Source organism: Clarias gariepinus, chromosome 1 (assembly GCF_024256425.1).
Source record: "Clarias gariepinus isolate MV-2021 ecotype Netherlands chromosome 1, CGAR_prim_01v2, whole genome shotgun sequence".
Taxonomy (NCBI): domain Eukaryota; kingdom Metazoa; phylum Chordata; class Actinopteri; order Siluriformes; family Clariidae; genus Clarias; species Clarias gariepinus.
Window position 1 is genome coordinate 21,348,062 of NC_071100.1, and position 72,089 is coordinate 21,420,150.

General features: G+C 38.9%; 2 protein-coding genes across 3 annotated transcripts in view; both read right to left on the reverse strand.

The window, feature by feature from the left end:
- Positions 1 to 19,037: 19,037 nt before the first annotated feature.
- On the reverse strand, positions 19,038 to 40,255 carry LOC128526236 (butyrophilin subfamily 1 member A1-like). Its single transcript, XM_053497869.1, has 10 exons — positions 40,181 to 40,255; positions 40,017 to 40,073; positions 35,720 to 36,070; positions 33,943 to 34,233; positions 33,719 to 33,820; positions 28,962 to 28,988; positions 28,511 to 28,537; positions 28,029 to 28,055; positions 27,334 to 27,360; positions 19,038 to 19,879 (listed from the first exon to the last, which is right to left on the reverse strand). The coding sequence occupies exons 1-10, from the start codon at positions 40,182 to 40,184 to the stop codon at positions 19,332 to 19,334; spliced, it is 1,461 nt and encodes a 486-aa protein (XP_053353844.1). The 5' UTR covers positions 40,185 to 40,255; the 3' UTR covers positions 19,038 to 19,331.
- Positions 40,256 to 56,771: 16,516 nt separating this feature from the next.
- The window catches only part of LOC128526168 (butyrophilin subfamily 1 member A1-like), a 17,053-nt gene continuing 1,735 nt past the window's right edge, over positions 56,772 to 72,089 (reverse strand). Inside the window, exons 2-9 of one of the 2 annotated variants that reach the window (XM_053497785.1) lie at positions 68,540 to 68,845; positions 66,954 to 67,232; positions 66,666 to 66,767; positions 65,044 to 65,070; positions 64,841 to 64,867; positions 59,257 to 59,283; positions 58,639 to 58,665; positions 56,772 to 58,087 (exon numbers count right to left, since the gene is read on the reverse strand). In XM_053497785.1, the coding sequence (XP_053353760.1) occupies positions 57,549 to 58,087; positions 58,639 to 58,665; positions 59,257 to 59,283; positions 64,841 to 64,867; positions 65,044 to 65,070; positions 66,666 to 66,767; positions 66,954 to 67,232; positions 68,540 to 68,845 (1,334 nt within the window). In that variant the 3' untranslated portion in view covers positions 56,772 to 57,548. Of the gene's footprint in view, positions 58,088 to 58,638; positions 58,666 to 59,256; positions 59,284 to 64,840; positions 64,868 to 65,043; positions 65,071 to 66,665; positions 66,768 to 66,953; positions 67,233 to 68,539; positions 68,891 to 72,089 lie in introns of both variants that reach the window. The other variant, XM_053497777.1, reaches the window with a different exon arrangement.

Here is a 72,089-nt window from a genome sequence, read left to right on the forward strand (position 1 = left end):
TAAAAGTAAAAGCTTAAACATAAGAGATAAATATGAATAAAAGAAATACGTTAGAAAATAAAATTAACTAGTAAAAAATACTGTACAAGTAAAATATACTGTAATAAAAGAAATATGGTAGAAAATGAAATTAACTAGTAAAATATACTGTACAAGTAAAATATACTGTAATAAAAGAAATATGGTAGAAAATGAAATTAACTAGTAAAATATAATGTACAAAGTAAAATAAAATATACTGTAAAAATAAGAACAAATATCAATATAATAATATAGAAATATAAAAAGAAGAAAATAGAAATTTGTCCAAATCAGAAATGTAGAAATGACTGAGGTGTGCAAATATGCATAAAAGTGACTTCTTAAAGTGACTTGTTATTAAAGTTATTTGTGCAGTGGTCCATAAATAAAAATATAAATATATAGTGCAAAAGTGTGCATGAATGTGTCCATAGTGGCCATGAATGCCCAGTCAGTGTTGAATGTAAAAAGATGATGTTAGTCCTGTATTGTGTTGTGGTTAAGAGACCGTATCGCCTACGGGAAGAAGCTCCTCCTCAGTGTCTCTGTGTTGGCCTTCAGGGAGCAGAATTGCTTTCCAGACCTCAACAGAGAGAACAGTCCATTGTTGGGATGGCTGAGGTCCTTCACCATCTTCCTGGCCTTGGTCCAGCACCGCTTGCTGTAAATCGAGTGCAGGTCAGGGAACTCGGTGCGGATGATTCGTTCAGCTGAACGCACCACTCTGTAGAGCTTGTCTGTCCTGCGTGGTGCTGTTTACAAACCAGGTTGAGATGTTTCCCGTCAGGATGCTCTCTATGGTGCAGGAGTAGACATTCCTAAGCACCTTGGAGGGCAGTCTAAAGTCTCTCAAGCATCTGAGGTGGTAGAGACACTGCCGGGCCTTTTTCACCACGGTGTTGATGTGACAGGACCATGACAGGTCCTGCGTGAAGTAAACACTGAGGTATCGAAAGCTGTCCACTCTCTCCACTGGGCTGCTGTTGATGACTGGGGTCTGGTAGTTCCTCACCTGCTTTGTACAAAAGTCCACAATCAGCTCCTCTGTCTTGCTGACGTTCAGGAGGAGATTGTTCCTCTGGCACAATTTCTCCAGATTTCCAATCTCCTCTAGGTAGGCCGACTCATCGTTGTTCGTGATCAGGCCCACCACGACAGTGTCATCAGCAAACTTAATGACTGTGGTGGGGTTGGTAGTGGCCACGCAGTCGTGGGTGTATAAAGAGTACAGCAGGGGGCTCAGAACACAGCCCTGGGGAGCTCCAGTGCTGAGAATGAGGGAGGCTGAGACATGTCCGCTCATCCTTACTGTCTGTGGTCTGCCAGTTAGGAAGTTGGAGATCCACTGACACAGAGATGAGCTGAGTCCCAGGTGCTCCAGCTCGGTGGTGAGTGTGGAGGGAATTATGGTATTAAATGCAAAGCTGTAGTTGATGAAGAGCATTTTCACATAATTTCCCCTCCAAGTGTCCAGGTGAGTGAGTGATGTGTGGAGGAGATTTGAGATTGCATCGTCTGTGGAACGGTTTGGACAGTAAGCGAACTGTAGTGGGTTGAGTGTGTCCGGTAGTAAAGAAATGATAAAGTCTCTGACCAGGCGTTCAAAGCACTTCATCACTACTGAGGTGAGGGCTACAGGGCCATAGTCATTGAAAGTAGCAGGATGAGGTTTATTCGGGACAGGAAAAATGATGGACTCTTTGAAGCATGTGGGTATCACTGACTGAGATAAAGAGATGTTGAATATCTCTTTGAACACAGGTGCTACCTGGTCTGCGCAGGCTCTGAGGATCTGGTCCTGCTGCTTTCCTGGTGTTCACTCTCTTGAAGGCTCTTCTCACGTCATGCTCGGGGATGATGAACGCGCTTCCGGTGCTGGCAGTGTCTTCCTGTCTGTAGCCGTTAGCGCTGCTAGCATTTGCATCGCTAGCGTCTTTAGCTGCAGCCTCGAAGCAAGCATAGAATGTGTTCAGCTCGTCTGCCAGAGACATGTCCGCGTTTATCATACCGGATGTTGGTGCTTTATAGTCCGTTATTGTCCTTAGTCTCTGCCACAGGCTCCTAGAGTCACTTTGTTGGAGTTGTGACCCTAGTTTCCTCCCATAGCGCTGCTTCGCCTCCTTCATCGCCTTGTGGACATTATAAGACGCAGCCTTGTACGGGTCCATGTCCCCCTACACAAGTCCTGTGTTGTAGGCAGCGGAGCAAGATCTTAGAGCGTCGCGGATGGTTTTATCCACCCACGGCTTCTGGTTGGGAAATGTTCTGATAGTCTTTTTTCTCCACGGTATCATCCGCTAGTTTCCCGATGAATCCCACAACCGCTTCTGTAAACAAGCTGACGTCATCAGAGCTGTTCCGGAACATGTCCCAGTCTGCGTCATCGAGTGCGTCCTGTAACGCGGCCACCGATTGGTCCGACCAGCGCGCAACCTCACTCTGAACCAGAATTTCCCGTTTCAGCTTTTGTTTGTATTTTGGCATGAGGAAGATGGCGGCGTGGTCAGATTTACCAAACGGCAGGCGAGATTGTGCCTTGTAGCCGTCCTTGACCGTAGTGTAACAATGGTCCAGTGTCCTTTCATCCCTGGTGGGGCAGGTGATGTGTTGAAAAAAGTTTGGCACTGCGCGTCTGAGGTTGGCACTAGTCCCCCGCCACAATAAGCGCAGCGTCCCGGTGTTGTGTTTGGTGCTGTGTGAGTGCCTCATGCAGCTCGCATAAAGCAGTGTTCGTGTCTGCTTGTGGTGGAATGTAAACGGCGCTGATTATGACCGATGTGAACTCTCGAGGTAGATAAAAAGGACGACACATGATGGACAGTAGTTCCAGGTTTAGTGTGCAGGAGCGTGTAAGAGGAACAACGCTCACGCTGTTGCACCAGCTATTGTTTACCATTAAACACACGCCGCCTCCCCTTGACTTCCCCGAATCCCGTGTCCAGTCCATGCAGAAGCGAGAAGAACTCGGCCGGCTGGATGGCGTGGTCCGGCACCGTTGAGGTCCGGCATGTCTCAGTAAAGCAGAGGAGGTTGCACTCCCGAATGTCTCTCTGGAACTTTACTCTGGCCCTGAGGTCATCGAGCTTGTTCTTCAGTGACTGGACGTTGGCGAGCAGGACGCTAGGCAGAGGTGTGCGGTGTGCACGGGCTCTCAGTCTGTTCCTGACGCTGGCTCGTTTCCCTCGTGGCCGCCGCTTCGCGTCGCGTCCTTTGTTCTCCCCAGGATCTCTCTCGGCCAGCTCGGATCCGGAGCTGGCCGAATTACTTCTTATGCCATAAATTGAACAAAAATAAAAAACATTATTATGGCACTGTGCAAAAGTTTGGGCACTCTAAGAGTTCCAGAGTCTCAGATTCTTTTTACAAGGTTTCAAACTTTAATCAATTTGTTAGTTCTGATGCATGGCAACAGCTGTTGTTAGTTAATGCCAACTTCAGAACTTTACAAATACTTTGACTGTTTAAACCTTATGCACACACTTGCGTACACTCAACAACCATGGGTTTCTCTAAGCAGCTGTGTAAGACTCTGAAAGTGAAAGTTATGGATGCCCACAATGCAGGAAAAGGCTACAAGAAGATAGCAAAGTGCTGTCAGCTTGCAGTTTCCACAGTGAAAAATGTAATTAAGAGATGGCAGTTCAGGGGAACTGTGGAAATCAAGATGAGATTCCAGGTTTGGAGGACCCAAAAGCAGACACAACAGATCAGATCTTTAATGATTTTAATAAGGAATATGCCAGATAAAGAAAACAGAAAAACTTAAGCACAAAATCAGCAATTGGGGCTAAAGCAGAGGTGGGCAGCAGAGTGAGTAGATAGGGGCTGAAAATCAATGTTTGGGGATGAGAGAAGCAGCACACGTGCGGTGTCCAATGCGCAGAGAGAAAAGAGGCTGTGTGAGGATCCGGGCTTATGCACGTTTGTGGGCAAGCTATATAGATAATGGGCTGAGTACCAGTCGTCCGAGTTGTGAGAAATAAAAGGTTGGGTTGATGTGGCACATAGTGAGGGGTAGGGAAAGTTTGATGGAAACAGAGTTGATTACTTTAGTGCTTGTGAACTGCCCAATGAATCTAGGCAACAATTTGTGGGAAGCTGTTTTAATGGGAATGTCTCGGTGGATAGCATCACCCTCTGACCGACCCGGTACCTAGGGGCTGCTGAGCGGCATCGGGCTGCTTGCCGTTTGAAGGAGCTGATGGTGTGTAGGAGGTGAGTCCTTGCCTGAGACCAAACCCTCTTGCAGCGGCGAACGAAAGATGAGGCCGAAGGTACCGTTATCTCCTCTTCTTGGGATGAGAACAGGGGTGGCCAATAGCCCAAGCAGCATTGGAAGGGAGAGAGGCCTGTGGAAGAGGTTAGTAGTGAGTTGTGCGCATTTCCTATCCAGGGTTCTGCTTCAAGTAGTTAAATGATGAGACACCAAACACTTTGGGCCTTCTCCAGTTTCTGGTTATGTCTGCCCGTTTGACTGAGTGTGTTAGCTAGAGACAGGCTGGGTGTCGCTTCGATCAGTCTGCAAAATGCCTTCCAGGATTCTGCTGGAACTGGGGGCCACGGTCAGAGACAATGTTGGAGAAGAGACCATGCGTTAGACGTGGATAATCACAATTTGGCGGTCTCCTTGGCTTACGGAAGTTTTGGCAAGGGAACAAAATAGGCTGACTTGGAAAATCGATCTACCACGGTCAGGATGCAGGTATTGCCATCAGAGTTGGAAAGACCGGTGATGAAGTCCAGAGTGTTATGAGACCAAGGCCAGTGGGGAACAGGGAGCAGACTCAGAAGACCAGCAGGGGGTTTATTGCTCGACTTAGTCCTTAAGCAGGCTGCAACAAACCCCAGAACGTCATTCTTCATAGGCCACCAAAATTATTGCGGAAGAAGGGAAAAGATACTCCCCCAGGGTGGCAGGCAACTCGGGAGCTATGTCCCCATTCCAACACTGTGAGGGGCACTGCCACAGAACTGTAATTTCTAAAAAAAAATTTTTAAAAAGTCTTTAAAAGTTGCCAAACCCCAAGAATCGCTGGAGGTCTCATCTTGTGGTGGACGGAGCCCAGTCCATGATGGCGGTTAACTTAGACGGCTTCATCTGTAGGCTGGAAGGTGCAATAATAAAACCAAGGAATGACAGACTCTCTGTGAAATTCACACTTCTCCGCTTTAACATAAAGCTTATTTTCGAGAAATCTTTGCAAGACCTGTCTGAAGTGCAACTTGTGCTCCTCCAGAGAGCAAGAAAAGATTAAAATGTCATCCAGGTACACAAAATTTTTTAGAAAGTCTCTTAGCACATCATTAACCAGGGCTTAAATAACAGCAAGAGCATTGGTCAGCCCAAACTCATTGTGACCTGTGGGTGTATTGAATGCAGTCTTCCATTTGTCCCTCTCCCTTATCCTTACCAGATGATATGCATTCCGCAAGTCCAGTTTGGTGAACACGCATGCTCCTGGCAAAAATTCGAATGCAGTGAACATGAGGGGAAGGGGATAGCGATTCTTGATAGTGATAGGCATTCAGACCATGGTAGTCAATACAGGGATGAAGGGACTTGTCCTTGTCCACAAAAACAAAAAACGATAATCGAATGATCCCTGCTGCTAGTGACTCAGTGATGTATTTTTCCATGGCCTCCCTCTCCGGGGCCGAAAGAGAATACAAGTGCCCTCTTGGGGGGGTAGTACCTGGGAGCAGTCGATGAAGCAGTCATAGGGTCTGTGGGGCGGCAGAGAAAGAGCATGTCTTTTGCTGAACACTTATCGGAGGTCACTGTATTCAGATGAAAATTCTTCCTCGGTAACAGGGTGTGACTAGTGGGCTCTGTCAGAGTGGAGACATGAAGATAGACAGGCAGACTCCAATCCAAAATGGTGTTCTTGGCCCAGTCAATGCTGGGGTTATGTCAGAGCAGCCAGGGAGCCCCAAGGACGACAGGAGCATGAGAACTTTCCATAATAAAGAAAGAGATGGTTTCAACATGGTTGCCCGAGATTTTCAGGGTGAGTGCGGCGAGTGATGGATGGTAGAGAACTTCTGTTGAGGGCCTGGACTGACAGGGGGTTGTCCAAGGGCAGAAAAGGTATTTTTAATCCCCTAGCTGTAGCAGCACCCATCAGGTCTTGGTCAGATCAAATCAGAGTCTATGAGAGCTTTGAGTGGTTGGGCCTTGTTCTTGAAGATGATCATGACGGGAAGCAAGGAGCGTTAACCTAAGAGTTTTCTTTGAGAGAGGTCCTCCAAGACTCCCAGTTTCATTAGAGGGCCTTTTGTTTTAACGGGTACTGAAGGCAAAAGTGGCCTACTAGGCCGCAGTATAAGCAGGCCTCTTGATCCCGCCGACGGTGGCGTTCCTCACAAGAGATATGGGTCTAATCGACCTGCATAGGCTCAGCAGGGGGATCGGTAGTTTATGGGAATGTGGTTAGTCTCATTCTTACCAGGGGTCTGGTACGTTCTTGGCGCCTGAGTCAGAGGCGTGCATATATGCAACCTGTTAAATCCATGAGTCCATTCAGGTTTGAAGTAAGCTCCCGAGAGACCTTGATTGGCTTCGCTCAGTCCATGAAAAAACACGTCGCACATAGCGCAATCATTCCATCGACAAGAGGCCGCCAGGGTGCGGAACTCAATGGCGTAATTGTACATTGAGAGTGTTCTCTGGAGTTTCAGCATCTGCCTGGCAGCCTCCTTGCTGGAAATTGAGCGTCCAAAGACTCTCTTCATCTCGTTAGTGAATGCACTGTAATTGGTGCAGCAGGGTTTGTCGGTGTCCCATAGTGCCATTCCCCACTCATGTGCTCTTCCGGATTATGCCTTTGGCATGAGGGGAAATTACAGTTCCGCAGGCTCTGACAGCTCTAACATTATGGTCAGAGACAGTAAGTCTGAATCCAGCAGCCTCAGGGTCAGTGATGATGTTGACCAACACCTCTCCCCTTCTGTACCCGAGCCAAGTGAAAATCAACTGAACAGGTAAACTGGAATAAAATCAGAGGCAGCATTAGCTCGGGCTAGTAAACTAGTTACTCATTTTAATTATTATTGTAGACAATATTAATTCAAAATAAGGCTGAGAAAATATTATTTTGAAATAATATTGACTACAATATATATATATATATATATATATATATATATATATATATATATATACAGTGGTGTGAAAAACTATTTGCCCCCTTCCTAATTTCTTATTCTTTTGCATGTTTGTCACACAAAATGTTTCTGATCATCAAACACATTTAACTATTAGTCAAAGATAACACAAGTAAACATAAAATGCAGTTTTTAAATGATGGTTTTTATTATTCAGGGAGAAAAAAAATCCAAACCTACATGGCCCTGTGTGAAAAAGTAATTGCCCCCTGAACCTAATAACTGGTTGGGCCACCCTTAGCAGCAATAACTGCAATCAAGCGTTTGCGATAACTTGCAACGAGTCTTTTACAGCGCTCTGGAGGAATTTTGGCCCACTCATCTTTGCAGAATTGTTGTAATTCAGCTTTATTTGAGGGTTTTCTAGCATGAACCTCCTTTTTAAGGTCATGCCACAACATCTCAATAGGATTCAGGTCAGGACTTTGACTAGGCCACTCCAAAGTCTTCATTTTGTTTTTCTTCAGCCATTCAGAGGTGGATTTGCTGGTGTGTTTTGGGTCATTGTCCTGCTGCAGCACCCACGATCGCTTCAGCTTGAGTTGACGAACAGATGGCCGGACATTCACCTTCAGGATTTTTTGGTAGACAGTAGAATTCATGGTTCCATCTATCACAGCAAGCCTTCCAGGTCCTGAAGCAGCAAAACAACCCCAGACCATCACACTACCACCACCATATTTTACTGTTGGTATGATGTTCTTTTTCTGAAATGCTGTGTTACTTTTACGCCAGATGTAACGGGACACGCACCTTCCAAAAAGTTCAACTTTTGTCTCGTCGGTCCACAAGGTATTTTCCCAAAAGTCTTCGCAATCATTGAGATGTTTTTTAGCAAAATTGAGACGAGCCTTAATGTTCTTTTTGCTTAAAAGTGGTTTGTGCCTTGGAAATCTGCCATGCAGGCCGTTTTTGCCCAGTCTCTTTCTTATGGTGGAGTCGTGAACACTGACCTTAATTGAGGCAAGTGAGGCCTGCAGTTCTTTAGATGTTGTCCTGGGGTCTTTTGTGGCCTCTCGGATGAGTTGTCTCTGCGCTCTTGGGGTAATTCTGGTCGGCCGGCCACTCCTGGGAAGGTTCACCACTGTTCCATGTTTTTGCCATTTGTTGAAAATGGCTCTCACTGTGGTTCGCTGGAGTCCCAAAGCTTTAGAAATGGCTTTATAACCTTTACCAGACTGATAGATCTCAATTACTTTTGTTCTCATTTGTTCCGGAATTTCTTTGGATCTTGGCATGATGTCTAGCTTTTGGTCTACTTCTCTGTGTCAGGTAGCTCCTATTTAAGTAATTTCTTGATTGAAACAGGTGTGGCAGTAATCAGGCCTGGGGGTGACTACAGAAATTGAACTCAGGCGTGAAAAAACCACAGTTAAGTTATTTTTTAACAAGGGGGGCAATCACTTTTTCACACAGGGCCATGTAGATTTGGAGTTTTTTTTCTCCCTTAATAACGTAAACCTTCATTTATAAACTGCATTTTGTGTTCAATTATGTAATCTTTGACTAATAGTTAACGGTTTTTGATGAGCAGAAACATTTAAGTGTGACAAACATGCAAAAGAATAAGAAATCATGAAGGGGGCAAATAGTTTTTCACACCACTGTATATATATATATATATATATATATATATATATATATATATATAATTTACTAAATATAATATGTTTTTATGTGTGTACAGTATGTGTTTGTGCACGCGTCTCATATGTAACATTTATATTAAATGCAATTCATGATAAGTGTATGTTGTTTAAGTATTTGTAGATATGTATGTAACGACGCGGCTCGCACGAGGGGCAGAGCCACGCATAAACTGTTCAGAACGGGCCGGGTCGTGATACCGCGACCCTCTGTGTGATCATTCGGTCGCACCAATAAAAGGTGTCAGGGCGAAAGACAAAGCGAAGAAGAAAAATAAAAATTAAATGAATAAAACAAAATAAAATAAAATATCCTTAATCCAGATTTTATCAATCAACGACATGACATTTATCTTAGCTGGATGGTCTAATTCTCAAAAAACGTTTAACCTAAAGTAAGACTTAACACACTATAACTAGAATATTAACAAAACTGAAAGGTTGTCTTATAAATAATAATAATAAAAAAAAAGTTAAATCAGATGGGCTATAGAACAGATCATATTATGTTTTTATATATATTTTTTTAGTGTTTTTTTGTTATTTTTTTATAATAAATGAACAGCTCTCTTCTCTCCAATCCACTCCTAAACAACAGTCTCCTATTTTCCTGTGCATGCGCTACAGCCTGTGAATGAATACACGCAGCGGAGGGACATGAGGGAAATCTAATACCATATTATGTATACCGTATACATTAAGGAAAACTTGGGTATTCATCACCGTTTTTTCCAGGACAATGACCCAAAGCACACTGCTGCAAGAAAAGTGATCGCTGAAAAGGAAATTAGCTGGGTGAAGACACCCGCCGAATCTCCTGACATGAATCCCATTGAAATGGTCCCATGGAAAGTCCTTCCAGTAGTGGTTAAAAATCAAGGTGGACACACTGGAATGTAACTGAACACTGCATTTATGACCCAGAAAATAAAAGCTTTGAGATGATATATTTACCACATGTTGTGTTTATTTGATTGAACTTAAACATAAAGTGAAAGTGCAAGCCACGGGTGCAAGCCACGGGTTTAAGCACATTAATTAAATTAATTTTAGAAAATGTTTAATGCACTGTAAACCCGAATAAGGCAAAACTCAAAAAAATTATAAAATACTCACCAAGGTCTCTTAATTTGTAATTATTTAAGTTAACAGTACTTCATATGTTTAATCACTTTGAGCACTAGGATTTACAATGTGGTACAAAAGGTCTAGGAAGGAAACAGGTTTAGTTATTTTACACAATCTGAATATATTCAGTAAATTCATGAATTACACTCAAAGTATCAAATCCAACTATGAAGTCTGATTTAATTGTTACCATTAAACATTTTATATTTACTTATGTTTATTTTTCTATTTATGTTTATGTTTTGCTGGCGAAATACATTTTAGGCAAAGACGTATGCTAGGTCTTGTTAATTTGTTTTAAACCCCCCAATTCTGCGAATTCCCCCCAACCGAAACCAGTTTGATAACTTCACACCTATCGTGAATGAAAGGTGAGAAGAGGGATGACAGTAACTGGGGTCTGTGGGTGTCACCTCGGAGTGCGCTGTCTTTCGAGCTAAGCTTTTACATTTTATATACTTCCATATCATATATTTGCGTCTAATACTGTTTTATTTATATTTTACATTACATGCAGTTTGTAATTTACTTGCAATTGTACTTTTAAAATATAACCTACGTATCTACAGTATAAGCATATTTAACTACTTCAGTAGTGAATGAGAAATTTGGTCGGTCTGGTTTTTAGATAAAGTTCTTATTTCATATAATTTTATTACTTAATTAATTATCCTATTATAAATAGGATTCTTATCCTCTATATTCTTGTTGAATATAGTCCTTTAGAGCAAGCACTGTGTCGGGATTCTGCGAAATCTCTTACTACTTTTCATTCATGATAGGCGTGAATTTATCAAACTGTGTGCGTTGTTGGCAAATACTGTAGTTTTTTTTTTAGATGAAATAAGAAGACAGAGCAGACGTCTCTGCCTAAAATAAATAAAAAAAATAATAAATAAAAATGGTTAATGAAAGCAATTAATTCAGACTTAATAGTTGGATTTGATACTTTCTTTTTTATTTATTGTATGGACAGTTGTATTATACTTTCTCTATGTTATTTATCTCTCTATATATTCTCTAATTATGACTAATAAATTGGCTCACATCAGAGCGCGCTGGCGTGTTGAAAAAGCCAGCTTTTATAGAGCGAGTAGCCTATATATTTGTGTTTGTTGTTTTTCTGGGGGGGGTTATGTCTGCATTTTTATCGATAATTTGCACGCGTTTATCATCCTTTTAAACAAAACGCTGCCTTTTGTTAAGTAAATGTGCGAGCCGCAGGTTTATACACATTGATGAATAAATTTTTTAATAAATTATATTTTTTTTATACATAATATTTTCATTATATATAAACTCATGCTAGGGTACTTTTAATATGCTGAAGTACCATTTAAAGCTATTTATTTATTTATCTTTTATTTGCTTACTTACTTACTTACTAACTAGTGAATGCTTTAGTAAAGGGCTTTAAAACAATGGCAGTATGAATGACAATGGAATATTACAGAACGTGTGAGTTGACGCCCATGCACCAATTACTAATTATTAAAATGTTGGATTTGAATTAAAATGCCACTATATTCGTGTTTAATAAAATTCTTAAATCATCGTGTTCACCCATGGGTTTACTGCATATACAAAAGGGAGGAAAGTTTCTTTTTCATTTTTTTGAGTTTAATCATGCAGCGCTTTTAGTATTCATAGCAAAAGCAACCCAACAGTGTGATTAAAGTACCCAAAATAACACAGAATTTTGACTCAGCATAAACAACCCAACGACGTGTTTACAAATACCCAGCATTTTTACTAGTGAATGGAGGAAGTGCAGTCAAAGCCCAGGGATTCTGCGTGCTTTTGCGTTGTATTCAGCGAGTAGCATATATTTTTGTGTTTGTTTCATTTCATGTCTGTAGTTTTATCGATAAATCTGCTCATATCTGCGCACGCGTTTATCAGCCTTTTGATCAAAAAGTCGCACGCACAACTCACTTTTACTTTGCACAAGGCAGTGTTTATTGTTTAGTGTATATTTAAAGCACATAAACACAATAAAACAATATTGTTTTAGGCTAACCAGTGGCGATTTCATTAAGACTGCAAGGGAAGCTCAGCTTCCCCTATAATGTCACAAAATTAATGGTCTAATTATGTACTATTGTATTAACATTTTATTGACTAAAAATGCATTAAAAAACGTTCATCTTAAAGACAAAGTTCGTTCAGAATCAGTTAGATATAGCAGGTCGGCTGACTTGATTTTCTTCTCATACATTCCCGTAGCGTCACAGTGCATTTCCCCGTTGAAGCCCAGCGTCCATTGACTTCAATGCGGCTGCTTTGAACGTTTTTTTTTTCAGTGCTTTGAAACTAGACGGTCATTGGATAAACGCTGCGACTATGTCCCGCCCACGGACGCTCAGCGTCTCTGGGGGTGAATGAGGAGCAAATGAGGAGTGGGCTGGCCTGGAGTCCGAGCTTCTGCGTGATGATTGGAGGGTCTGTCGAAAGATTGCATCTCCTTTTACTGACAGCGATTTTGTACTATAAGGAATCGCTGAAGCTATTTGCGCTCAGTCCCATCACGGATTTCTCAAGTTCAGTCGAAATAAAAACTGTTGCAACCTATTTCTTTATATTTGCTTGGCGAAATTGCTTGATTTTCATCATACATTTCACACAATTATACACCACATTCCTTGTTTCACTTTTACAAAGTTTAAAAATTTTTTTAGATCATTCATTCATATAGTAGGCTAGGCTAGCGTCGTGGGTAAAACTGCACACAATGGCAGACAGGGCTAATATTGTCTACCTGATTTTGGCAAAGCCATTTGAAAGTGTTCCTTACGAGGAAAAACTTAGAATTAAATTAAGAATTAAGCAGGGCAGATCAACACCTAGGATTGATTTAGTGCAAAAGATAGGGAAAAATAACAGGTCTTTTCAGCTCTCCTGGTATGACAAAGTAAGCTGGCTGACTGGAAGTGCTGTGACAAATAAAATGTACTGCTGGCCATGCCTCTTGATGAAACCATCTCACGGATGTGTTGTTTGGTCAACCCAAAGGTGGGGTTTGACAGTCAAACAAAACAGGGCCTTCCTAAACCGCCTTATTGATGTGAGATCTTTGCTAGGCCGGCAGGAGCTGTCATTTAGGGGACATAATAAGAGTAGTGAATCATCCAACAAGGGGAATTACAAGGAGTTCACAGAAACATTAGCTAAATATGACTCTGTCCTGTCCACACAATTTGAGTCCTCAACTGTGTTTTATTCTGAGTCCTCAAGTATGTCCCATACTATTAAAAATGACTTGATCTCTGCTCTTGCAGCCACCATTTCTGATCAGATCAGAGATGAAATTCAGGATGCTCCCTTTTTTGGATGGCAGGTGGATGAAACTGATATATCCTGCCGTGCCCAACTCTCTGTCATTGTTCGCTATGTGGATAGTGCAGGTAAAATTCATTTATTTTGATTTTTTGATGTTTCTGGGGGGCTAATGCCAAGACCGTTTTTGAAATATTAAATGAGAACATGCAGGGCTATAATTTTAAGGATAAGCTTGTGGCACAGACCTATGATGGGGCTGCTGTCATGGCTTCAGATCTTAATGGTCTGCAGGCCAAAGTGAAAGCAATAGCCCCCAGTGCAATGTTTGTGCATTGCTATGCACACAGACTGAATCTGGTGCTGTCACAGGGGGATAAATGCTTGCCTGAGTGCAGAATCTTTTTTGCATCACTCTGGATTTGCCACATTTTTTTTCAAAATCCACAAAGAGGACATCTTTTCTGGAGTCTGCAGGCTGTTCAAGGTTGCCCAGAAACGCTCCTACTCGATGGAATTTCAGAGGGCCTTTCCAAGCCGTTTATGACAAAACAGCAGATCTCACATCAGACCCACGAGTTGAGCCCATGAGAAAGCGCCGTCTGACCCAATTACAGGATCCCCAAGAGCGATACAGAAATCTGTACATGGCCATCCTTGATAACACCTTGGAGCAGATTCCTCAACGTTTTTCAAATTTGGAAAGCATGCACTTCTTAGAATTAGCCAATCCAGAGAAATATGATGACATGAGACAATTATTTTCAGAGGAGGCCTTCCAAAGTGTCCTGAAAAGTTATGGCCATCACTTTGAATTAGGGAGACGGAGAGAGAGGTCAGAACTTCAAGTCCTGTATTCAGATCAGGACTTGCAGGGTAACAGGGGAAAGCTGTGTGATTACTTGGTGTTCCTTAAAGACATGGAGTTGGACAGTGCAATGCCTCAGCTTTACAAACTGTTCTCATTAGTGGCAACAATTGGAGCTACATCTGCAGGTGTAATAAGGAGCTTCTCCTGTTTAAAGCGGCTCAAGTCCTACACCCGAAACACAATGGGCCAAGACCGTTTAAGCAGCCTAGCTCTGCTGGCCATTGAGAGGACACTCGTCAAGTCACTGGAAAAGACGCCTAGTTGGTACGACAGGGTCAAAGACTATATTCTTGAAAAGGAACGTAGGGCAGAATTTACTTTTAAATAAATAGACAATTTTATGATGTAGGCCGAAAATGAGCTTCCCCTATTTGACAGACCAGTAGGCGCCACTGAGGCTAACATATCATTCATTTTTGTATTATTAGTTGTACTTCATCTTTTTGCACACACGCGCGGGTGCGTTACAATAATAATAATATAACAATAATAAATTCGGAGCACTACTACTACTACTACTACTAATAATAATACTGAATGGAGAAAGCGCAGTTAAAGAAGTATCATCATTGAAGGAGAAGAAAATGAAGAAAAAATACATATCAGTATTTACAGTTTGAGCTCGACACGTTTATGAGCTTTGTCGCTTGCTGTCAACACATTTTCGGCTTCAGTAGACACACAATACTTCAGACTGAAACACGACTGCCCCCTAGAGGTAATGAAGGGCATTTTATTAATGGCGACATCTGTACTGTAGACGTATTGGGCGTCTTTTTAATTGAAAATGCAACATTTTATTTTATTTCTAATTAAAAGAACAAAATGAACTAAATGACTCAAAAAAAGATTCGTTTATTTTGATGAATGAGATTTAAAGAACCTAATCATAAATAATTCATACTTCCCATCATTATTGCAGCCATGGAAAAGCATCAAGCCATTGATTTCGGAACCTTTACTGTAAACCTGTTGCTGATGGTTTCTGTTTCTTACAAGGAACAACAGCACCTACTTCATGTTCGCCTCGTCCTTTATCATCTTCTTTTTCAAAGCAACTCTCTTCTGTCTCATTTGAGACAGAACTCTTAAAGTAAAATTTGATTATCTTTATCCCAAACAAGATAACTTTAATCCAACGCTGCAGTCATCGCACATTAAACTTTTTCGTGCCACTGCTTAGTTGACTAGAATTAAAAGCAACCAATTGTAATGCGAAACATCACTGTTGATACGTAATGCACATATACAAGGGTGTTTGGGAGTTCAGGTCAGGGTAACTGCGCCAAAAATAGTTTCATGGTCGAACAAAGTAATTTTTTGTTGCAAATGCGACTAAAATGGTCGCATTGTAGAGCCCTAATAAATAAATGTAAACCTATGCAGTGATTATCATGCAGGAAAAATCTTACTTTATAAACTGCAGGTAGTGTCTTTTACCGACAATATGTAGCTACAGTAGCTAATGTTAACTACAGTAACTAACATCATGATCTAAGAGTTAAATGGGAGACCACTGTTGGAATTTTCTTTTTGAACTGAAATTGAGTTTAATGTAAACTATATATTAATATAAACTTGCAACATTTGTCAACATTTTATATGTACCATTTAGCTCTATATACTGCACATGACCTGATTAAAAAAATATGAAATGAATGATTAATGATTAATTCGACCACTGGCTGAGGGTGAGAGTTAGTTACACACTCTGTATAATATAAGAATGTGTGTGTGTGTGTGTGTGTGTGTGTGAAAGAGTAAGTTACACACTCTGTATTAGATAAGACGGCAGTTCTCAGTGTGTGTTTTCATGTGATGGTGACAAGATGACACTTTTACACACAACTCATAAACGAGTCCCAGTGAGATTAAACACAAACCAGTAGCAGTGAATAAGAGCAACTAATTTAAACCAACATCAACACTTAGTGTCACAATAAACCAGCTGCTTCAGAGACACAGAGTTTTATTCACATAAAAGGAAAATCAGCAGGAACAAGACTGTAGATCAGAATTAATTACATTCATTATGTGACAATTTCACACAGGATTATGTAGACATATTATAAACACATTTAACCCTGTAAAGCCCACTGTTGCAGAATTACAACATCACTTTTAACAATTCTAAAAAAAGGCCAGCAAATGTTTTTTTTTCCTCAAAACCACATTTACATATTTAATGGGTCCTATTGTTTGTACTCATGATGCTATTGGATGGAAAAAGTGTTTATAGGTCTGGTCATCTTGCCGTGAACTTACTCTACTTGCAAACTTCGCATTGAGCTGATCTCCTGTTTTTGCACGCCTGGATTTGTCAAGATTTAAGTAAGTAAAATCTCTAAAATATTTTTTTCTATGTTTATTACAATGTCTAGAACATATACATATTTAGTTATTTTAGAAAACATTGATAAAATTTGATTTAGAGGTTATTATGTCTATGTTGTAATTCTACAACGTTGGGTCAGAGTGGTAGCCTGTTGCATTGTTTAGGGACAGGTGTGCATGGTCTTGAATGTGAACCTGTTAGTGCTCTGGGGGGATGCATGTGTCCCTTTTAGTATGATAAGTAGACTATAATAGGCCAATTAGACAGCATTGTTTGAATGTAGTGGAATTTTGATCAGCATTTGCATTGAAATGGTTATACTTTGATGGATAATACTTAGCTCTCTACCCTTGATACATGGTCTACCACCCTGTCTATTCTTTGTTTATCTGCTACAATAAAAGACCTATATGTGTTATTCACATATTTAATTACATTTTTCCAAACCTTTTCAGTTTCAGAATGCCACCAATACAGAAAGGTCATCTATTCAGTGTGCAGGATGTGATTGCTGCAGTCCAAAATGGAGAGAGTGATTTTGAAATGGACTTGGATGACACTGATGCAAGTGATTTAGAGAATGAGGATGTAGGTGAAATGGACAAAGAATTTGGACAAAGAAATGTTTCTGATGTGATGTCCCGGAACAGATTCCAATCTCTGTTGACTTCATTACACTTTATAAACAATTTAACTGTGACATGCAGACTGTGACATCAAACAATTTAACTGTGACATGCAGACTGTGACATCAGACAATTTAACTGTGACATCGCTGCAGACACTGCAACAATGGATACACAAACACACTGTGTAGCAAGTGCAATGTTCGTCTGTGCTTCTCAGATGAAAAGAACTGTCTTAGGGATTATCACTGCAAATAAACACATTTATTCAAACCACACTGAATGTGACCAAATAATTATTTCCAAAAATGTTATTAATAAATGCTTATTCATAAAAAATATGATTGTTGTGTGATTATTACTTATGATATATACTGCTATGGGGCTAAATAAGTGAACAACCCTGCAAATAAATGCTTAAATGTTCTGTATACCAGTTCAGGCAAAGTGAGTACAAATACAGACATTCTGCTCACAACTAGGCCCAACGTTGCAATATTACAACATTTCCCTAAAAACTTACTAGAAAATAAAAAATGTGAAAAATCTTTAATTCCTACATCAGAGGCCTCCTAAAACAATATCTGAGAGGTCAAAAAATTTTTTGCTCATTTTTTTCTATATTTGGGTCTTACAGGGTTAAACATCCAGTCTTGCAGTTAAGAACATTCACTAAGAACTGAGATCGAATTAAAGAGAAATTTAGTGGAACCTTGGATTGTGAGCCTAATTCGTTCTGGAAGCGCATGCGCTGTGTACAGTACGTGTGTGTTCGTGCACGTATGGGCTGTGTATGTGTGTTTGTTCGCACACGCGATGTGTATGTGTGTGTGAAGCTAAAGTAAGATAAGAGGAGGGGTGACCCCCCCCATCTTACACAGCAGCCCTCCCTGCCCTCTTATTTGAGACGATGTAGGGCTGCAGTGTGGGACGACTTTCACTCATACACACACACACACTAACGGAAACACTTCTGTATTGGAAAACTTAACAAGCAACCTTTCCAATTGCGAGTGCGCGCACACACTAACGGTATCACTGCTGTAAGTAAAAATAAAACAATTAACCTGCACTTTACCTTTGAAAAGAATCGCGACAGAGCGAGTTTTCAGTTAGTGTGTGTGTGTGTGTGTGTGTGTGTGTGTGTGTGTGTGTGTGTTCATGCACACACACACACTAACAGAATCAGTGCTTTCTAACACAGAGAGAGAAACAGGATCTTGCTTTTGCTTTTTGCGCGCACACGTTTGTTATAATAAACAGGACGACTTTCACACACACACACACAAAATAAAAGATGGTTTACGCACACACGTCATCACAGTGTTATAGTAAACAGTACACACGAGTGAGGGACGCGCACTAAGATCGAGCAGGGTAGATGATTACCCACAATTCCGCAGGGCGAGAGAGAAAAACAATTGGCTCAGTTGTGATCACATGACACTCGGTGTCAAAACAAGAAATGCATGCGCTCTACATGATATTTAATGATATTTGGTACTCGTAAATCAAGACTCACTCGTTTATCAATGCAAAATTTATTAAAAATTTTTGCTCTTCTTGCGGAACACTCGCAAACCGGATTACTCACAATCCGAGGTTTCACTGTAAACAGAATTAAACTGCAGTCTCACCTCATTAACAGCTCTACACCTGCATTACTCATGAAATACACAAACACACACTCAGGTTTTTTTTCTGCCAGAAATTTATTTCAGCTGAAAATTTAACAAGCAAAATGTTTAAGTGTAACATCCGGGTTATTTACTACTAGACAAAGCTCATCGAGCCTGGAGCATGTTGTAGCGTTTTATGTCTCCTGTTACTAAAGGCCAACCCTCTCGCACAGACACACACATTACAACTCCCCCGCCCCTCTCACACAGACACACACATTACAACTCCCCCGCCCCTCTCTATCTCTCTCTCTTTTTTACACACACACACACACACACACACACACACACACACACACACACACACAATGCTAGTTGTCTAGCATTACTCCCTAGATAAGGCATTTCGAGTCTGGAGCGTGTTGTACCGCTTTACTGTATGTCTTTTCTCGTGTTATTAAATCCCAACCCCCCTTTAATCGATTTTTTTAATTTAAAAAAATCTATTAAAGTTATTAATTCAGGCAAAACAAACAAATAATATAAAAACTGTAAAAAAGTAAACATGTATTTTCTAAAATTAAACAGAAAAAGTTCTTGTTTATTCTGACATTTAACAGATGATTAAATCTGTGAGGTGAAAATTCACTCAGCGTTACATACAGGAGAGATGATCAGTGGAGCTGCATTTTTACCTCCATCATTATCACAAGGATTAAAGAGTGGATAGAGTTTCTCAGTGAATGTCTGACCAGTGAAAGAGTAGATATGAGATCTGGAGTTTACATCATAAAAGGAGACCAGACCCTCCTCATAATCCACAAACACCCCCACCTTCTCCACCCTCTCTCTCAGTGTGAGGCGGACACGAGGACCAGCAGGAGCCCAGTATTCATTTTCGTTCCTCAGTGCCACAGTCCAGACTCCATACTGAGGACTCAGTGTAATCTCCCCCTTCCTGTTAATGTTCTCTCTCACGACTCCTAAATCCCACTCAGTTTTCCCACTGACCTGAACCTCATAATAAAATCTCCCTGTGGAGAAATTCTGCTCTCCCAAAACATTAACAGACCAATCAAACCTCTGTGGTGTATCAGGGAGATCCTGTCTCTTGTCTCCGAGTCTCACTTCTTTTCCATCAGCAGACAGGATGAGATGTGGATTTGCTGTATCAAGATCCAGAGTCACGTCAACTGAGAGACACACAAAGTGAGACGTGAGTTTCAGATTAAAAAAAATACATTAAATCATGTTCAGCGGATCGGATTCATTAGTATTTATAAAAGGATTTGTAGAAAAGCCTGTACGACTCTGTCAAAGACGAGAAATATTACGCTTAACTTCCGCAACTGTGTGTGTGTGTGTGTGTGTGAGTGCAATAGCAAGAGAAAAGGGGTGCATATAATAACAGGAGACATAAAATGGTACAACGCGCTCGAGGCTCGATAATCTTTGTCTCTTCTTCTTCTTCGTCTTTCAGCTGTTCCCTTTCAGAAGTCGCCAGAGCGAATCATCAGCCTTCACCTAACCGAATCTTCTGCATCTTCTTCTCTCCCAGCAACTAACTTTATGTCCTCTCTCACTGCATCCACAAATCTCCTCTTTGGTCCTCCTCTAGACCCATATTAGATCCTGTACCGACACATTTTCTTAAACAGATAGTACCAGCAATAACAGAACCCCTGTTGAGAATAATTAATTCTTCGCTCAGCATCGGTTATGTTCCAAAATCTTTTAAATTAGCAGTTATCAAACCAATAATTAAGAAGCCTGACCTCGACCCCTGTCGGCTGTCCAATTACAGGCCAATATCAAACCTCCCCTTTATCCCTAAGATTCTGGAAAAGATAGTAGCGGAGCAGCTATGCCCATATCTACTGTACATAGAAATGGCATACAGTACATGAACTGTATCAGTCAGGATTTAGGCCTCATCACAGCACAGAGACAGCACTCGTTAAAGTACTAAATGACGTCCTATTGGCCTCTGATCAGGGTTGTGTAACTATGCTTGTATTACTCGACCTCAGTGCAGCTTTTGACACCATTGATCACGCTATTCTTCCGAAGAAACCTCATCCTGCTTCCCTCAACGATTATCGCCCTGTAGCCCTCACCTCAGTAGTGATGAAGTGCTTTGAACGCCTGGTCAGAGACTTCATCATTTCTTCACTACCAGACACACTGGACCCACTACAGTTCGCTTACCGTCCAAACCGCTTACCGTCCAAATATATATTTTTATATTTGATATATTGATATTTTGCTTTTTTATAGATATCTTGTTCTAATTTGTAAAGTTTATTTTACTTTTACTTTGTACAGTACATTTGCACTAGTTAATCTTATTTTTCTAACGTATTTCTTTTATTACAGTATATTTTACTTTGTACAGCATATTTTACTTGTTAATTTTATTTTTTAAAGTATTTCTTTCATTCCTTTTATTTTTTATGTATAAGCATTTACTTTTTTTTTTTTAAGGACACTGGCAGTCGTATAAGCATTTCACTGCATATCGTACTGTGTATGACTGTGTATGTGACAAATAAAATTTGAATTTAAATTTGATTCACAGATTAGAAAATGTAGTAGGAATTAAAGGTACAGCCCTCTCCTGGTTCAGATCCTATTTGACCGATCATTATCAGTATGTAGACTTTAATGGTGATTATTCTGCATGTTCTCTAGTGGAGTTTGGCATTCCGCAGGGTTCAGTTTTAGGTCCACTCCTTTTTTCCCGTTACATGCTTCCTCTGGGCAACATAATCCGTAAGCATGGTATTAGATTTCATTGTTATGCTGACGACACACAGTTATATGTCTCAGCAAAACCTGATGAGGAAAAAACAGCTTACTAAAGTTGAGCAATGTGTGCAGGACATAAGAAATTGGATGCTAATTAACTTCCTTCTGCTTAATCCGGATAAGACAGAAGTTCTAGTCATAGGACTGCATACAGCCAGGAGTAAAATTTTAGATTACACCGTAACTTTAGATGGCCTTTCTGTTCCATCAAGTGCAACAGTAAAAAACCTTGGTGTGATTATGGATTCCAGCCTATCATTTGAAGCTCATGTAGATAATATTACCAGAGAAGCATACTTTCACTTTTCATATTGTCGCTAAATGATGCAGAAAAACTAGTTCATGCTTTTATCACCTCTAGGTTGGACTATTGTAATGCCTTACTGTCTGGTTGTTCAGCTAGTTGCATAAATAAACTTCAGCTAGTCCAGAATGCAGCAGCGAGAGTCCTGACTAGAACCAGAAGATATGAGCACATCACCCCTATTTTATCTTCACTGCATTGGCTCCCTGTGAAATTTCGCATTGATTTTAAAATACTACTCTTGACATATAAAGCATTAAATGGTCTTGCGCCGCAGTACCTGAGCGAACTGCTAGTGTCTTATGAACCGTCACGCCTACTTCGATCAAAGGATGCAGGCTGCTTGTCTGTACCGCGTATTATGCTGGGGGCAGAGCTTTTTCTTACAAAGAGCCAAAATTATGGAATAGTCTTCCATTCACATTATAAATTGTGTACATTGTGTGACCATACCTAACTGCCATCTCTCCTCTTCTTTTCTCTCTCCCCCTCTTTCTCAATCCTCTCTCCCCCTGTCTCCCCTTTTCACTCTTTCTTTCTCTCTGTCGAGCTACACATGTCGTTCCTGAGCTGCCAGTGATCCAGACTCCCTCTGCCCTCCGGACCTGTCTGACCCATCCTGGTGCCCCGCTTCTGGTTGGAGATCTCCTCACATGAATGCCCCGTGTGTCTCTTTGGGATCCATCTGGTGTCTGGGGATGATTCTCTCTACCTAGAAGATGGTTCTGGCCTCGACTGGTGTTGGCAACTGTTTCTCTGGGGACTTGACAGTTCGATATTTCAGGACTGGAACTTCCTACAAGTCTACCTGAGTCTTCAATAACTACCTGGACTCCATAATAACATCAAGTAACATCAGCTATTATAGCTGAACTGCCTGCCACCTAACACACTGTATAAATGCAGATCATTTACTGCTTTCTGTTTCACCCAAATGAGAATGGGTTCCCTGTTGAGTCTGGTTCCTCTCAAGGTTTCTTCCTATTACCATCTCAGGGAGTTTTTCCTTGCCACTGTCGCCCTCGGCTTGCTCACCAGGGACAAACTGACCATTTTGATTTATACACATTCACATTTCATACAAACTTAAATAATTATTTTGATTGTGTAAAGCTGCTTTGCTGCAATGACAATTGCTAAAAGCGCTATACAAATAAAATGAAATTGAATTGAATTTACGTATTCCCATTAAATGCACAGCAGCATTTTGGAACAACTGCAAGCATGCAACACCAACACAGAGGGCATTACAATAATCAAGCTGACTTGAAAGAAAAAAACTGCGTATTACCTTTGCAAGATCTTTTTTTGTTAAAAATGGCTTGACCTTGGACAAGAGCCTTGCCTAAAGTTAGCTTTAACAACAGAGTTAATTTGCTTATCCGGTTTAAAATCCCTGTCCAATAAAACACCCAACTTTCAGTTGGTTTTCCATACGATAAGGGAGTACATCTCAGTGAAATGGTCAACACATGCTCCACTGGGTCCAAATATCAGCACTTCAGTTTTAATCTTATTAAGACTCTTTTTAGCCATCCACTCTTTGACATCCTCCAGGCATTCCGAAAGTAGTGTTAAACTGTTTGTATCCATCTGTTTTAAAGGATGATATAAAAAATATGAAAATATATTCTGTACTTCCTAATAATGGATCCCAATGGCAGTAAGTAAAGTAAAAAATTATTAAGTCCAAAGAACAGACCCTTGGGGTACCCCACTGCAGATGACCATCAGAGTCAGTGACTGATCCCATTCGCCCTGTATGGCAATGAAGTGTAGGGATCACTTACTCACCAGCAACTCGACAAATGGGACAAACATCCAATCAAGACTCTGCATGCAGAGTTCTCTAAAATTACTTTAAAGGTGCACAGAAACAACACATAACCTGCAAAATTAGGGTGAGATCTGTTACTGAGAAACATACAAAAAAGGCAATTACAGTAAGTATAGAACATCACCCCCTTAAAATAATTACATTTTGTTACTTTGTGAAACTTTGTTACTTTGTGTTCCTTTTTTTTACCCAGTGAAACTTTTAACATCCAAGTGAAAGATGTAGCACAAACATGTTAGAAGAAAGAAGGGACGGGGACAGAATCACTGATTTGGAAAGGGATAAATAAAATAAACAAAAAATAAATAAATGAACTCAATCCGGTGATGTTAATCTCTTTCTCAATGGCATTTGACTTTCAACTGTGATCAGCTGTGGTCATTTTGGTTGGCTCAGCATGAAAAACTGGAGCATTTCAGTGCAACTAAAGCAAACAATCAACCATTAAAAGAAAAAAGTTCCAAACCTTTATCACTGCCTAAAAGCACAGTGAAGTCTATTACTAAGAAGTAAAAGGTATTTGGTACAACACAGACCCTCCCTGGATCAAGACATCACTCCAGACTGGGTGAAAAAGCCAGGAGGAACCTACAGCAATTTTGAAGCAGTTGTAGGAAACTACATGTATAAAAGAAGGTTTCATTGTGTGCATGTGACAACATTATCACAAATTCTCCATGAATGTGGCCTTTATGGAGGAGTTTCAAGAAAATGCCACTCCTCAAGAAAGGCCACATGCAGTCACAGCTGAGCTTTTCAAAAATGCAGGTGGTCAGATGAGACTAAAATATGTCTGGCAGAAATCCAATACAACTCACCATCCAAATAACTCTATTCCTACAGTAAAGCACATATATTTGTTATATTATAATATCTGTTATGGGTCCATTTTTCTGCAGCAGGGAGTGGCGGAGAGATAGTAAGAAGAAAAATAGTTTAGGCAAAATACTGTCAAATTCTTGAGGAATAGATGTTGCCAGATGTTGCCAGAACGTTGTCAAAGGAAGGTTTACCTTCAAACATGACAATGACCCATACAGTATCGCACAGCAAAACTGATCACACAGTGATTGAAGAAGAAAAAGTTGACAGAGGTGGGTAGAGTAGCCAAAAAAAGAGTCAAGTAAGAGTAGCTGTACTTCAAAATAATGTTACTCAAGTAGAAGTAAAAAGGAGTCATACTAAATATTGCTCAAGTAAGAGTAAAAAAGTATTTGGTGAAAAGATTTTTTTTTTTTTTGAAGTTATATTAGCAGCCAGACAAAATGATAAAATAATGTACAAATTCTGACATGTCCAAAGAAAAAAATAAATGAAATAAATAAAATATAATAAATGAATTAACCTAAATTTCCTTACAAAATAGCAAATTGTGGAACAAGAAACACAAATTTCCTAATCTCACTTTTTTCACAACATAAAGCTTTTAAAATAAATACCTGACATATGTATGGCCTCTAGCTTATTTGCTAATTATATATGTTAACATTGCTACATTAAATAAAACAGCTAAACTAACCGTAAAATGTTTCCTTCGCTGTCTACCACGACTGGAGATTTTTTTATCGCTATGCAGCCAGTTTCTCTGTGGTCATGTGATTATTGTTGCTACGTCTGATAAACACAGTTATGTTATAGATCCACCGACAGCATTTCTCAGTCACAGCCATGTATTCAAATGTAGCGAAGTAAGAGTAGCACTTCTTCTTCACAAATCTACTCAAGTAAAAGTAAAAAGAATGGTGCAGTAAAACTACTCATAGAAGTCTTTTTTTTTTTTTTGCAAAATGTTACTCAAGTAAATGTAACGGAGTAAATCTAACTAGTTACTACCCTCCTCTGAAGGTAAATGTCCTTGCAGGGCCTAGTGTCTGTGATCTATGAACTTAAAGACTGCAGTGCTTAATGTGAGCACTTCTGGAAAAGAAGAAAGGGCAAATATGGCAAAGTCTAGATGAGCAAAGCTTTGTTGTACCATTGGAAAGGTTGATTTGATTCACTTGATTGAGTTTGCAAGTCAATTTTTAGAAGGGATTATCCTTTCCAAATCAGTGATTCTCTTTTTAATTTAACTTTTTTTCATTTTTTTTTTTTTTTTGACATGTTAGTGTTATATCTTTTACTTGGATGATAAAAGTTGCACTGAGTGAATACAGCTATACTCAGCAAAAAAAGAAACGTCCTCTGACTTTCAACTGTTTTTACTTTCAGTATACTTAATGTGTAAATATTTGTACTGTATAAATACTAAAAGAGTCAACACCATAAGACATAAACTAAAAATGTTTCACAATGTGTCCCTGAATAAAGGGAGGCTCAAAATCAAAAGTACCAGTCAGTATCTGGTGTGGCCACCAGCTGCTTGAAGTACTGCAGTGCATCTCCTCCTCATGGACTGCCTATTGCGGACAGTCTGAGCACTGATGGAGGGATTGTGTGTTCCTGGTGTGACTCGGGCAGTTGTTGTGGCCATCCTGTACCTGTCACACAGGTGTGATATTCGGATGTACCGATCCTGTGCAGGTGTTGTTACACGTGGTCTTCCACTGCGAGGATGATCAGCTGTCCTTCCTGTCTCCCTGTAGCGCCGTCTTAGGCGTCTCACAGTGCGGACATGGCAATTTATTGCCCTAGCCACATCAGCAGTCCTCATGCCTCCCTGCAGCATGCCTAATGCACGTTCATGCAGATGAGCAGGGACCCTGGGCATCTTTCTTTGGCTGTTTTTCACAGTCGGTAGACAAGTCTCTTTAGTGTCCTGCGTTTTTAGAACTGTGATCTTAAATTTCTACTTTCTATAAGCTGTTAAGGTCTTAACGACCATTCCACAGGTGCATGTTAATTAATTGATTATGGTTAATTGAACATGCATGGAAAACATTGTTTAAACCCTTTACAATGAAGATCTGTTAAGTTATTTGGATTTTTATAACATTATTGTTGAAATACACAGTCCTGAAAAAGAGACGTTTCTTTTTTTGCTGAGTATAGATGAAACAAAAATAGTGTCTGTCTTTATTTCAGGCTGCAAAGCAATACAATGTGATTATTTTAAAGGGAGTGATTCATTTCTATACCCACTGTAAATTTTGGAAACAACTATCAACACATACTCCCACACAAACACTCATGCTCTACAGTATGAAGATTAGAGCAAAGACACCAGTGGCCTTAACCAACTGGTCTTGAGTAACTTCTCATCAACATGACTATCGCATCACCATTATTTACATTACATAAATACAGTGACAGCCCAGTAGTGCTGGGGTTTGTACCTGGGACTTTCTATGAACAGTTCAATGTCTTAACCACTAAGCAACCCCTGACAACACAACTATCACATACTAACACACCAACACACTGTCACATGAATATCACATTCTAACACACCATCACACATCTGACACCACTATTACACTACACACCAACACAACGCTTTCACATAAAAACACAACACTATCACACTTGAGCACATCATTATCACACCAGTTACACATTCAAACACCACATTAGCACACCACAGTAACACATTAACACACCACCATCACAAACTAACACGCTACAGTCATAAACTAACAAAGAATATGAATGCAGAAAAGTCTCTATTCTGTAGTTAATTACAGTTGCTGTTTATATTTTGTTTAGGGTGAATGTTAACTGATTTATCATTGATAAAAAAATATTTAAATCATTCTTACCTGCAAAGTTCTTCATCTCTGCTAACTCTGCAAAATACAGAATTAAATAAAATTTTATAATACTTTATCCAATCCAAATGAAATACAATATGAGGATAATAGTTAACTAATATTTACCTATAGACCAAATGTACAAACCTAGTAAAGGAAATAGAATGCTTTCTAAACTACCTCATCTTTTTGCAGTGATATTGTAAATCCCCAAAGTTAATTTAATAGTTCAATAGAGTTAATTTGAGTCCAACCAGATGTACTGTATACAAACAATGTACAATGTTGATTTGACACTCTAGGTCAAATTAACATTGTACAGTGTTTTTATACATCCGGTTGACACTCTGGGTCAAATAAAAAACTAACTGAAATTAAATTTGACTATCAAGTGTTTCCTCTGAACCATCTTTTCGAACTGCTTGCTCACGCACTGTTGGGGTGGCGTAACACACTCAGAGGACAGCACTATCTGCTCTTTCTGATTGTGTGAGCTCACAGATGTAGAGAGATGTAGAGATGTAATTAATGTGGGAGCAATTAAGCCACATCAGCCCTCTTTAGGCCCCCGGCTGCGAGAGGTTACAGCATCACCTGGGGATCAAACTACCGATTTCTGGATGATAGGGCGAGCACTTTACCACTGCACCACAGTTCTTTACAAAGAAAAAAAGACAAAGGTTTAGAAACTTAGGTGTAATTACCATCTTCTACACTTTGTCTCTGTAGCTCTGAAAAGAGAAAACCATTATTAGAGACTGTACTTTAATATGTGTAAAATATACATTTTATTGACAGCGGAACTGCGATGTTACAGTAGATGACCTGCATTAGGTATGCAGGTATGCAATAATATTATAGACTATAAGTATATAACTTTCCAACTTGCATAAGTAACATGACTATCATTAATTTGTGTAAATTTGCAGTTTGACATTTTCTCAAGTGGATTTAAATAGTTCCTGTGCTCAGTTTAGCAGTGATGCAGCATTTATTTGTGTTTTCATAGGGCATTAAATCTGCACTTATATAATTTATATCATAATATAATCCCCCCCCCCCCCCGTTAATATAAACATAGAATATAACAAATAAAGACTAATAAAATTAGTATTGTTTTTGTCTTCAAAGTGAAAGTCACCTGATGTAACTGTAATAAAAACAAAAAAGTACAAATGATTCTTACCAACAAACAACTTCTTCTCTGTTAACACTGTAAAACATAATCAATATTTATTAGATACAGCCAAATATTAATGTAGACATATTTACTATTATTTTCTTTTTTACAATATTTTATAATGTTTTAAAGTAATATAATATTATTAATATCTAATCCTAAGTCAAAAGTAAACATTAAAAAAATCTAAATGTAAACTACAAAAATATTTATTGGGATCAGTAGAAATTTGAAAACATAATATAAGAAGACATAATAGTTCTGCAATTATATATTTTTTCTTGAGCAGTTTTATATTAGAAAAGGAAGCAAACAAAAATAAGCAGTCAGCTGTCCTCTTGAATTAGACTTTTATGTTGTTGAAATATTATTGTAAGTAAAATTAGAGAAATAAAAATATTATAATTTTTTTTTCTCATTCTAGACTATACTCAGTTCTGAACTTGGGCATAATTACCATTTTCCACTTTCTGTTTCTGCTCCTCTGAGAAGAGAGAAAAAAAAATTAGACACTAAACTTAAATACACTGTTTAATACACTACCCTATAGAGAGCGAGAGAGAGATGATACTATACTTATATTATATATTTATATTATGACTACATGCAGGTGATACTGTATGTTAAAATAAAAATGCTAAAGTATATACTGTATATCACAAAAGTGAGTACACCCCTCACATTTTATCAACCATGCATTTATATGTTCACTAGGGACAATACTTTAGAAATTAAAATTGGATATACTTTAGAGTAGTCAATGTGCACCTTGTATAGCAGATTTACTGTCCTCTAACAATAACTCAACATGCAGACTATATTGTCTAAATAACTGCCAACGGAAATGAGTACACCCTAAGTGAACATGTGATCTAGTTGTTATCTTGCATGGCCTTAATCCTACTGGGCACTCTAGCTGCACATGTTGTTGTTGGGATTCTCTTCCACTCCTCCATAATGATATCACAGAGCTGCAGGTTGTTAGCATGGTGCTTCGCCACCTTCCGCTTGAGGTTGCCCCACATGTGCTCAATAGGGTTTTGGTCTAGAGACATACTTGGGCACTGACAAACACATGAACATGTGACTTTGCATGGTTAAATGATGTACAGCTGTTATCATTTAGGGTGTACTCACTTTTGTTGCCAGCTACTTTGACAATAATGGCTGTATGTTGAGTTATTTTCAGAGGACAGTAAATCTATACTGTTATACAAGCTGCACATTGATTAAAATATTTTTTTCTGAAAATTTTTTATACATATTTACTCTGCCCTAGAAATGTGTTTGCACATTCCCTATTTCTTACATTTTGCATATTGATTTAGAACATAAACATTTACTGTAAGACAAATTAAACAGAAACAAGCACTAATTAAATAGATTTTAATTATTGAAGAGATCAGTTAACCAACACCTATGGCCCTGGAGGAAAAAAATGATTGTTTGACTAAGTATTTAATTGAACAATTAGCCACTTTTACTTGATTCAGTTTAATTTTACTTGATAGTTGGGTTTATTTCAATCGGACACACCCAAGCCTGATCACTCCTGGCCCTGTTGTATCAAAACATTACTTACATGGAACAGCAATATGAAGTAGGCTAAAATGTCTTGATGATCAATTTACTATGCAAACAAAACAAAATTATGGATAAATGTAGAAATACAGTAGATAGATAGATAGATAGATAGATAGATAGATAGATAGATAGATAGATAGATAGATAGATAGATGTACAGTAGGTTATTAGTATAGTATTTTAAAGTATTTAGTCAACCACCAATTGTGATCCAGAAAATCACATTGTAGGATTTTTAATGAATTAATTGATAAATTCCTCTTGGTAAGTATTTGGTCACCTACGAACAAGCAAGATTTTTGGCTCTCACAGCCCTGTAACCACGTGCTTGCTGCCCGGCCGTCGGGATAAAGCGCCGGCGTTAGCATGTAGTTTCACTCGGTCTGCTACCGGATGTTTACATGGCGCGACTACCGGAAGCTCGGCCCCCCTTGGTGTATGGTACTAACATGTCCGGCTGTGGTTTCAGAGGTTCATCTGTCCTTCACTTGTTGGCTGTATTAATGGCATCTGTTATCAGCATAAAAGACACCTGTCCACAACCTCAAACAGTCACACTCCAAACTCCACTATGGCCGAGACCAAAGAGGTGTCAAAGGACACCAGAAACAAAATTGTAGACCTGTACCAGGCTGGGAAGACTGAATCTGCAATAGGTAAGCAACTTGGTGTGAAGAAATCAACTGTGGAAGCAATTATTAGAAAATGGAAGAGATACAGGACCACTGATAATCTCCCACGATCTGAGGGAGGGGCTCCACACAAGATCTCACCCTATGGGGTCAAAATGATCACAAGAACTGTGAGCAAAAATCCCAGAACCACACGGGGGGAATGACCTGCAGAGAGCTTGGATCAAAGTAACAATGGCTACCACAGTAACACACTGCGCCCGCCAGGGACTCAAATTCTGCAGTGCCAGACGTGTCCCCCTACTTATCCAGTACATATCCAGGCCCATCTGAAGTTTGCTAAAGAGCATTTGAATGATCCAGAAAGAGGATTGGGAGACTGTCATATGGTCAGATGAAACCAAAATAGAACTTTTTGGTAAAAATTCAAAAACTCACTTGTTGCTGAGTTGCATCTGAAGAACACCATACTGTACATACTGTGAAGAATGGGGGTGGAAACATCATGCTTTGGGGCTGTTTTTCTGCAAAGAGACCAGGATGACTGATCCGTTTAAAGGAAATAATGAATGGGGTCATGTATCGTGAGATTTTGAGTGAAAACCCGCTTCCATCAGGATGGCTTTCTGCTTCCATCAGGATGGCTGGGTCTTTCAGCATGACAATGATCCCACCTGGCATCACACCGCGTGGGCAACGAAGGAGTGGCTTCGTAAGAAGCATTTCAAGGTCCTGGTGGCCAAGCCAGTCTCCAGATCTCAACCCCATAGAAAAACTTTGGAGGGAGTTGAAAGTCTTATACTTATTTTCCACCATAATTTGCAAATAAATTCTTTAAAAATCCTGCAATGTGATTTTCTGGACTTTTTTTCTTATTTTCTCTCTCAATATTGAGATGCAGTATACCTATGATGAAAATTACAGGCCTCTCTCATCTTTTTATGTGGGAGATACTTTTTTGCCCCACTGTAATTAGATTGGAAATGGTCACAAAGCCATATACTGTATAAGGCTCCTAGTACAGTGTTCTTTTTGTACAGTGCCATTATTTTCAAATAGAAAAAATGTGTAACAGTGATAACGTTTCCCAGAGGTTTATCAGTAACTTATCCAAAAAGCCCCAAAAGACCACAAAATTGAAGAGTTGGTGTTGGAGTGTTGATGACCATCAAGATTATTGCAATAATATCCTGTGCTCTGATAGGTTGAACATGTGACAAAAATACAGACAAACATCATCTGCCTCATGGCCTGATGATTTGTTTGGTTAATGAAACCAGGAATTCTACTTGCTAATAATATGCTTTACTCTCAGAAAATCCTGAAAGAAAAAATGCAATAATTATTCTGTGATCTGAGTTCTGACACAGCAGTGATCCAAAATTGCTTAAGATACGATTTGAATGCTTTGGAGTGGCAGTTAAGTACTGACATGAGAAATACAAAAAAATATTTCATTAAACCATTTTGTGTACCATTATACAAATGTAGAGGACATCTGGGTGGGTCAAATGCACCTGCTCATTCATGTCATAATCTAATCTGCATATCAATCCCAATGCATAATATCATGCAGTCATGCAGATACAGTCAAGGGGTTCAAATGTATTTAATTCCAGAATTATATTTATTATATTTACTATATAACTATATATTTACTACTATAACTTTTTTTAACATCTGAGTGTTACAAACAACTATCTACTAAACTATAGGCTATTGTAGCGTTTTACCGCCGGGAAGGATCTTGAAGGACAAGTGAGCTTGATTGCTGCCCAATGCAAATTCACTCGAGGACCAGACCCAATTCAGCCTTAGCATGAACCGGAGCACATTCAACAGGTCACACACACTTAACACACCCAAACTTGGCCGATGCCACTAACCCAAACACCCTTCCCCAACAGGGTGAACACACAGCAACCCTTCGCAAAGCATGATGGTCCGTCAGCCGCCGCCCCGCCCACGCCACACTGTCCCCACTCGAGCTGTGACCATCTCCGGTCACCATGACTCTCTCAGTCTCTGAGGCGTGAACGCGGTCGGCGCTGGCGTGGTGAACGCCGGAGTCCTTTTGCGGGGAAGGAAGGAGCGCAAACATTGTCCTGAGGCGGTCCGGCCTCCGAAGAGTAACCCTTCGTGCAACGCTAGATGAGTAAACTGGAAGCGAAAAGCTTTTACCTCTCGCCCTAGATGAGCGACGGCGGTGTAATCTGGTCTCAGGCCCGCTTTAACCCAGCCTAGTACCTTATGCAGGGCCGGATCCTTCTCCTGCTCGGCAATGAGTTGCTCATGGTCTGTGGCACAGGCGAAATGACTACGGTTGGTGCTCTAGGCGACGCCGTAACTCGGCTGCACGCCGGCTCGGATGGACTGCAATGTTCTGAGTTGAGGGTTCTACGTCGCAACCGCACACGCAACCGCACTTTTCAATTCGCTCGCAGTACCGACCACGTGCTTGCTGCCCGGCCGTCGGGATAAAGCGCCGGCGTTAGCATGTAGTTTCACTCGGCCTGCTACCGGATGTTTACATGGCGCGACTACCGGAAGCTCGGCCCCCCTTGGTGTATGCTACTAACATGTCCGGCTGTGGTTTCGGTTTTAGCAACCTGGCTAACTCGAAGTTACCACGCAGAGTTCTGTCATTTAAGTCTAGCCCCGCACCCCATCTCTCTAAAATGTCCAACCCCAAAATGCAATCCTCCTCGATATTCCCCACAAAGAATTCATGTGCATGGGTCCGCTCACCTATTTTTACTCAGACCGTGCGACAAGCCCGTACCTTCACGTAGCTCCCAGAAATGGTGTGAATATTAAAGGCTGGATCAGGCAGTGGCAGTTATATACAATATACTGTATATATATTTCATCATGCTTATAACACACCTGATCCAGTTACTTAGCTAAACTGTGGATTAAATCAATGGTATGAACTGCATTTTAATTTAGCTTTAAGTTAATTTAGTTATGTAGTTAACTTAAACTTTGTAAATTTTACCTTTCTTGTGTAAAATAACTCCAGTTACTATCCATCCGACAGCAGTAAGACATGCTGAAACTGAAATGCCGACAACCCACTTCCAAGCATGAAAGATTTTACCTAAAATTAAAATAAATTTATCACATTAATGACAATTATGGTTTCATTAAGTTACTTTATCTACAATGATCACTTTAAAATGTTATTATGTAAATCTGAGTTTTGTTATCATTAACACTTACGACTAATGATAACCTCTGCTTCCTTCATGTGTTCTTCATGCAGTTGAGTTTGTTGTAGTCTGCAGTAAAATCTGTTGGAGTCGCTATAATCATAAACAATGATGCAGCGTTTCACACTGAAGCCCTCAGTCTCTCTGTGTATTTGAGTCTCTTCAGCAGGCAGAGGGTCTCCTTCTCTATTCAGCCAGAAAACCTCAGGTACAGGTTTCCAGCCTCTGGACTCACACACTAGATTAATCCCTCCTGAGTTACCATAACTCTCCATCATGATCACTGGGTGGCTTCCCAAAGCTAGAATTAATAAAGAAACAAAATATTGTTTAAAAAATATATTTAAATAAAATTAAGCATTTGACCACAAGTAAACAAACAAAGGTAATATAACCTTTCCATCATATGTTATTATTTCCTTGTCCTGCCTTTCAGTTTGAAGGCTGGCTTTATCTGGCTTTTATCTTTAAAGTTTTCTGGCTTTATCTGGCAAAAAATTACAATTAAGTGTGATAGTATAAAAACAAAACAAGGTAAAAAAAAGCAAAGGCAAAGGACTGACAAAAAAGCAGCAAAGAATAGAGGGCCAAGCACTGAGCCATGTAAATTGCAGGGATTTTTCGCCTGTCATGTGGAAGGCCCGGGTTCGATTCCCAGCCAGTGCCTAAACCCCAGCCACTGGATGGATATCCCAAGCCCGGATAAAATGGGAGGGTTGCGTGAGGAAGGGCATCCGGCGTAAAACCTGTGCCAAGTTATTGTGCGGACTGGGTATTCCTCTGTGGCGACCCCTTGTCGGGAGCAGCTGAAAGACCAACAACAACATTTAAATGATTGAGATCACCTCTACACCTCAAAACACCTCAAGAGTGCCAAGAGGAATCAGAAATTAAGGTTAAGCGAGATTTAATGTCTATTTATTTAATATTTTTCTTTATTTTCATGTCCTTTCTGAATGTTTAGATTGTTTTTATATGCAAATATACAATTATAGTGTTGGAAATTTATAATATTGGTAATATTTTTGTGGGGGCTGGAACGGATTAGGTGCATTTACATTATTTCCTATGGGAAAATGCTATTCACAGTACGAAATTTCTACTCACCTCCGGAATGCATTAAATTCGGAGGTAGAGGTACCACTGTATTAATGTTTTCTATTTTTCTTTTGAGTAAAGAGTAACTGAAACCTTCCTCTTCACAATTTATATTCTCTTGTATGTTTACCTCCTGTGTTTGCCTCATTAACACTGCACTGCTCTCTGTCTTGAGCAGTGTAGGATCTGTAGAGCTAGTTAATTCAAATGGTCGCAATAGTATCTGTCCATTGCTATCTGCAGTATCGCTGGATTGGTTGATTTAACAAATGTTTTCAAGCATATTAGACATTTCACTGTCCTTAAATGTTTCTGCAGTATGTTCATTTTTTGTCTGATTGTCTGTGCCATTTATCTTTTCTTGGAAACCTTTTTGTCACTCCATACTGGTCTCATTGTTTTCAGCACTAGATCTGTACTGTCCACCAACACCCTCGCCTAGATCAGGCTCACTTCAAGCATGCCTTCTCAGAGCATAAACTTACACTCACTGCTCCCTACAGCAACTTTGTATTTGTAAAGTTGTTTTCTGACATTGTTAAAAGCACTATAAAAATAAAATAGAACCAAATTGAAAATGTATGCACAAACCATTATTCAATGACAAAAAATACCATTTAAATAGCATAACGATCACTGTTTTACCCTTCAGTGCAAAAAAAAAAAAAAAAAAAAAAAAACAGGCTTACCCTCAACATCAATATAAACACTGATGCCATCAGACCAGGATTTGTCCTGAACAAGACACCTATATTCTCCTCCATCAGAGACTCGGAGAGCTGAGAGTTTGAGTGATGTGTTGCCTTTCTGTAGCTCATTTTTAAACAGTGATGTCCGTCCTCTGTACTGCTGAACCTGATCTTCATTTCTGTCTTCATGATCCTCATAGAGATGTACTAATGACTCTTCTTCATCCAGTCTGAGCCACTGCACTGTCATGTCAACAGCACTGGTACTGGGTTTGATAAAACAGGGCAGAACCAGATCTTTACCAGCTGTAGCAAGAACAGGAGCTGTTGGACCAAACACCTTCAAACTCTCTGTATTGTGGAAAAAAAACACAAATTCTGTGTCACTATACATTCTCAATTTGTAAAAAGACACTTTTTATTTCTTTGCACTTTAACCTATGAATCCAGAATGTGAACATACGGTCCTGAGATCCCTTTCATTTGTTTGCTTCTTTTTCTAATGATAGCTACAATGGTGTCAATATGTCGACAAACTTTTGGCCATGAGGTATTGTTTCCATTAGCTTCCTATAGGAGTCGGCTGAATCCCCAATGATGTTCAGTTGGATACACAATACAATAAATACAGTGTCGACAACATTGCTCCATAAACACACAAAGTAACCACCAACTAAAGAAGGTATTTTTATTTAATGTAAAGATGTACCAAAATAAAACAAAAAATACTGTGGGTAAATGCATAATTAAAAACTCTTAAACATGGAAATTAACAATTATAGATTATAATTTTGACTTCTCATAATTTTGCTCCAATTTATTCCAGTGGAACTAGTTTGGCTGTTTTCTCTGTCTGTGGCAATGAGAGGGTAATTGGGCCTGTTAATAAAATAAAAAAATGAATCTGCTTTCAAATATAAAGCAATCATAAATGTACATAAAAATAATGACATTTACTGTAGCTAAGGGCAAATATTAATTTTGTCGATGTTGCATTTCCTATTTGAGAAAGATAGGGCAACTCACATTTCTGGCACCTGCTCCTAATCAACTCTTGTCTAATTAAACCCTCTTTAGAAAGTGCAGAATTTGGAAAGTACTGTAAGGCCTTGTTCACACGGGCGTTAAGTTTTTGGATAAACGAACGCGCTCTGAACGTCCTAGACGTTTATGTTGCATTTTGTAGTGACGCTTGATTGACTTCTACACCGGCGTTCGTTTGTCTCTGTCTAACGTCAGCCTGCAGCCCAAATTGTAGTTTGTGTGTTAACCTGTGGGGGCAGTGTGTCGGAAACTGGATATGAAAGCCCGCCGCTACCGGGTTCACACTCTGACTGCACAACGTCGGATTAAAGGAAGTTTTTTTTTGTGGTTTATGAAGAAATAAAAATTTCCGCGTAAGTTTTTCAACAATGAATTTTTTTTATTTTGCCCTTTTCCGCATTTCCCTATGTATAGCATGTGGGATCATGGGATATATCCGGTCCTCCGAAGCGTAAAATGAACGCGCAGAAAACGAACTAGAAGCGGTTTTCTTGTGTTCGTTGGGATTTGAACGCCAAGAAAAAGCTGCATGTAACGTTTTTTTAATGCCGTATAAGCACGCAGCCGGACAAACGCACGTCATCAAAGCCCGTGTGAACACTCCCATTGACTCATATGTGTAGAAAACACTCGCCGCTTGATCCGCGATTACCGGACGCTACAAACGCAAAAAAAACGCTCGATTTTAACGCCCGTGTGAACAAGGCCTAAATGTTTAGCCTCATGTACTGACATAATCAAGCTGTTGTTCCAATACATATATTGTTATGTATTCTATGTATGAACTGTGTTTTGGATTCAATGAATTTTAACACACTCAGTAAAGATTTTACTGCAACTGCATCCTGTATCAGGATCCATTTTCTGACATTTTTGTATTTTTTAGTATATGTCTATACTCCCTGGAAAAGCATTTGAGAAGAAGAAATAAAAGAAGAAACCTTCCCACAGAAGATCCCACAGGCTAATTCAATGAGTCATCATGGCAACTACCCATATATAAAAACTTGAACCCCAGAAAAGTTGGGATGTTTTTAAAATTTGAATAAAATGAAAACTAAAAGACTTTCAAACCACATGAGCCAAGATTGTAAATAAGGCCAATGTTTTAAACAAATGTTTAAGCTAAGACATTTAACACAAAATGAGCTCATTTCAAATTTAATGCCTGCTACAGGCCTCAAAAATGTTGGGACAAAGGCAAGTTTTGGTGTTGGAATTTGGTCTTATTCTTGCCTGATATATTGCTAAAGAGGAGTTCATGGACATTTTTGACATATTTTTCATTTAATGATGTGCCAAATGTTCTCTATAGATGAAATATCTGGACTGCAGGCAGGCAGATAATTACTCAGATAATTTACTGAGTAAATTAAAATGTAAGTACCCAATTGACTTTATACAGAGTTAAAAGTAAGAAAGTACTTGCTTATAAAATGCTTAAAGTTGCTGTTGTTCTTTCAGCTGCTCCCGGCAATGGGTCGCCACAGCGGAATATCCAGTTCGCACTACAACTTGGGAAAGTTTTTACGCTTGATGCCCTTTTCTGACACAACCCTCCCATTTTTATCCGGGCTTGGGACCGGCACTGCATCCAGTGGCTGGGAACCGAACCCGGGCCTTCCGCATGGCAGGAGAAACACCTACCACTGAGCCACCAACGCCTTATAAAATGCTTAAAGTATAAATGTAAAAGTACTTGTCCTGCTGAAGCAACTGCATAATGTTGCATTAGGTGTGTGTATATATTTATTTCTGTAATAAACATTGTTCCATTTGATATGATTACCAAAATATAATATAATTTGTTTTATCAGTTCCCACTTGGACTTTCACTTCTGTCAGTTAGTGTTGGAAACTGAATAGCTATTAAAGGGAATAGCATGTTTTTTCTTTTTACTTTTAAAAGAGATTTTTTTTTATGGTTACGCCAAAATCATCACATTCTGTGATTTGGATTTTGGAACTATAAATTAACATAAAAAAACTCATGTTTTGAACAAATGATGAACTGTTTGCACTTTTTAAAGTTTAAACAGTAAAGACGTTTTAGGATTGGGACAACAAATACATAACCAAATATATTTACTATCATTAATTCTTCATACAGTATTTGAATTAGACTGGCAACCACACTGTTAAAAATGTAACATAGAAAGAGAAAACTGATTGCATAAATGTTACCACCATTCAGATATTTTTTATCTTTGCTTAAAGGTCCACAGTGGCAGCTTGTTGAGCCTTGAACCACCGACTTTATCATCAGTAACATGAAGACTTGACCCTGCCCACCAGGCTATACATAGTACTGTGTAAACGACTTGAGCCACCCTCACTTCTTCATAAGTGGTTAAATAAAATTTAATGCGGTAGATTAAGTTAAAGAAATATGAACAATTGTTTTACTGAGACAGGTGTTAAAGTATATAAAGATACAAGATTTAGTAAATTGGCTGTTTATGTAACAACATCAGAAGCAATCTCATTTCTCCTCTTGTCTGTTCCAACCACTCAGTATTCAGCATCACCAGTATACTAATCATTTTTATGAAACTGGTCAGGTACAGGGACTGAACTGAAAAAGGGGGACAAAAGCTTGCCCAAAATGAGAGGCAAAAGTGTCCTTCTGGAAGCCTGGAAAACTATTCCTCAAGACTACACTTAAAACAAGAACGTCTCTTTAGAAGCAAAATACTGTGAAGAAATGAGGGGTGACTTAAGTCAGAGTACTTTTGCACAGAACTATATATAGTATTATGCAAAACAGTTCTTTAGAAACCCTGGAGGGCAGTGGTAGCTCCGACGGTTAAGGCTCTGCTGATCAGAAGGTCAGAGGTCTGTGCATATTATATATACAAAGTAAACTAAATTACATATATCTAGGTATATTGAATTAAAATAATTGAAATATAATTGCATTGACTAGGGAAAAATATTTGTTACATTTGAACTATATAAATCTAAATATGTTTGCCAAAGATTTCACATCATCTGCTGATCTTATAGCAACATGTTACAGTACATGGTTGTTGAGCCAAACACCAGGGTTATGTTTCAGGGAGTCACACATTACATCTTACACAAACAGCAGACAGCAGATCTTATCAGCTTAACTTACAGAACTAAAAAACAAATCATGCTGAAAAGCAAGTCTGGATTTTGAATAAAAAAAAAATTTAGTAAAAATAGAATACACACACACACACACACACACACACACACACACACACATAAACGGTAAGTGTTTTAATACCTGATTTGGATTCCATAGCACTGTAGAGAATCAGGAGAGTCACACACAAAAACATACCTGAAAAAAACAGTCCATCATTATTGCTTTAGGCTGTTTTACAATGTAACAACGAATTTAACTAAATGCCTAGTTTAACATGTAAGTTCTTTAAAATAAATACTTACTCATTTTGTTTTGATTCTTTGAAAAAGAAAACACTAAAATTAAGTTTCTTTGTCTGTAAGTCTGCAGGTTTCGGTTTGCCGTCCTTTCATTTGTGGAACCTGTGTAACTTGTTTCTTAAATGCAAGATTAAACCCCCCTTGAAAAAAAAAGGATGTTAAAACACAAGATAGTGTCTTTCAGGGAGTTTATTTTTCTGCATTAGCCTGAAGTTCAAAATTCTGGAATTATTTTTTAAAGAAAAACATCATAGCATATTGTGAATTAATCTTAATAATAAACATTTGGCTTCAGTGACATTCACGCTTATTAAAAAAAAAATAATAATTTTTTATTTTATTAACATGTTGGTGAATTTCACTTTGGTTTCCCACCTTACCCACAAGGCTGTGCAACTATGCTGATTAATTTTATTAGCCAGAGTGAGCCCTTGTGAAATGTGGCGAGGCTGGTGCAGCACAGTGATGGTCTGCATTTCTTTAACTGCAGCTTCTAAGGCAACAAGTACAACAACAACAACAATAAAAAAAAAAATAATAATAATAATAATAATAATAAAGAATAGATACAGTATAAGAACAAAGTTTGAAATATCATAAATTAAAGTAAATTAAAGTTCCTGCAGTGGTTACACCTCCAGGGTCTGGAATTCAATTCCTGGCCAGGTTCACTACGTTTGCATGTTCTCCACGTGCTTGGTGGGTTTAGTCCCACAGTCTAAAAATCCTGCAGATTAGGCTAATTGGCGTGTGTCCACATTGGTGTGTGCCCTGCGGTACATTGGCACCCTGTCCAGGTTGTACCCCGCATCGTGCCCTAAGTCTCCTGGGATAGGCTCCAGGCCCCCCGCGACCCTGAATACAGGATAGAGCGGTGTAGACGATGAATGATTGAGTAATAAAGTATTGATAGTAATATTTATGACTATGTTTGTCTAATGACCATAGTATTTTAATTTTATTTTAGATTTTTCAATGGCTCTCACTGTGTAATATTCTTGTTAGTAGGCTTTTTATTTTTCTGGAGATGTGTGGATTTGATGGAATGCTAAATTTATAGCTTAAAGCTTTTGTGATGCATAAACTATTCACTGCATTTTCTGCCCTTTATGAAATATTGCATGCTTCGTCCGTTCTTCGTACATCGCTAACTCAGTTAGCTGGATTTGATTGTTATGGATTTGTCCTGATCTTGGATTGTTTCGTTCTTCGATGCGCATCTCGCATTTGCTGTCATAGCAACAGATCCGTAAGCTTAAACCTGCTCGGAAGCAGGTTTATTTGATGTAAACAGGATTTAGGCTGCGCTCCTGGCGGGTTATGATTGGTTGAAATGGTGAGGTCACATCTGATTGGTTAAAGAGCACGACTGACGTGGACTGACTCACGTGGGAAAAGAAAAGTATCTTGCATATAATTGCTATCAAATATTATATTAGAACATAAATTCATAGGTTTATTATCAAATATATTACTATTATAATAAACCCTAGTGAAGTGACAGCCACCAAGACCATTAATACAAATTCTTGTATAATGTTTATTTTGTAACATTTATTTTTCAGGGGTTTGACAAGAATATGCAAATAAATATTAATATAAAATAAAAATAAATATTTTTATAATAAAAAATTGGACGAAACTAATTTGATTATAAAATTAACAATATAAAAGTATAAATGTTGTACAAGGTGACAGAATAACGGGAATTTTTTAAATGCGCATTGGTAGCCATTAGCAGGTGATAGCACTGCGGGTTAGTGACATTTAGCAAGTAAACACTCCGCCATTTTAGTAATCATGGATCAGTGGAATGGGCAACAGCATGCGTTAGCCATAAAAATGTTTTATAAAATATCGTAAAAAATTCCTGTTTTTTTGTGTCACCTTGTATTTGAAAAAAAAAAAATTTCTATTTTTTTTAAATACAACATTTATTTTCATGTTGCTTATTTTGTCTCATGTAATTTGTAAACCATTAACATATGAATTTATGTTCTAATATAATATTTGATAGCAATTATGGGGAGGGGGGACAATCCATGGCAGGGGCATTTCAGCGCATAACATGTTACAAAAAAAAAAAAAAAAAAAAATGAGCTGCTCTTTTGCCATTATAAAGGGGTTGTGATCAGTGTTTCTACTGTCGATGCATATCGCCTTTTAAACCAACGCACGGACGCGCAATAATTCTAGACAACTTAATCCAGCTATACTAATCAACAGGTGTCCTCGAAGAACCAACTTAGCCAGATTGTAATAAGCACGATGATATCATCTTAGATGTGTCAAGCGACGTACGAAGAACGGACCCCTGGGCTTGACATTAACCTGACCGATTGTTCAAATTTAATTTAAAAGTAACTGTCTAATTGGGTATAGTTTTGAAATCCCCAGTATTGTAGAATTTAGAAAATAACTAAACAAAAAAATTTGCAATTGACACCAAACTGTAGTTTTGTAGTGTATGTGTAATATTTATATATATCTTTCAAATTCAGTGTGGGGAACTTATTTTCCTGGGCATCAGAAAAATCTGTTTCCCCCTCCCTACTGGCTGTGGAAGTATTAGGGATGTCTGCTATGGGCATACATATCTCTGAGTCAGTTTCAAAGATAAAATAGTGATCGGAATGTTTTAAAAAACACTGTCTTTGTCACGAACGGGGTGTAATGGCAGGTGTTGATCGCCGTGGGCAGTGAGAGCAGGCATAGAGGCAGAGGGGTTGTGTAACCAAAAAGAGTCTTTAATGACGGTAAACACAAAAGTATAAATAAAGACACAAAAACAAAGGAACAACCAAACTCAAACAATACTTAACTTTGGGTTAACACAGGCTTTCTGGCAGGACACAGGCTAAAGGACGAATACCACACGTCCTGTGGCGAGACACAGGCAGAAGGATGACAAACACGTAACAGGACACACAAACTATGCATGGAGCTGAAACAGGAAGAGGGGATACACTAGAGAGAGACGGGAGACACTAGAGAGACGGGACTAGGGCTAAAGACATGGCAATCAGCTAGACATGGCTAATAGCTAAACATGGTTAAGTGCTCTTAACCATGGCAGTCAACTACACATTCATCTAGCTAAGCATGTCCTTAGCCCGACATGCACTAAGCTACACTTACCTAATAGTTTAACACACACTAGGGAATTGGGACACTCACAGGCCAGGCCCCGGGGGACACTCACAGGCCAGGCCCCGGGGGACACTCACAGGCCAGGCCCCGGGGGACACTCACAGGCCAGGCCCCGGGGGACACTCACAGGCCAGGCCCCGGGGGACACTCACAGGCCAGGCCCCGGGGGACACTCACAGGCCAGGCCCCGGGGGACACTCACAGGCCAGGCCCCGGGGGACACTCACAGGCCAGGCCCCGGGGGACACTCACAGGCCAGGCCCCGGGGGACACTCACAGGCCAGGCCCCGGGGGACACTCACAGGCCAGGCCCCGGGGGACACTCACAGGCCAGGCCCCGGGGGACACTCACAGGCCAGGCCCCGGGGGACACTCACAGGCCAGGCCCCGGGGGACACTCACAGGCCAGGCCCCGGGGGACACTCACAGGCCAGGCCCCGGGGGACACTCACAGGCCAGGCCCCGGGGGACACTCACAGGCCAGGCCCCGGGGGACACTCACAGGCCAGGCCCCGGGGGACACTCACAGGCCAGGCCCCGGGGGACACTCACAGGCCAGGCCCCGGGGGACACTCACAGGCCAGGCCCCGGGGGACACTCAAAGGACACTCGGGAAGCAGGAAACACAAAGGAGCTATGGCTAGCATTTTTATTAGTTCAACATAGATTTTAGCTAAACACACTCCTAGCCAAACACACACCTATCTACTTACCTGCTCTAGCTAAACACACATGAAAACAGGAGGACAAGAACCACAATACTTACATACACACATCAGACGACTGAACCAGCTCCACAAACACAGACACAGAACATATACAGAAAACATTGCCAAACTGAGACCCAAGTCAACACAACCAAAATAAAAAATATAAACGCAATCAAACCAAACCAAACCAAACCAAACTGCCCACACAAATGACAGTAGTTAAACTAATAATGCTCGACTCAGTTTCCCAGACTAAACAGCTATTTATAGTTTGATTAATGGCTACCTCGGCTCAGGTGTGCACTCTCATCACCTGACCGAGGTGCCTTCTGGGAAACTGAGTCAGACAACAAAAACTACAACTAAAAAACAGTGACCTCTGGTGGTGGTCCCTTACAGTCTTTTAAGTTGAAGTATGGAAAACATATTTTCCTGATCATCAGGAAAATCCGTTTCCCTCTTCCTACTGGCTGTGGAAGTATCATGGATGTCTGAAATTGTCTCAGAGACATGTGTGCTTAGGTAATACAGTGAGATGATGTTTTTTTTAAAAAAAAAAAAACACTGTATTTTTAACAAGAGACTCCTGGAAATCAATTCACCCAGTTAACATTTGTAACAAACTTCTAGTTTCCATACTTTGTGAAATTGAAGGAAAAGAACTAATTCAGATACATTATTTAATGTAAAAATGCTATTATAATAAGTGCTGTGCCAATTATGTATGTCTGTTTTATCATGGATATCTATACAGTATATCATGGATTTCAGGATATCATGTTTCCCCATCATATGCGGGTGCTAAGATAGACAGACAGACAGACAGACAGACAGACAGATAGATAGATAGATAGATAGATAGATAGATAGATAGATAGATAGATAGATAGATAGATAGATAGACAGATGTGAATAAGATGAATAACTATGAGTGTGGTGTCCTATAATTGTTGTAACTGTGTGTTTGATATATAACCAGGTGGTTTAATAGAACTGGATGTTTGAGTGGGTAAAAAAAAAAAGAGTATTCTGGTCATCACGAGTAGGCGCTCTATCCTTGAGTTACATGCTATAATAAATTACAAAGTATAACCTTAAATATATTTAGAATAAATCAGTATCACATCCATCATCACACAGCTAATGTACGTGTAATAAAAGTAGTCGTGATGTCAGTACTTGCCCAGCAAACCAGCCTTTTTTACAACAAGGTTTATTTAAGGTCAGGAAAAAAAGATCCACAATACATAGAATCTGAACAGTGAGTTGTGATCAGAATCAGAATCAGAAAGTTTTATTGGCAAGTACGCTTTCACGTACAAGGTATTTGTTTTAGTGACAGAGCTTCCAAAACAAAAAACAAATGACAAGACAAAACAGCACGACACAAAAAAAAAAAAGTTAACATCAAATGGAGTAGGGTGTGAGATACTTTTAACTAAGTTACATAAATATCTGAAATCTGTGGTATAATACGGTACATTGCACTGTGGTACTGTACACAATATTGCACATATATTTATTGACAGAATGATGTCTAACTGTTCATGTGGTAGATTGCCTGGGGGAAAAAACTGTTTTTGTGCCTGACTGTCCTAGTGTTTGATGCTCTATAGCGTCGATCCGACGGAGCTGTTCATGATGCTGAGTGGGAAAAGTGCAGGTGGGTTATTCCTGAAGTCCACAATCATTTCCACTGTTTTAAGCGTGGTCAGCTCCAGGTTGTTGTGACTGCACCAGACAGCCAGCTGCTCGACCTGACTTCTGTATGCAGACTCGTCACCGTCCTGAATGAGGCCAATGATTGTAGTGTCGTCTGCAAATTTCAGGAGCTTGACAATGGGGTCTGTAGAGGTGCAGTCGTTGGTGTAGAGGGAGAAGAGCAGTGGGGAGAGAACGCATCCAGTATTGGTGGTGTGGCTGTTGGACATGAATTTCCCCAGTCTCACAAGCTGCTGCCTGTCTGTCAGAAAGCTGGTGATCCAGTGACAGATAGAGCTAGGAACAGAGAGCTGGTTTAGTTTGGTCTAAAGCAGTGCTGGGATGATCGTATTAAAAGCTGATGAAAAGTCTATAAACAAGACCCTTGCATAAGACCCTGGTTTGTCCAGATGTTGAAGGATGAAGTGCAGTCCCATGTTGACTGCATCATCAACAGACCTGTTTGCTCTATAGGCAAACTGCAGGGAGTCCAGTAAGGGTCCTGTGATGTCCCTCAGATAGGTCAACACCAGTCTTTCAAATGACTACTTAAAAAAAAGATTTGTTCATTTTGATGAACGAGATTCAAAGAACCGAGTCACTAAAATGATTCTAACTTCCTATTATCACTATGTGCGTGTGTGACCGGTGTTGTGTCGAAGTTGGTTCCAGCATCGAGATGAGTTTTCTTAGCCCAACCCAAGTGATAACGGCGCATTGTGCGTGCAGTCAGACTAAGGCTGCGTTCCATTCCAAAGTGTACTTCACAGGGTGCTCTCTACTCCCTGCTCCATTTGCAGGGAAGGTCATTGAAGGGAACTCCCTCGACAAAACTTCACCATTCGGAACATCCTGCGAAGTCACCACTGCAGGCGTCACTTCCTTCGTGAGTTACCATGGTAACATATGTATAACTTGTAAATACATAATTAATTAATACTAATAATTTATTTAAAATGTAGGATATATTTTGTTACAGATTGCTAGTCTAAATAATATTAAGGATTTCTTGATTAAATTAGAATTTACATTTTGTTTCCTTTTAATATGATGATAAATATATAAATCATTTTTCATGCTCCAGCAAGACGCAATGACTTATTGGAAAATTTGTGGGCAGTAACAGTAACAGAACTACTACTACTTCCTTAGAACATGAACATAGTGTTAGAATGACAGAGAGAAAGTATTTACATAGGAGGCAGAGGGGAAACAGTACCTAACAATTCTATCGATTCTAGGGATTTCCATTGCTATAAATGAACTTTAAAGGATAGAACTCAGCTAATTCACCAGTGGTGTGGAAACAAATCAGCAACAGTCTGATATGTGTGGGAACCTCTTTACTTAAAAAATATAAGGAAAACTGTATCTGACCGTAAAAAAACATTGCACAGACTTTCCCTATGATCAGGAAACACATCAGCAGTAACACTGGCAAGATTTTGTCTGATATTTCTTCTTAAACATGTCTTGTCATGAAAGTGGAGAAAATCCGAACATGCCATAATAGAGTGCCGTTAGATACAGTCTCAAGACATTAATAATAATAATAATAATAATAATAATAATACAAGATAATTAGCATTTAATGCAGTGATATCAACCCACCAGGTTATAAAATCACATGTATCCGAATAATCTCCAACTACTTATGAAAATAATCAGCAGTGTTACTGGTCCATGTTTTATAAAATTAAAATATCCTATTGTACCAAAATATCAAATAGTAAAATTATTAAGAAAATTTGTCCATTTGTAAAATAGCATTAATAATTCATTGTTTGTGTAAAGAGTGATTAAAAAACAATATAGCGCATGTTATGATAAGGTTCATTTTTAAGGAGCGTAAAATTATCTGTCTCTTCCATTCCGGGGATTAAAAACAGTAACAATGTCAAATTTTGGTCTTTACCGCATTGTGTAGAAGCTCAGTGGGATGCCCATTACCTCTTGCAGGCAAGCCTTGCTCTGAATGCACTCTCCCTGCGCTGTTCTTACAAGGGGTGGGCTAGAAAAACTCTTCTCGATGGGAAACCAACTTCGACACAGTGTGCTGAAAACATGGCAACTCCAGACACTTGTGTGTATGAAAAGTTAACACGCCGAAACGGAGTGATTTAACTGCTTTTTATCAAGGACTTTTTAAAGTTTTTAGTTACTTTAAGGTGCACAGGGAGAAATATTCGTCACTCCGCTGGTTCCTTGAGGAACCTCTCAACCACAGAGCTAGACTGGACATGACATACACAAGACATTATCTCATCAAGGACTGTGATAATAAGACAGCTGGTGGAAATAACAGTAAAGGACTTTAACCACCCAGAACTAGTAGCAAAATGGATAAGCATAGGATCTGTCTGTTTTACACAACCTTTGCATCTTTGGAGATCAGCACTAACAGCAGAGTATGTTCAGCTCAGGGAGTGCTGCGTGGGGTGGTTAGCCCTGAGGAAGGTGAGCCCAATTCTACGCTAACTATCACGTCTGTATTGTCTGAAACATTGAGCCCCATGCTAAGAGACAATAAAAAACAGAAATAAACATTAATACTGCTTCTATAAGACAGAGATATTACTTATTGGCCCAAAAACCAGTACACAACATCTCTCACAATTCAGCCTGCGTTTAGAAGGATGTACTGTTACTACCAGCTCGACAGTAAAAGACCTAGGCGTAATATTATACAGTAACTTGTCCTTTGAAAATCATATTTTAAATATCACAAAAACAGCATTTTCCATCTTAGAAATATTGCCAAACTTAGGAGCATCTTATCCGTATCTGATGCAGAAAAGCTAGTTCATGCATTTATGACTTCCAGACTGGACTATTGTAATCAGTGACGGTTCTACACTGAATTGCTCCCCGGGCGAGACTCCCTCCTGGCCACTGATTGTAATGCATTACTAGGTGGTTGTCCTGCATCCTCAATAAACAAGCTTCAGTTAGTCCAAAATGCAGCCGCCAGGGTTCTCACTAGATCCAGAAAATATGATCATATAACCCCAATATTATCATCCCTGCACTGGCTACCTGTTCAGTTTAGAATTAATAACAAAATAGTATTACTTACATACAAGGCTTTAAATGGTTTAGCTCCCACATATCTAACCAGTCTTCTGATACGCTACAATCCACCACGTTTCTTAAGATCACAAAACTCAATTTCAAAATCTACAAAAGGGGGTAGGGCATTTTCATATTTAGCTCCAAAGCTTTGGAATAGCTTTCCAGACAATGTTCGGGGAGCAGACAGAGTTTCCCAGTTTAAAAGTAGACTCAAGATGCATCTCTTTAATCTGGCATACACGTAACTCATCCCATAACCTCATACTCCACTACATCTATTCTGAATGGCAACTACGCTGATTTTCCCTATCTGTTCCGTATTTTTCTGAGAACTTCTGTTATATTGCACTTTCACCTGCATAACACACATGATGTTATATAATTTCTATTTGTTATCACCCAAATGAGGATGGGTTCCCTGATTGCTTTAGTTTTCTATATTGGATTCTTCTCCACTGGTAAGGTAGGTTTTTAACTTTTGTACTGTTTTTGAAACACGATTGATTCTTACTGTATACTGTACTAGTTTTTGCTGTTTGGTAGTGTTGATTGCAGTGTGAGTGAAGTAGGTCTAAAGCAATTTGTTCTCAGGTAATTAATCAAGAGTAGTTTCAGGCTTCCCTTTTGAATTGTGGGCAGGGCTTAGCTACTTATATTGAAGGTGGCTCAATATATAATAAGTGGTTAATAAGCATATCCTGCAACAAAGTTAGTTAAGAATCTACAGTATATAGCAATGCACAGATAATTGACTCAAACTCTTGTTTACAAAGGAATTAAAAGTTTTTATAGACAATTACCTCAGTCTAGGATGTGTCTTCAACCTATCTCTGTCAGTTCTCACAGACCAAGATGCTTTTACTCACACAGCAGAGGCAGATCTCCCAGAAACCTCATCTACCCTCCAGTACTGTCTCATTGTCCTGCACTGGTGGTAGGTGGGCTCTGGAACTGCCAATCTGCTGTAAAGAAAGCAGACTTTATCTCTGCCCTAGCTACTCATTACTCTTTTGACTTTCTGGCACTAACTGAGACCTGGATATCTCCTCAGAACTCAGCTACACCGGCTGCCCTATCCTCTGCCTATGTATTCTCTCACACTCCACGAGAAACTGGCAGAGGTGGTGGCACGGGTCTCCTGTTGTCTAAGAGATGGTCCTTCTCGCCTATCCCCCTGTCTCATCTCAGTTTTTCATCATTTGAATTTCATGTGTAATGGTCACAAAATATCAATGTATATATGGATATATTAATAATTTAAACTTCATAAGACCAATGTGTGAATATAAATGTGGTAAATGTAAAAGGAAAAGTACACAGGTGAAACAAAGAGAATGTGATAAAAATATATTTGTATGTGTATGCACGTGTGTGTGTATGTGTATACTAATAGAGGCAGTGTTAAAAACGTGTTTCTTTTTCGCTTTGTTCTGCCTGAACTAAGAAGTCAACTATAGGTAGTTGATTACTCTTCCCTGGGAGCGTTCACCTGTCTGGGGCAGGGGCGCGCTGCTCAAAAATACACAGACTCTCGTTGAGAAGCAGCAGCCCCGTGTGTTGTTTTTAACAATAATATCTCCCCTCATCAGGTATGGACTAAAAATATCACATAAACCCATTTCTGAGATGTTAGAGAATGAGTTATTGCTATATGGTGATCAATTTATTGTTGTTAAGTATCTAAAAGTTTACCCTGTTCAACCTGTATATTTTCTATGCTCAACATGTGCTCTAGGCTAATGAATGATGTCACACGGTCTCAGAAGTAACATGTATATGTACATGAATGTTGTGGTGTTCAACTGTGTAATTTACAGATCTCACTAGTCACTTTATGTTCAAGAGAGATTCATAGTAAAGTTGCAAGTACGACTATAAGAGTCGAATATGCACCTAAAGTATGTGTATCTGTCTGTGCTACATCTTCAGTGGTTATTCTTGGTTAACATCCTGTTAAGCATGATGAAAACAGTTATGTTTACATGCAGTGTAATATGTTTCCTGGAGATGTAGGTGATTATCATTTAATGTAATGTAATTATGTAAGTTAACTTTTTTCTTTCTTTGCAATATAAGTTGACCGATGACGCTAAAGCAATGTTTTGTCACTTCAAGTTGAGTTTGATTAATCTGTGTGACATATGTACATATACTCAGCAAAAAAAGAAACGTCCTCTGACTTTCAACTGGTTTTACTTTCAGTAAACTTAATGTGTAAATATTTGTATGAACACTAAAAGAGTCAACACCATAAGACATAGACTAAAAATGTTTCACAATGTGTCCCTGAATGAAGGGAGGCTCAAAATCAAAAGTACCGGTCAGTATCTGGTGTGGCCACCAGCTGCTTGAAGTACTGCAGTGCATCTCCTCCTCATGGACTGCCTATTGCGGACAGTCTGAGCACTGATGGAGGGATTGTGTGTTCCTGGTGTGACGGGCAGTTGTTGTGGCAATTCTGTACCTGTCACGCAGGTGTGATATTCGGATGTACCGATCCTGTGCAGGTGTTGTTACACGTGGTTTTCCACTGCGAGGATGATCAGCTGTCCTTCCTGTCTCCCTGTAGCGCTCTCTTAGGCGTCTCAGAGTGCGGACATGGCAATTTATTGCCCTAGCCACATCAGCAGTGCTCATGCCTCCCTGCAGCATGCCTAATGCACGTTCACGCAGATGAGCAGGGACCCTTGGCATCTTTCTTTGGCTGTTTTTCACAGTCGGTAGACAAGTCTCTTTAGTGTCCTGCGTTTTTAGAACTGTGACCTTAAATGCCTACTTTCTGTAAGCTGTTTAGGTCTTAGCGACCATTCCACAGGTGCATGTTAATTAATTGATTATGGTTAATTGAACATGCATGGAAAACATTGTTTAAACCCTTTGCAATGAAGATCTGCAAAGTTATTTGGATTTTTACAACATTATTGTTGAAATACACAGTCCTAAAAAAGGGGCGTTTCTTTTTTTGCTGAGTATATATATATATATATATATATATATATATATATATATATATATATATATATACATATGACATTATTTGAACTGTTTACATTGATGTCAGCTTTATTGATTCAAAAAAGAAATACACAGACTCTTGTTGTGACGCAGCAGCTCCGTGTGTTGTGTGTTGTTTTTAACAATAATATCTCCCCTCATCAGGCGGTGAGGGTGCTACACATGTAGTTAAGGTAACCTCTCCAAATAGCCTCCACATCTTAGTTATTTACTGTCCTTCTGGCTCTCTAGGAAACTTTCTAGATAAAATGGACATGGTTCTTAGTCTTTTCCCTTTTGCTAACACTCCTCTCGCTGTTCTAAAAGATTTCAACCTTCCATCTGACAAACTCCAATCCTCTTTCCTTATCCCTCTCCTTAACTCCTTCTCTTTAACTTTAAACAGCTGCCCTCCTACACACAAGGCAGGGAATTCTCTCGACCTTGTTTTTGCCGCCCTTCCCCAGTCACAGATATCACTACTATTCCTCTTCATAAATCTGATCATTACCTGGTATCCTTTACCATAACCCTTCCTATTCTATGTAAACCTAACCACCAAAATGTCTCTTTTACCCGCAGAAACTTTCACTCTGTCTCTCCTTCCTCTGTGTCTTTTTCGCGCCCTATCATCCCTCCCAGACCCGAACTCCTTCTCCTCTCTACCACTAGAGACTGCGACTGAAACTTTCCTCTCCTCTCTCTCCTCATCCATAGATCTCCTTTGCCCGCTGTCATCTAAACCAAGGAAGACGTCTTGTCCTGCTCCTTGGCTATCTGATATACTATGCAACAACAGGAGAGAATTAGGAACTGCAGAGAGAAGATGGAAGAAATCGCAGGTAAGAGACGAGATGCAGATCTCAGGTGCTTGTTCAGTCCCGTGTTATTTTAAGACTGGACTACTGCAACTCACTCCTGGAAGGCCTGCCTCTGTCCACGATTTGTCCTCTGCAACTGATCCAGAATGCAGTAGCACGTCTCGTTTTTAACCTTCCCAAGTTTTCCCACACCACCTCACTCCTCCGCTCCCTGCACTGGCTTCCTTTAGCTGCCCGCGTCAAGTTCAAAATGCTGATGCTTGGCTACAAAGCTAAAAATGGCCCAGCACCCACTTATCTCTCTGCTCTAATCACACCACGCACTGCACCACATTCCCTCCGATCCTACAGCACTGCTCGCCTCATCCCACCATCTCTCAGGGATTGAGGGCAGCACTGTTCTGGATGTCCGTACAGCAGAGACTCTGACTATCTTTAAACGACGACTCAAGACGCATCTCTTTCTGCAGTACTTGGACTAACCCCCACCCCCCCAAAAAAAAAAAAAAAAACTCTTCCCAGTTGTTTGACTAATAGCATTTGTTATTAACCTACAGTGGTGTGAAAAACTATTTGCCCCCTTCCAGATTTCTTATTCTTTTGCATGTTTGTCACACTTAAATGTTTCTGCTCATCAAAAACCGTTAACTATAAGTTAAAGATAACATAATTGAACACAAAATGCAGTTTTTAAATAAAGGTTTATGGTATTAAGGGAGAAAAAAAACTCCAAATCTACATGGCCCTGTGTGAAAAAGTGATTGCCCCCATTGTTAAAAAATAACTTAACTGTGGTTTATCACACCTGAGTTCAATTTCTGTAGTCACCCCCAGGCCTGATTTCTGCCACATCTGTTTCAATCAAGAAATCACTTAAATAGGAGCTACCTGACACAGAGAAGTAGACCAAAAGCACCTCAAAAGCTAGACATCATGCCAAGATCCAAAGAAATTCAGGAACAAATGGGAACAAAAGTAATTGAGATCTATCAGTCTGGTAAAGGTTATAAAGCCATTTCTAAAGCTTTGGGACTCCAGTGAACCACAGTGAGAGCCATTATCCACAAATGGCAAAAACATGGAACAGTGGTGAACTTTCCCAGGAGTGGCCGGCCGACCAAAATTACCCCAAGAGCGCAAAGACAACTCATCCGAGAGGCCACAAAAGACCCCAGGACAACATCTAAAGAACTGCAGGCCTCACTTGCCTCAATTAAGGTCAGTGTTCACGACTCCACCATAAGAAAGAGACTGGGCAAAAACGGCCTGCATGGCAGATTTCCAAGGCGCAAACCACTTTTAAGCAAAAAGAACATTAAGGCTCATCTTAATTTTGCTAAAAAATATCTCAATGATTGCCAAGACTTTGGGGAAAATACCTTGTGGACCGACGAGACAAAAGTTACATCTGGCGTAAAAGTAACACAGCATTTCAGAAAAAGAACATCATACCAACAGTAAAACATGGTGGTGGTAGTGTGATGGTCTGGGGTTGTTTTGCTGCTTCAGGACCTGGAAGGCTTGCTGTGATAGATGGAACCATGAATTCTACTGTCTGCCAAAAAATCCTGAAGGAGAATGTCCGGCCATCTGTTCGTCAACTCAAGCTGAAGCGATCTTGGGTGCTGCAGCAGGACAATGACCCAAAACACACCAGCAAATCCACCTCTGAATGGCTGAAGAAAAACAAAATGAAGACTTTGGAGTGGCCTAGTCAAAGTCCTGACCTGAATCCTATTAAGATGTTGTGGCATGACCTTAAAAAGGCGGTTTATGCTAGAAAACCCTCAAATAAAGCTGAATTACAAGAATTCTGCAAAGATGAGTGGGCCAAAATTCCTCCAGAGCGCTGTAAAAGACTCATTGCAAGTAATCGCAAACGCTTGATTGCAGTTATTGCTGCTAAGGGTGGCTCAACCAGTTATTAGGTTCAGGGGCAATTACTTTTTCACACAGGGCCATGTAGGTTTGGATTTTTTTTCTCCCTAAATAATAAAAATCTTTTAAAAACTGCATTTTGTGTTTACTTGTGTTATCTTTGACTAATAGTTAAATGTGTTTGATGATCAGAAACATTTTGTGTGACAAACATGCAAAAGAATAAGAAATCAGGGAGGGGGCAAATAGTTTTTCACATCACTGTATTTAACCCAGTGTAAGTATGTATCCAATGATGTAAACTTTAAAGCACTTTTGTAAGTCGCTCTGGATAAGAGCGTCTGCCAAATGCCTAAATGTAAAATGATTGAGTCTGGTTCCTCTCAAGGTTTCTTCCTATTGCTATCTCAGGGAGTTTTTCCTTGCCACTGTCGCCGTCACCCTTGGCTTGCTCATTAGAGACATTTCGTTCATCATTTATTCATTTATCTCATTATTATCTAGACCCTTTTTTTTTTTTTCACACATACACGCAAAACATTCTTAAAAAAAATTCTTTCATTTTTGTAAAGCTGCTTTGAGACACATAATTGCAATCAAATATTATATTAGAACATAAATTCATAGGTTTATTATTATCAAATATGATATTACTATTATACTAAACCCCAGGTACAGCCGCCAAGACCATTAATACAAATTCTTGTATAATGTTAATTTTGTAACACATTTATTTTTCAGGGGTTTGTCATAAATATGGAAATAAATATTTATATATAATAAAATATTTTTTATAATTAAAAAAATTGGACAAAACTAATTTTATGATGAAAACAATATAAAAGTACACATGTTGTATTTTAAATAATATTAATATTTCTATTTTTTCATATACAACATATTTATTTTCATATTGCTTATTTTATTGTCTCATGTAATTTGTAAACCATTAACCTATGAATTTATGTTCTAATATAATATTTGATAGTGATTATGTAGGTGGGGACAATCCATGGCAGGGGGCATTTCAGCGCATAACACGTGTTACAAATTAAATTTAGCTGCTCTTTTGCCATTTCGTCAAGCAATCGAAGGGGTTGTGATCAGTGTTTTTACTGTCGACGCATATCGCCTTTTAAACCAACGCACGAACGCGCAATAATCCTAGACAACTCAATCCAGCCATACTAATCATAAACAACAGGTGTCCTCGAAGAACCAACTTAGCCATATCGTAATTAGCACGATGATCTCATCTTAGATTTGTCAACTCATCTCGGATGTGTCAAACGACGTACGAAGAACGGACCCCTGGCGCAGTGTCGTTGGGCTGAATATTAATGTAAACCCAGAGTGGCAAACACCTTACAAACTACCGTTAACTAAGAAAAACAGGTGATGTGCATCTCTTAATGCAACTTTTACACCAAAGTTTTTATTCTTGGTTTTAAATATGCGAGAAAAGAGGTTGAAGTGTCAGCTGATCAATTTTATCTTAGGTAAGGTTAAAATGGCCACATACATTAGCAGACAAAATAAAATGGCATAAAATGCGCAAGACAATGAAGAAAGACAATTTCAGAGAGTAGTAAAATCATCAAGCCTTGTTGTTTTAACCTTTTATAAAAGCATAAAAGACCATGGAAAGTTCAAACTTACCTGGTGCTATGGCGAAGATGTGTGTGCAGTTTTAGATGATGAACTGTTTCTTGCACCAGAGATTGAATGGCAGTTTTTTTTAGGGCGTTTTATTAGCTAAACCATGTTTTAACAAGTATATATTTAAGTGTTTATGTCCTTTTAGCCATGCATTTATTTTATAACTATTTATGTATATTTATTTGTTTAATTTACTCAATTATTATCATAGGTCGTCGGACGAATCATGAAAGTGCTCCCTAATAAAAATTCAAATTCAAATTTTATTTGTCACATTCACAGTCATACACAGTACGATATGCAGTAAAATGCTTAGACAACTGCTCGTGACCTAAAAATAAAAGAATAGGAATAGAAAATAAATATGAAAATTAAAATAAAGGGTAAATTTAACTAGCAAGGAATAGTATAAAATATACACATAAAAGTTAAAAATAAAATAACTGTACAACAAAAATACACAATATAGAAAATATATAAAAAATATATGGGTCATTGACGGATAAGATTTTTTAATAGGCCAATTTTAAAATACCAAAAATGTCCTTCTGATTTGTTATATTTAAATGTTGAAAAGAGTTAAATTTTCTTGAACTCTTTTGTGTACATTTTAACTAAAATTTTTATACCTGTGGTTTTCTTATCATTTGGGGCGACCATATGTCATGTGGGGTAACCAACAAATGGCAATAATTACACTAAATTCATAACCAAATATCCATCAGTTTAGCCTCAAATATTAATCAGTGGTATGCTATTGTTGAATGTGTAATATCTGTATAAATGCTAATTCAGTTTTTTTGCTTTTGTGGTAAAAATCAGTATTGTAACTGGGTAATGAGGGAGACTCTGATATTATAGAATAAACTTGTGAAATAATGGTTATCATAAAATGAAAGGGCACTAAAGTTTATCTTTCTTCATCAGTTTACAGTATCTATTTACTGATATGAGTTCAACTAGTCTTAATGATACATAAAAATGGGAATTTTAAGATGTATTACGGTCACCCCAGATTAGTTTTTTAAGGCTATGTATTATAAAATAAGTGTAAAAACATTAAAATGTCAATTTGTTTACTTTTCTTTATAAAGGCATGTGTACGCTACATTCCAAATGTTTAGAAAATGGCAAAACATATCCATATTTTTGGTATTTTAAAATTGGCCTATTAAAAAGTCTTATCCGTCAATGACCCAAATGCAAGTTTTATGGCAGTACAGCCATGTAGTGTTTATCATTGTGTCCTTACAACTCCATGGTGATGGGTTTGAGTCCCGCCTTGGGTCTGTATGTGTGGAGTTGGTAGGCTAACTGGCTGTGGTGCTTGACTGAAACGTTAATATTATAGCCTGATTTAAAAAATGGGTAAAATATAAAACATATTTAGTCATTAACAACTGTAATAATCAGCGGTGCTGAATCTTTTCCTCCTTCATTTAAACCAGCACTGAAGCATGGAAAGAGTTCCTTAGTGAAAGACTGATCAGAGAAAGAGTAGATATGAGAGTTGGCCTCCACGTCGTAAAAGGAGACTAGACCACGCTCATAATTGACATATACCCCCACCTTCACTGGTCTCTCTATCAGGGTGAGACGAATATCACGACCAGCATTAGCCCTGTACTCATTCTCTTTCCTCATTTCAACAGTCCAGAATCCATTCTGCGGAGTTACAGTAATGTCCCCCTGCCTGTTAATGTCTTCTCTCATGACTCCTAATATCCACTGAGTTTTCCTGCTTACCTGTACCTCATAATAAAATGTTCTTGAATAACTCCTCTTTCCCACAACAATAACACATTTATTAAACCTCTGTGTGGTATCATGGCGATCCTGTGGTGAGTCTTCACATGTCACTTGTTTTTCATCCTCCGACACTCTCAGTCGTGGATGAGCTGTATCAGGGTCCAGAGTCACATCCACTGAGAGAAACACAGACACTTTCTCATGTAACTAAACCAATAACTGAATTAATACATGAAAAGAGATCTTGTTAAACATCTACAAAATATCTAAAAAGGTTTATATATTGGTCGAGGGTCAGTGTGAAAGTGTGTGTGTAATCTCTCCTTGTGTGGTTACATCCATATGTCTACACAGTGCATGACTATAGAGTCTATAGCAGACGTTGCTATTTAGGAGATTTTTATTTTACTGAGGGCTTTTTACTTTACTGTTTTCTTTTCATGAACCATCATGAATTCCTTGGCAAAATCTCTTTTGCAAATCACATGCATTTATGTAAATGATTTACAATGTACTGTTTCATCAGAAAGGACTGAATGTTACAGTCTTTTGTGGACTTTTTATATAGTCAAGTGGCAGTATGGTTGTTGAACAAAAAAAGGTTGTGACCACTTACCCTCACCACACACACACACACATAGTTAACTACCCCCTCTCACAACGATGTACACAAAAAAGAGACACATTAAAGTAAAGTTTCTGATTTGAAAGGTAAAATCATTCTTACCTGCATAGCTCTTCAACTCTGCTAACTCTAAAACATACAATTAAGCAGAATTTAATAGATTGCCAATGACCCGGAGCGCGCCACAGAGTGTATAGTTCACAGTAAATACTGGTTTTAAAGCCCTATTTTGTTTGTCAATATGTAACTGAGTTCGGTTAAGGTTACTCAGGTGATCCTAAATGAGGGTGGTGGGAGCTGTAGGCCACAGGGGCAATATTCGAAAGCTGAGTTGAGTTTTCTGAGTGTCAGTTCATCCATTGACATTACTCACTATAAAATACATTTATAAACCAACTATATTAAACCTAATTTTACCGCTGAAATACTTTCTTTTACATTGATTTTGGTAAATCAAAATTGAGTTGGTAAAATATGAATGTGAATAATACATTATAGCTATAATATTTATAAGCTTTATAATTTTATATCTTGCAATTTCCAAATCCTCTTTCCAATTAATGTGCTTCACAAATAATTCTTCACATAATAACTCAATTGTTCAATGTTATATAGCATAAATCTTTACACATACAGTTTGAGATTTCTCTTTTCTTATTTTTCACAGTAAAAAAAAATAATAAAAAATCCAAAAGATTTTATAAACTCAGATGTATTTACCTTCTTTCACCTTCTGTCTCTGTGGCTCTGAGAAGAAAACATACTGTAATTCCTTTTAGAAACTTTGTTTGTAGTTTGTTTAATACTGTTTAAGACCTAAACAATATTGCACCAGCAAGATTATTATTGTGCAGGAAGTAGCACAACAGCATAATCTGTGAGTGAAATATTACCTTTATAAAACAGTTTTATGGACTAATAACTGCTATAAAATAGTGACTACTGTGTTAAACTTGTGAAATTGTATGTATCTAAACAGATAACACTGGCCAAAAAATTTAATGTAATTTTTTTGTTTCCTTCTAAATTTTTGGTAAAACAAGTAGATTTTTACATGCTGAATACAAATATGCATTTTTAATTTGTGTATCACATAGGTTTTAAAAAAAAAAAAAAAAAATGTTGTATTATGGTCACATCTAAGAGCAGAAAGCAATCCTTTAATATCAATGAAAAAAGTCAGACTGCCAGCTTGTGTGAAACATTTACTGTAGGCAAACCTTGACGCCTATGATTTTTTTTTTAATTAATAAGAAAAATTTCAGGAAATTAAAAGAAATTAAATGAGGATTACTGGATGGTAATAATTAATCTGAATCATCAGCAGCTGCAATAGGCTCGTCCATCTCTGCCTCCTTGCCCTTGTGGTAGCTTAGAGGGCTATGGCACTGAGTTACTGATGGGAAGGTCAGCTCTACCAGGTTACCACTGTTGAGCCCTTGAGTAAGGCTATTAACCCTTTTTGCTCCAGGGGTGCTGTATCATGACTGACCCTGCGCTCTCTCATGGCTGTATCATGGCTGACCCTGTTACACTAGGATATGCGAAGAAACAATTTCATTGTGCAGTAACATATATGTGACACAAAGGCTTAACATCCTCCTGTGTCCACACCTCTGGTGGTTTTGTAACAGGAAGTTGTTTGTCGTGTAGCACTGGTTTGAGTACTCAAACTACTTGTTCTTAAAAGGAAATCCTGAGAAATTTGCCATCCAGAAGTAACAGTTACATGGTACTTCCGCTCCCTCCATATCATTGGGATGGCAAATGGCATAAATTTACATACGGTACACACTTCAACCAAGCTCGCAGACTGGTAGTGTAAGATGCAAAACATGTACTGTATAAGGAGCCCATACCTTGTCCTGGTCACCAATTGTCCACCCAAAGAATAACTCAAATGCCTTCTTTATAAGTGCTGTCAGACTCTGTTTCTGTGCTTTAAAAGTGAACTTGCCAAAAACCTTACGTGATGGGATTTTTGTCATGCACACTCGGAACCAGGAAGCATAAAAGGAGACAAGATGGCGCCGCACGTCGCTTAGTCATTGAGTTTGCCCGTGCCGCTTCTGATTTGTTCGCCGATTCGTGAGTACTCACTTTCTTTGGTTTGCTTTCCGATTGAGTGTGTGTTTATAGGACGCAGGTTAGATTGTGTCTATCACCGGCAGGTGCGACCCCCTGGACGACTCTACGTGCCTCAGCACCTGAGGTCGGAGGTCCTCCAGTGGGGCCACCCCTCGGCCATCGCAGAACACCCCGGAACCTGACGAACTCTACTGTTTGTAAAACGGGCGTTCTGGTGGCCCGCCATGAAGAGAGACATCGAGGAGTTCGTTCAGGCGTGTCCGGTGTGTGCCAGGGCCAAGGATGTAAACCAGCCCACCCCCGGAGAGCTTCAACCATTTCCCGTGCCTCGACGGCCCTGGATGCACATCGCCCTGGATTTTATCACAGGCCTGCCGGTTTCCGAAGGAAAGAACACTATACTAATCATGATCGACCGGTTCCCCAAAGCAGTACACCTGGTGGTCCTCGCCGGACTCCCATCAGCAAAAAACACCGCTGATATGATATTGGAACACGTAGTCCGCTTGCCTGGGTTTCCAAAGGACATCGTCTCAGACAGAGGACCCCAGTTCACCGCCCGGTTCTAGAAGGCCTTCTGCCGTCTGATCAATTCCACCAGTAGTCTGTCATCCGGTTACCACCCCCAGACTAATGGTCAGACGGAACGGACCAACCACCAACTGGAGCGCTACCTGAGGTGTTTTGTTTCGGACCGCTACCTTACATGGGCTGAGCTGTCCCACAATCTCCACGTCTCCTCAGCCACCAACCTAAGCCCATTTAAGATTTGCCATGGTTTCCAACCTCCAATGTTCAACCATCACTTACCATCGGCCCAACAGTTGGTCCGTAGGTGTCAGTGGCTGTGGAATTGAGCCAACCTTGCCATCCAGCGTGCCAACACCAGCTGCGTCATCCAGCATCGCCGTCGACACCCTCCGGGACATTTGTACCAATTAGGTGACAAGGTATGGCTATTAACAAAAAACCTGCATCTGCGTGTGTGTTTATAGGACGCGGGTTAGATTGTGTCTATCTCTTGCTCCCCTTTTGTGAGAGTCCCTAAATTAAATTGCGTGATTAATCTGCCTACTCGTGTTACTCCGCGTTTGGGTTTACCATTCACGCTACAAAGGGCTAACCGCTAAAGCTATGTCTTCTGGTCAACACAGGTTAGTTCGTGACAATTAAAAAAAATAATAATTATGAATGAAAACAAAAACATTGTAAACCAGTGCAATCAGAATGACAGAGTGAAATGTCGCAGTGCTGTTACACTAAATACTAGCAAAACTGAAACAACACTTGTCTAGTCAAATTAGAGGACTAGAAATAATTGGTTTATAAAAAGCTATGAGGCGCCATACAGGGCTTAAATCAAACTTCACTCATGCACACACACATGAAACACTTGCAAACCCATATATGAAACAGTCACACATACTGTACATATATACTACTAACTGCTCAAACAACTATATATGAAATGCGTGCACACACACCTATGACATGCACGCACAGACACACAAACTCTCTGTGCACACACCTATGACATGCATGCACAAACAGTACATACAAACTTTCTGTGCACACACACACCTATAAGATGCACGCACATACACACACAAACTTTCCGCGCACACACACATATGAGATGCACGCACAAACACACATAGTACATGATAAATGATTTTCAGTGTAAACAGAAGTCATTTTAGTGAAAAAGAAAGTAATTTCAGTGTAGACAAACTTGTCGCTTTATTCTTCCTGAATTGTAGTAGCGGTTTGTAAACAGCCTGCTGTTGGACAGTTTAAAAGACGGAGTAGGACAGTATAATGATCATCACTGTTCAATTATAAGGCGTATTCAGAACTGTCCACATGATATCTGAATATTGCAATGGCAGAAAATGCGGGTGATGATATGCAAAAAAAAATAAAATTGAAGCACGAAATCTTTGGCTAATATGTCGAATCCTACAACAGAAGTAATTATAGTGAAACCTCGGGTTTGCAAGTAATGCGGCTTGCGAGTGTTCCTCAAGACGAGCAAAGATTTTAAAAAAATTTGACTTAAAAAACGAACAAGTCTTGGTTTACGAGTAACAAGTACAGTATCATTCGCTTCTTGTTTTGACGCAGAGCGTCACGTGATTACAACTGAACCAACAGTTTTCTTTCTCTTGCACTGCGTAATTGTGCGTAATTGTATCCCTTGCAGGTTCTTAGTGCGCGTCTCTTACTGGTATAATCAACATCCAAGCACGCGTGTACTGTTTACCATAACACTGTGACCCTGTGTGTGTGCGTAAAACATATTTTATTTTGTGCCTGTATGCATGTGTAAAGTGCACGTGTAAAGCAAAAGCAATTCTCATCAGAGAGGTTAAAAATCCATTTCCTTTCTCTGCTCTGATTATTTTACAGATTACTAGCCCAAGTATATAATATTAAGGATTTCTTAATTTAATTATAATAAAATGATTGTGTCCTATTTATAAGATGTCATCCTCGATAATAATTATATTAAATATATAAATAATTTTTCCAGTTAATTTTTTGTTACAGTTCCCTTTGTTTGTGCGCGTCTCATAAGTGTGTGTGTGTGTGTGTGTGTGTGTGTGTGTGTGTGTGTGTGTGTGTGTGTGTGCACGGAGAGTGTGTGTGTATGTGTGCGCGTCTCATACAGTAGGTATGTGCGCGCAATTCATATGTATTTGTTTGAGCACTTAGTAGTATACAGTAAATGTATGTGTGATTGTTTCATATACACTCACCTAAAGGATTATTAGAAATACCATACTAATAGGGTGTTTGACCCCCTTTCGCCTTTAGAACTGCCTTAATTCTACGTGGCAATAATGTTGGCCCATGTTGATAGGACAGCATCTTGCAGTTGATGGAGATTTGTAGGATGCACATCCAGGGCACAAAGCTCCCGTTCCACCACATCCCAAAGATGCTCTATTGGGTTGAGATCTGGTGACTGTGGGGGCCATTTTAGTACAGTGAACTCATTGTCATGTTCAAGAAACCAATTTGAAATGATTTGAGCTTTGTGACATGGTGCATTATCCTGCTGGAAGTAGCCATCAGAGGATGGGTACATGGTGGTCATAAAGGGATTGACATGGTCAGAAACAATGCTCAGGTAGCCAGTGGCATTTAAACGATGCCCAAATGGCACTAAGGGGCCTAAAGTGTGCCAAGAAAACATCCCCCACACCATTACACCACCACCACCAGCCTGCACAGTGGTAACAAGGGATGATTGATTCATGTTCTCATTCTGTTTACGCCAAATTCTGACTCTACCATTTGATTGTCTCAACAGAAATCGAGACTCATCAGACCAGGCAACATTTTCCAGTCTTCAATTGTCCAATTTTGGTGAGCTCATGCAAATTGTAGCCTCTTTTTCCTATTTGTAGTGGAGATGAGTGGTACCCAGTGGGGTCTTCTGCTGTTGTAGCCCATCTGCCTCAAGGTTGTGCGTGTTGTGGCTTCACAAATGCTTTGCTGCATACCTCGGTTGTAACGAGTGGTTATTTCAGTCAAAGTTGCTCTTCTATCAGCTTGAATCAGTCGGCCCATTCTTCTCTGACCTCTAGCATCAACAAGGCATTTTCGCCCACAGGACTGCCGCATACTGGATGTTTTTTCCTTTTCACACCATTCTTTGTAAACTCCAGAAATGGTTGTGGTGAAAATCCCAGTAACTGAGCAGATTGTGAAATACTCAGACCGGCCTGTCTGGCACCAACAACCATACCACGCTCAAAATGGCTTAAATCACCTTTCTTTCCCATTCTGACATTCAGTTTGGAGTTCAGGAGATTGACGTGACCAGGACCACACCCCTAAATGCATTGAAGCAACTGCCATGTGATTGGTTGATTTAAATAATTGCATTAATGAGAAAATGAACAGGGGTTCCTAATAATCCTTTAGGTGAGTGTATATGTGTATGCAACTGTTTCATGTGTGTGCGCATGAGTAAAGTTTGATTTAAGCCCTATAAGGCACCTTATAGAAGCATTATTTGTGCATTGCCACCCGTCTCACAAGAGTATTATGTCTGCACTTTGCATTCTCCTGTGGAATATAAAGAGATACCCAGTATGCAGTAAAACATACAAAAGTGAATCTGTTCCTGTTAAATGCAGTTACTGTTTTACATTCTAGAGTAAAAGTCTGCAATTACTGTAAGATAAGAAAGATAAAATAATTTTACCTGCAAATTTCCCCATTGCTGCTAACTCTGTGCAAGATGTAATTAAGCAATATTTTAGACACAGACTTACCAAATATAGTAAAATAAACAAAATATGACAATAATGTTTAAATAATGTAAAAATCCTTTCTACTTTTTCTGCTCACAGCCCTAAATAGATTTAAGGTCCAAAAAGTTTAAAAACTCATGTGCAGGCTATTTACCATCTTCCACCCTCCGTCGCTGCAGTGCTATTAAAAAAAAAAAAAAAAAAGATCATGTTACAGATGTTTGTAGGATGCTGTTTAATAGATAACTTTTGTAGTCCTTGTGTTCTTTTTTGTGTACTTTTTTATTTAAACTCCTGTTTTCTCAGTTTACAGCATTTTATAAAATCATACAGATACAGATACAATATTTTCAGTTACTGTTCATATCAAACAGTGGAATAATCAATTACTGTGATTTTTACTGTGGATCAGTTGTTGGTGCTCGACCAGTTGGTGCTCTTCTTCTTTTTCTTCTTCTTTTTATTACTACTATTATAAAATGTTTAAATATTTTAACCATAATAAACATTTGGTTTATTCATTCTGCATTATTTAGAGGGATACTTAGAAGAAGAAAACTTTATGGTGTCATTTATATGATGATTATCAATATTAATCAACATAGACAAATACATCACGATAATATATTTGGCCAAACCACCAGCTATACCACCTGCCATCATGCAGTTACCAACTTGCTATGCAACAGCCATTGTTGCTAAATAGCTGTTTCAAATAATGAATGCTGAAAAATGTAACATGATGGCTGGTTTACATAGACTGATGGCTAGGGACAGTATTTAAGTTGGAATCGCCCCAGACATGTAATCATTACCCGTTAATTGTAAGTTTTATATGTTAAATTCTAATTATTGTTCAAATCATTGTTAATTTTATTTTAGCTTTTTTAATTAAGGTTACATTTTCCATATTGGACAAGTTTCGGGAAAGCAGGCAAGTGTGGGGAAAGCTTAAGGTCAAGTCTTTCATTTACCATTGCCACACAATCACAATATCCAAGCTACATGCTATCCTAATTCTCTCATTAATAAAATAACTTCTCATGTTTTTAAGAAGGCAAGATGGTCACCTGTGGGCTACTGACTAAAGCACATGCTCCTAGCCCAGAAGGCCTTGTCCACTGTACATACAGTACACTGTCCAAATAAATTTTGTTAAGCAAAAATGTTTTCATACTGATTTTTTTAAGTTGAAGTTTATGCCAAGAGTAGTAAAGAGAAAAAAATATATCAAAGTAGTTTTTAAATTAGATCCCTTTACATTTTAAAAATGAACCAGGACCCTCAGATACACTTGATGCATTTTCATAAGGAAACTAAGCGTTACGATTTTCTTATCTGTCAGTAGATCTTTTGAAGAGTTTGACTCTCACACTTTCACACCTTCTGCTTTTAAAGATCTAACAGCATTTGTTTTTTCATCTGTACTATTTAATTATTTATTGGAAAAATTATGTTTGGAAATCTCTTTACTGTTGTCTTTATAATTCAGAACCTTTAAACATTTAAAACAAAGTTTTTATTAAAACAATACACTGAGCGGTTTGCAATAAACTATATTAGTGTTTTTGCTGCTGCCAACATGCGATCACAATAATCAATTTACTCTAAAGTACGACTGTTCAGCCCAAGCTGACATTAGTGTTTCAGAGAAGGAAAAAACTAAGATAAATGGACAAGCCCTGGTTGGAGACCTGTGGACTTATACTATGGTATAAACTTTATTATAAATTGCATATAATATTATTAAGAAAAATAAATAATCATAAATTTTACCTTTCTTTCGAGAAATAACAGCAGTTACTATCCATCCAGTAGTAAAAAGACATGCTAGAGCCGAAATAGCAACAGCTAGCTTCCAATTATCAAAGACTTTACCTAAAATGAAATCACATTTACCACATTGCAGATACTTTAACCACATTACAGTACAAGAAGTAACTGCAAACTATCTCATTATGTACAGTAATGTATCAGTGTAGCAAGGTAGATCTGTTGCAAAATATAACTGTTTCATTATCAGGCAAAGAGTCAAAGGGGTTTATTTTAATCTTTAACACTTACCATTAATGATGACCTCTGTCTCCATCATGTGATGAATTTGTTGAAGTCTGCAGTAAAATTTGTTGGAGTCGCTATAATCATGAACAGTAATGCGGCGTTTTACAGTGAAGCCCTCCGTGTCTTTGTGTATCTGTGTCTCTTCAGCAGACAGAGGAGCTCCTTCTCTGTCCAACCACAGAACCTCAGGTTTAGGATTCCAGCCTCTGGACTCACACACTAGATTAATCCCACCTGAGTTATCATAACTCTCCATCGTGATCACTGGGTGGCTTCCCCGAACTAAAGTTTTTAACAAAAATAATTTTTTAGTAATAAGCTTTTAACAAAAACAACTAAAACTTTATGAAACTTTCCCATCAAATTATATTATTTCCTGCTCATTTTCAGTTTAATGATGTACTCTGTTCTATCTTTACATGGTCAACTGCACACCTAAGTAGTCAGTGTCACTGGTATTGGGTTGTTTATGAACTGAGAATTACTTTGATAAAAGAGTGAGATACCGTTGAACAAATGACCCAACAATGTTACAAATACAACTTCCAACAGCTAGCATTGGAACTATGAGCATGTCAGGTATGCAGAGGTATCTGCCACTTAATGTCCAAGATCCATTCTGTGAAAGCAGACCTAATGCAGCTTGGACAATAATCAAACACCATAATATAGCATAGCACTGTAGATACAGTATGTATGTAGCAAAGCTAAATGAGATTCTGTACTGTAGCTACTGTGTACAAGTACAATGTGCATAAATATTCCAGTAATTTTCCACCTCTGTGTTGTTGAACACCTTTTGTTTTCCTTCCAAGTCAATACTTCTATTTTGACTCATGCTGACACTATTTCTTGTACAGGTTTTACTGTGTTTGGAAGCCATGATGCACTTAATAGTAACATTTTTGTGAGAGAAAAAAAAAAAAAGTAAACATAGAGATAATGCTAAAATCCAAGAGATGGTTGATTGATGTACAAGAGACACCAGATATTGCAAACCTGTTATATGTGGGAAGCTGTTGCGTGCATTATAACTGGTTTGATCTACTATGTCCTGTCTTCCACAGAATATTCTATGAACAGATGGTATCAAGCAAAATAAATGTTTGAAGTAAATATTGATCTAACTTCGTTTAATGATATATTTGCAATATTGTGTTGGAATTATTTAAACAACAATAAGCCCCATGTCATTCTTTAAAAATAATTTCAACTTTCAGAAATACCATTGTGTTTGGGTTGGATGCATTTGCAGCCCACTAACTATATAACAGTATATACTGTACCTGCAACAATATACCAATTAGAGGTAAAATGACAGGGTTAAAGCTTTTACTGGATAGTTAGTCAATAAGTTATCATCCTTATTAAACACAAAGAAAAATAGTGTTTTCTACAGATTTTGTTTTTAGTTACATTTTTTGACTGATGCTGCTCTTAGTCAAGAAAGGATGCATTTATTGATAAAGACTTGTTAAACCAGGGGATTTACCAACTGCTCCTAAATATGTTAATTTAATTAACTGCCCTTTAATGTTAAGTTAAGAAAGCTTAGTGCAGTATAACTGTCCAAGTAAAAACATTCTTACCCTCAACAATGACACGAACAATAACGTCATCAGACCAGGATTTGTCCTCAATGAGACACTTATATTCTCCTTCATCAGAGACTCGGACAGCGTAGAGTTTGAGTGAAGCGTTGCCTTTCTTTAGCTCATCTTTCAACAGTAATGTTCTTCCTTGGTAAGTCTGAGCTTGATCTTCATTTCTGTCTTCATGATCATCATAAAAGTGCACTTTGGAGAAGCCTGCATCTAGTTTGAACCACTCCACTGTCATGTCCACAGCACTGGTATTGGGTTTGATAAAACAGGGCAGGATGAGGTCTTCCCCAGCTATAGCAACAAGAGAAGATTCTGGACCAACCACCATTAAATCCTCTGTGTTGTAAGGAAAACAAATAAATTTTAAATGCCATTAGGAACTATGCTATTTATATACAGTATTACCTATATAAATAATATATTTTTTTTTTACTTTCTATCACAACCAGCCTTTTCATCAATTTGATCCACAGTAATGCTTCTATTGGACATGGGCCAGTCTTTGCTCCCCATATGCATCAGTACGCCTTGGCCTCCTATGACCCTGTTGCCGGTGCCTTGGATTACTTTTGGTACTGTAGGTCCTGACCTTTGCAGTCCAGGAACATCCTACCAGACCTGGAGTTTTGGAGTTGCTCTGACCAAGTCATATACAGTAAACATCACAATCTGACTCTTGGAAAAGTCACTCAAATCCTTACACACTAAAAAACGCTGGGTTGTTTTTTCTACCCAAATGCTGGGTTGCCTCTGTTGGGTCATTTTTCTGGGTTATTTACAGAGAGTTGGGTAGTTTTTGTGTAACCCACACCTGGGTTGAAGTTTGATTGGCTCCTCCCCCAAAGGTCACCGGTTTATTCAGCGGCTGTCAGTCAGAGCTTCATGTCTCTCTTGAGCTCCCACACCGGTGATGACGGTTCATTTAAGGGAAAAATACGTTAAATACAACGCCTGTATACACATGTTCACTTACCTAAGTCACATATGACTGAAAAATTATTACTATATGTAAGATTTATTACTGTTACCGTGTAAAGGTTACACTTAAACTTTCAGGCTGGTCTGAGGTAAGATAATTTAGCTAACAATAGCTGCTAGTTAGCCAAAGAACCCCACCTGTGTATGAAGGAAACGGATAAGATGTCTGAGCTTTTTATCTTTCTCTGTAGAATGTTTTCAGGGTGACGAAACTGTAACTGTAGTATTAGCATTGGGCTAGCATTTAGTTAGGTTGCTAGCGTTAGCAACCACATTAACATTAGAACTTTATTAATCTCACTGTTTAAGACAATAAAATGCTGGGGTGTTACAAAACACTGACCCTCTCACAAATATACACACCTGCTAACCCTCCTGTTTTTCACTAGCTAGTAATTTACTCCGCGGTCAAAAGTCGCCCGCGTTTCTCCCGAGTTATAACAATATTTTACACCTTTCTGCCTTTGGCAAGTAGTATGCAAATATGACTGCTGCATGTAAGCTAACCAGGTAGCCCTCTTTAACCAAAGTTGCTTGTGACTCAGACTAAATTAACTATCAGTCAGCTGTACAGATAACTAGATAGAAGTATTAATATTTGGGTGATTGTGATGTGCCAGTATTACCCCAGCTATGACAATGCATTTCCTCAGTAATTAGCTTAAAATCAGCGCAGACCACAAAATCAACTAGTCTAACTAAAAAAAATTATATATATATATGAGCTTTATCCCAAAAGCCATGCTTATTTTGCTTATTTTATTTTTGGTAGTAGCTGTCTCCATGTTTTTGTTTCAGGTTACCTATACCCTAGCCTTGTAATTTTTTTATTTAGTATAAATCCTATTACACATTAAATTGATAGTCTTATTCAGTTTAATCTTTGTTATTCAACAAATTTGTAACTTTCTTTCATTTCTTTCTAAGGTTGGCACCAACATGGTGGAATACCTCCAGCAGGCTGAAGTGTCAAGGCCGTACCCCTACTGTACATCCTGACGTTGGGAGATAATGACCAGCGCTGCTCTCAGGCATGTGTCATTCTGGTGGGACAGACTCTGGAGCAATGCACACTACTTGGGGGGGTTGATGTGTGCTTCAAGGAATTTTATATTTTTGACATTAACTATCCAAAGCTACTATCCTGTATAGGACTTTTTGTAATGTTGCTATGAAATAGCGAGGCCTACTTGGAAAGACATAGACAGTGTTTGTATGTTAAAACGGGACCAGGGCTGGATAGTTTTGTTCTGCAGAAAAGATATCTAATGTCACAGAGAGATCCTGCTCTGTAAAAGCTGCCTCAGCCTATTTGTGTTATTTTTCCATTCTGCCCTTGCAAGTAATAGTATAGTAATGATGTCGCTGTTGAATTAACCCAACATTCCAGTTAAAATGAACCAACATCTGGGTAGAACATTTGACCAATTTATGTGGTAGAATTAACCCAGCATTATAGTTAAATATGACCCAGCATTTGGGTTGAATATTTAACCCATTTTGCTGGGTTTAAAAAAATAAAACATCAAGTTAACCCAGCATGTAGTTAGTCCAATAGTTACCCAGCAGCTGGGTTAAAAACAACCCAAATTAGGTTGTTTTTAACCCAGTATTTCTTAGGGTGATGTTTGCTCATTTTTCCTGTTTTCAACACATCAACAAACAAAAAAAGTTTACTGGCTGCCTAATATATCCCACCCACCAAGTGATCCAAGGAAGGAGAATTATGTGTCCGTACAGTATATATACTTTATATATATATACACACAAATCCTCTACATAATCTCTTGCTCAAAGTTTCATGATCTGTAAATCCTTCATAACGGATCTAATTTGAGGTGCTATTAATTGGAGATTTTTGAGGCTGGTAACTCTAAATGAACATCTCCTCTGCAGAACGTAAGTTTTGGTCTTGCTTTCCTGGGATTGCCTTCATGAGAGCCAGTTTCATCATAGTGCTTGATGGGTTTTGCAAATGCACTTGACAGTACTGTTCTTGCAAGTTAAACCAGTATATCATTTAACTGTTTAATAGAAGTGGGCATTTTTTTTTTTTTTTTTTTTTTTACAGATTCACTGTAAAACATAAAAATAATAATAACCTATTTGTGAGGTAGAATTAACCCAACATTCCGGTTAAAATAAACCAACATCTGGGTAGAACATTTGACCAATTCATGTGGTAGAATTAACCTAGCATTATAGTTAAATATGACCCAGCATTTGGGTTGAATATTTAACCCATTTTGCCGGGTTTAAAAAACAAAACATCAAGTTAACCCAGCATGCAGTTAGTCCAATAGTTACCCAGCAGCTGGGTTAAAAACAACCCAAATTGGGTTGTTTTTAACACAGTATTTTTTAGGGTGATGCTTGCCCATTTTTCCTGTTTTCAACACATTAACAAAAAAAAAGTTCACTGGCTGCCTAATATATCCCACCCACCAAGTGATCCAAGGAAGGAAAATTATGTGTCCGTACAGTATATATACTTTGAATATATATATATATATATATATATATATATATATATATATATACACAAATCCTCTACATA

Excerpts from the sequence above, each read along its gene's own strand:
- LOC128526236 (XM_053497869.1), bottom strand. Across the intron at positions 36,071-40,016 it reads TGCTATGGAATCCAAATCAG|AGAGTTTGAAGGTGTTTGGT; the intron begins GTATTAAAACAC and ends TCCACAATACAG. Across the intron at positions 19,880-27,333 it reads AGAGATGAAGAACTTTGCAG|TTGACGTGACTCTGGATCTT; the intron begins GTAAGAATGATT and ends TGTGTCTCTCAG.